At 42.0% G+C, this 66,755-nt stretch overlaps 1 protein-coding gene across 2 annotated transcripts; it reads left to right on the top strand.

Annotated features, from left to right (window-relative positions):
* The first annotated feature begins 9,632 nt into the window (after positions 1–9,632).
* On the top strand, positions 9,633–52,205 carry LOC120536916 (thyrotroph embryonic factor-like). Of its 2 annotated transcripts, none has more exons than XM_039765487.1 (5): positions 9,633–9,870; positions 45,665–46,042; positions 46,465–46,685; positions 47,151–47,362; positions 50,761–52,205. In XM_039765487.1, exons 1-5 carry the CDS (start codon positions 9,765–9,767, stop codon positions 50,789–50,791), a joined length of 948 nt encoding a protein of 315 aa, XP_039621421.1. In that variant the 5' UTR covers positions 9,633–9,764; the 3' UTR covers positions 50,792–52,205. The 2 variants fall into 2 exon arrangements, with proteins under 2 accessions (XP_039621421.1, XP_039621419.1); XM_039765485.1 differs by lacking the exon at positions 9,633–9,870 and adding an exon at positions 43,629–43,876.
* Positions 52,206–66,755: the final 14,550 nt, after the last annotated feature.

The following is a 66,755-nucleotide window of genomic DNA, read 5'->3' as shown; positions in this document are numbered from 1 at the left end:
GTATCTGATTGTGCGTTGGACTGGTTACGTTAAATTGAATCAGATACTTCAGTTTTTGTTTTTTTAAAATGTATAAATTCATAGAGACTTTGGTTTTAATGTGAGATTATGTTGCTTATTAGATAACATCACTGTGTTCTTATTATCTCTCTTTCTTTTGTGCTCTGTAAGGTGCAGATGATTATTTTTTTTAAATCCCTTTGATTCTGTGGTGTGGCCTTGGCGTTAGAAAATGGCACCATTTTACACTGGATTGGTGTTCTCAGACAGAAATCGGCTAATTTATGATTTCTGGCTGTTTACGTTTTGCAACCCATTGTAGATCTTACCTGATTGGGACAAGAAACATGGATCTGTAAATACTGCTGCTTGCAGCTTTTATTAAAGCAATGGGAAAATTGGCACCGAGCAGGCCTTTCAGCCAACAGTACGGCGAAATCTACTTTGTAAAGCGTGCATGCATAGAACGTTCATCTGACTGTAGGACATTGTAACTGGTGAACGTTGTGATTGTAGCCTTTTCTGGACATTTCATTTGTTGATCCTGCCTCCCGAGCCTGTGCACACTCGACGCTTCACGTAAGTAAGATGATAATGGCTACTAAGCCTTATTTTAGTAAATCCGACTGACCTGCTTTGGTAATATTAGTGTTTCCTAGCTAATTCTTTACAGAGTTTGCAGTCCTGACCTAAACCATATAATTACAACAGTTTTGGAAAACGTTTCTAAGACTTGTTTTCAGCCTTCAGGGCAATTCTGAAAGCACATTACTTACTTCAGTTTTGAAGTAATGGAAGAGGATGCTCGCTCTCCATGCCTCATTTGGATGATAATAATAATAAAAATAATAATCAAATACTTGATGTGAAGGTTGGTAGCCTAAGAGAACACCAGTAACCTGTAAAAAAGGGGATTTAAAAAATAAATGGTCTGCTGGAGTCCGTTTTGGAAACAGAAGTGTGTCCGACTCCTGGCTCTAGTGCAGGAAAAGAGAGTGCATTGAACACGGTATATACTAATACATAAATATATCTAACTACAATTATGCTTATTAAAATAGTTTGATTTTTGAAAATGGTCATGTAACTTCTTGATACTATAGGACTTTTAGACTTCTATAAACAATTTCAAGATATGAATATGAACTGTTAGGTCTTTCCCTCCACCTTCAGTGGAGTTATTTACATTTTATGTACTATTTAATAATGTATAAATATCTATGTACATACGATATGTACAGCCACTGTCCCTGTATAAACTAAGAATGCCAAAGTGAATCAGTCTGTGCCAGTGCATTTCCCAGCCTTTGACCCACTTAACAAAACTCTGGACCCCGATGTGCCCAGTACTGCCTCTGCCTGCTGCTGTGTTGTCGTGGTGTATTTCATTATGTTAGACCGGTGGTACGGGCTCCACAAGATCGGTTTTAATTGGTGATGCATGGAGCTGTGTAAACGAGCGGTCCACAGTTCACATCGTTTTCCTTTCTTTTTTTTTTTACCCCCCTAACTTGCTGTTTTTGTGCTGCAGTTCAAAGGCGTGTGTAGTACCTTACATGAGGACCCGCAAGGTGGTCCTGTCATAAAAAAAAATGTTCTATTCGGGCAAATTTTGGCTTAGATTATTTATTTTCTGTCCCACTTCCTGAATTTTAAATATTCTCGTTTTTGATAAACAAGTAGAAAGAGAGCACAAGAGATGATCGTTATTGCTCTGCCTTAGAAGTGCTGATGTTATGTAGCTTTGTTTTATTGGGATGATACTTAAATGTAACCCAGTTCTACTCTAAGCATTGTAACCCACAGAGGTGGTGGGTGCAAAACCGCGTAAGTAAGCATGCATGTTAATGGATGAAACAAGAAAGCAATGCTGACTTGAAAAAGACACCTTTGTCACTTTCAGAACAGCCTGAGTCACTCGACAGTAGGAGGAGGAGGAGGAGGATGAGGAGGATCAGTAAGTGCTGCACAGGTTCTGAGACCCGCTTACTGTGAGAGACCCTTTGGGTGCCTTGTAGGGCACTTTTAAATGGCGTCTTGAGTTGTGGCAATGTGCTGATGAGAGGTTTTAACATACAAGTTCTTTCTACTTGGTACTCATTATTTGGCCACATATCTACGTAAATAAATACAGTTATCTGTGGATGCTGCATTATGAAGAAAATTTAAATGGAATAAAATCCTCTCCAATTTATTAACACAGTTGATTGTTTATTCTGCTGGCTATATGCTCTTAGTAATAACAGACAACATGGATCTTGACCCTTTTTATACGTGCCTCACTTGATCAAATGCGCTGTCATCCTTTAGTGCAGATTCGGTAGCTTAGTGAATTTGTGGTCAACTTCAAGGCCTTTAAAGGTCCAGACCTGTGCTCAGTTGCCACTTTCTCCTTGTGTGTTTCTCCACATCCTGTAGTCTTTGGTGACTGTAAATAGGCTGAGATATAAATGTGGCCCTTTGCATGGTGGGCTGCTGTCCCCTCCAGGACTGATTCCCATCAGGCACTCAAGTGTTGATGAGATGAATCCCAGTGAGCCTGGAATGGAAAGCAGTTCAGTTTAATGGTGCTGGACAGGACACCACTCTGTCACAGGGTCGGTCCACTCATCCTAATCCACACTCGCCTCAAGGCCAGTTTACCTAACCTGCCTGTCTTTGGGATGAGGGAGGAAATCACCGCAGAAAAACTTGGCAGGACGTGCAAGTTCCATACAGACAATGATAACGCATGACGTTCATGCCCACAAAGCTGGATCAGTGCCACCCGCCGTGTCACTGTGCTAAAATACTGGGATACTGTGTTTCATCAAATGGATGAGTGGCAGAGTTTCAGTGGAGACATGGAGCAAGCGTGTAGTTTGATATCTTTACACATCCTCGACTGGGTATAAGAAAAGAGGTCGTCTCAAAGTAGTTGAACCGCACCACTACAGTCGGAGCGTAGCAAAGCATATTTAACATTGGACTTCCATCTTGACGGCGCCTCCCAGTCTATGCATGCACTTGGCACAAAGTGAAAATGATGTAGACGTAGTTTCTTAGTGTTAGCGTCACTGCCACCCCATCTGATAGCTTGCAGGATTTTGGTGCAGGTCCTCATCATTGACGCGTTTTATTTTGGTAATGAAGGCTGATTTACTATTTTCTTTGGCAACTGCAGTCCTAACAGGCTCACAGTGGCTTTGGCTTTAATACTTTGGGCAAACACTATGATACTGTTTTTCTTTTGTGTCCTGGTATTACGTCTGAGTGCATAGATACTTATATAAAATGCTTAACTATATAACTGATTCTATATTATATAAACACATCATATCTCTATACATAAAACATATATAGGAACTAGCAGTCTGCTGCTGTGTGGGCACAGATTTCAGTTTAGAGTAACTGCTGCAAAGTGAATCGAGTTTAAGCAGAGGGCTCACTGGCAGGCGGGCACTGTCGCCAATACAATGCCTTGTTCTAGTGAGCAGCTGTGTTTCCCAGCAGTTGTTTGTAATGGGGGTTTGTTTGGGGGTCTGGCGGAGATGCAGTCCAGCATTTTCATTGGCCTGTTCTGCATTTCTCACAGACACGGGGGGGTTGTTTTCAGCCCAGACTTTGTCCCTTAGCAGTTATTTTGTGCTGTGTGTGGGTCTCTGGGTGAGAAGAAAAAAAAAAAAAAATAATAATGTGGCAATTTTTTTATTTAACTTATATAAAACACTTTTTTTGTAAGAATGTGAATTTGGACCAATGATGTAATTAATAAAGAGATATTGTTGGAAAATAAGCATTGTTATCTGTGAGTCTGTATTTCATTCAGGGTGGAAAAGGTGCCGATTTTCAGAAGAAGAATTGCACTTCCAGATGAATATTAAATATTATGGTCTGGCGGGACACTAATTGCTGCATGCTTTGGTAATTTAAGAACTTTATTTTGTTTGTTTGTTTGTTTTTGGTTTTTTTTTTAACGTATTGATTCAAATTGACATCAAAAAGTGCAAATGCTAATTTTTTTATTTCCATGTTTCTACTCTTGCAGCACCGGCAACGTAATCAGTTTACTCCGCTTCATCCTGTAGAATGCCAGACCAGCCATCCATTTCCAAATCCGCTTCTCCATGGCAGGATCATGGGGAAGCTGGAGTTTATCCCAGCAAGCATTGGGTGCAAGGCAGGAAGAAGCTCCGGACAAGGTGCCAGGCCATTGTAGGGTGAATGCGCACACACACTAAAGATAATCTACCATGCCTGGTTTGTCCAATTCAAGGGGCAGGAAACAACTCGGGTTAGTCCATCACGGGGCTCACTTCTTCACACACCACACACATATATGTGCGCAATGGCCAGGTTAGAATTACCAGTTAACCAGTCAAACGTAATTGTTGGTGTAGGGCAAACTCCTATTCGTGAGAAGGAGATTGGGTAAATGTGACAACTCTGAGGCTGAGGATCTGCGCTGGTATCCAAAGGGTTGCTGGTTCGAATCCCCAACGCTGCCAAAAGAGATCCTACTCTGCTGGGCCCTTGAGCAAGACCCTTAACCTGCAATTGCTCCAGGGGGCGCTGTACAATGGCTGACCCTGCGCTCTGACCCCAAGGGGTATGCGAAAACTAACAATAATTTATAATACAAGAAATTGGATAAGGTGAAATAAAGAACGGGCGGCACGGTGGCGCAGTGGTAGCGCTGCTGCCTCGCAGTTAGGAGACCCGGGTTTGCTTCCCGGGTCCTCCCTGTGTGGAGTTTGCATGTTCTCCCCGTGTCTGTGTGGGTTTCCTCCCACAGTCCAAAGACATGCAGGTTAGGTGGATTGGCGATTCTAAATTAGCCCGTGGGTGTGTTTGTGTGTGTGTCCTGTGGTGGGTTGGCACCCTCCCCAGGATTGATTCCTGCCTTGTGCCCTGTGTTGGTTGGGATTGGCCCTGTGTTCGGATTCAGCGGGTTGGATAATGGATGGAAATAAAGAACAAAACAAAAAAACTGTCCAATGTATGGACGGCCTCAAGGCGTAGGAACCCAGGATGCTGGAACTTGTGAAGCAGCAGGGCTAAACACTGCGCCTCCATGCCTACTGATATTGGACTACATTACAGAGTGGCACAACGTTGGACATCAACTGCACGGGAACACCAAACCTTTCTAGAGGTGTCTGACGCGGCTCTATTCAATAAGGGCGCGCACAAAAAGGCGACGCTCGTAGATAATTTACTTCAAATGGCTCTTGAATCATTTTGTTGCGTTTGCCTTTATTTGCTGCGCCCAATTGAGATCGCCCTTTTGAAGCTCGCCTTTATTGAAGGATGCCGTCTGACGCAAGTGGAATCATCGCCACTTCTCCAGTTAAATGTTTAGTTTCAGGGTGACGGGTCTGCACAGGTAACAAATGTGGACTTGAGCTTAGCTGCACAAGCACAAGGACTGGTCTGTGAATGGGCAGAGGACTGAACTCCACCCAGCCTGCCACACCCCGCTAAACAAGGAGCATTGACACTTTTGAAGAGATTGGCTGCGAGGATTCTCCACCTCACTGGAAGCTAGGCAGACGTTCTAAAGAGGCGGCCTAACACACCAAAGGGAAAGAAGAATTCGGACCGGTCAAATGTTCATACACATTGGTACGTGGCAATTCCGTCTTTTTTTTTTTTTTTTCCTCCAGATAAGTCCATAAATGGCAAATCCAGTTTTTCCTTTTTATTGTTGAAGGTGCGGTAACTGTTGCCATACTGTCAGATAGCAGAATGGATAATCAACATGGTGGATGTTTGGAAATTGCATTTAAAAAGATAGCGGTAAGTGGTGGAAAACGCTGAGTTTGGCTTCTGTGCTCGGACACGACCGTCACTGCCTGTTAGATTCAAACACCATTCAACTGCAAAGGCAAAACCACATCGGTCTGTGGGAGGAAGCTTCATCTTGCGATATCCTCCGTCACCCATTAAAAGGATTCTGTCTTTAGTGTTCAGGTATCGTGGAGGGCCGACGTGTCAAACTCAAGTCCGTGATCGTTTTCACTCTAAGCAGCTTCTCAACTTGAAGCCATTTCTTCTTGCTACTGGACTCTTATTTCATTCTGGAGGCCAGTGCTCTCGTTCTACCACACCAGATATTTACAGAACTGTTCAGTTTCTTTTTTTTTTTTTTGCTGATCTTTCAAACATTTTATTTTATCATTTGTTCAAAGTTCTGAATATTAGAAGCAAGTTAAGAAAAAGACACAAATTCTATGAGCAGCCTTAAATGTTTGCAAAGTAAAAAAGTTGAAAGAGAAACCTGTGGCCTGATGGAGTCTGATTTTCAACGCCCTAATGTCAGGTGATCGGGTACGGTTGGCAGCACCATTGCCAGGCTCCTCCGCACTCTGACGCCATTTCTATAGTCTTTCAGACATCAGCAGGTGTGCCTTGTGACTTTGTCTCCATCGAACGGGAGCTAAACGATATTAAAGGAAATGATTGCGGTGCTTACTGATGGATGATCTCTCAGAGTCGACATTTTGAGTACCTTATTGGTTGTGGCAGAAAGCTGGAAGCTAACATCAACTCCCAAAATATAGGTTGGTTTTGCCAGTCCTTAGTACAGGATTGTCAATGATTTTATCATGGCACCACAGAGTGGTGACGCGGTGCATGTTGGGCAGACGTAAAGTAAAAATGTAATTGTACTCTGTATGTGTGAAGCTACGATTACTAAGGGGCCCAAATACTTGGGGCGTATTGTTGACAGGTTCTTAGTGCTGTGGCCACCTTCTCGTAGAGCGATCATGCCCTCTGTTTAAATCCTGGCAAAACCACGGTGTTTAACCCCCTCTTCATCCCACCTACTAAAGATATTCATGTTGGGTGAACTGACGGCTCTAGAATGGCAGGCAGATGCCACCAGCGCCAACAAGAGGATCCTTTGGAGTAATCTCATTCAGCTTTGGCCACCTCGTATAATCTAAGTTTATTGCATCTGATGTTCTCTACAGCATCACCATTTTTGAACTTTTGGAATTGATACATAACAGTATACTTATTTTAGCTCAGACGTTAACTGTTACTCAGTGCCATTCAATTGTTGGCCTCACGTCATCTGAGACACCATTTTCAATTCTGATATTCGTTACTAGAAACGTAGGACACATTACATCGTTGTCTGTTGACGGCTATTCTGGCTTCATCATCAAGTCCTTCCAAGAGAACCCTAAATCCAAAGAGGACCGTTTCATTTATGGGAGGTAGAATGCCCAGAGGGGGCTGGGTGGTCTCATGGTCTGGTACCCCTGCAGATTTGATTTTTTCTCTCCATTTTTTCTCTCTGTTTGTTTGTTTTTTCTGTCCTCCCAGGCCATCGGACCACCTTACTCTTGTTCTATGTTAATTAGTGTTGTCTTATTCTAATTCTTACTTAGTCTTTTCATCATGTAAAGCACATTGAGCTACATTATTTGTAAGAAAATGTGCTCTGGAAATAAATGTTGTTGTTGTATTCTCAGCTCAATGTCAGGACATTGCTTGTTTTTCAAGTATAAATGGACATTCTGCAGAAATGAAATACGTTTCTCTGCAAAATGTTACTTTAGCAGTGAGGGTTAGTTGTTAAAGAATGCTGGAAGAACTTCGCTATACTACTTCACTGAGGGATTATTTGTGTCATTCCACCTCCTTTAAATAATTCTTCTTGTGTTTGAAAACTCTCCCTTAAAAGTAACCCTATCTTTGCACTTCATTCAACCGTCTGAGTGCCATGCTGAACTTTTATGGATTAGACTGGCACACATCAGATGTACCACAGGCCTTTTGTCACAAAAGTTCCTGGAGACGTTCAAAAGCGTAGGAGCAAGTGAACTAAAATGAAACCCAAAGGGTGACGTGAGCTTGAAGAAGTGTAAGCCTGAGACAAAACTGTTTGCGTTGAAAGTTGGGTTTGGCGTCTGAGAATCGAATTTGAAATCCAGTCATGGTGTGATATTAGTGCCAGGCAGGCCTGAGCTGAACGATTTTCGACAGTTACATGGAATCCATATTGAACGCTTCTCGGACTTTGTGCACAAGTTACAATGCGCTTTGTGGATGTGCAGGTTCTGTGAGTTCTAAATGTTTTACACTTGGGAGAAAATAAAGTGGCGAAAAGTACCCCCACATGTCTTATCATTCCTGAAAATGAATGATATTAAGTATATTAGATCCATATACAGTATATACTCGGCAAAAAAAAGAAACGTCCTCTGACTTTCAACTGTTTTTACTTTCAGTAAACTTAATGTGTAAATATTTGTATGAACACTAAAAGAGTCAACACCATAAGACATAAACTAAAAATGTTTCACAATGTGTCCCTGAATGAAGGGAGGCTCAAAATCAAAAGTACCAGTCAGTATCTGGTGTGGCCACCAGCTGCTTGAAGTACTGCAGTGCATCTCCTCCTCATGGACTGGACCAGATTTGTCAGTTCTTGCTGTGAGATGTTACCCCACTCTTCCACCAAGGCACCTGCAAGTTTCTGGACATTTCTGGGGGGAATGGCCCTAGCCATCGATCCAAATCGATCCCGCTCCAGGGTACAGGCCTCGGTGTAACGCTCATTACTTCGACGATAAACACGAATCTGTCCATCACCCCTGGTGAGACAAAACCGTGACTCATCAGTGAAGAGCACTTTTTGCCACTCCTGTCTGGTCCAGCGAAGGTGGGTTTGTGCCCATAGGTGGCGTTGTTGCTGGTGATGTTTGGTAAGGACCTGCCTTACAACAGGCCTACAAGCCCTCAGTCCAGCCTCTCTCAGCCTATTGCGGACAGTCTGAGCACTGATGGAGGGATTGTGTGTTCCTGGTGTGACTCGGGCAGTTGTTGTGGCCATCCTGTACCTGTCACGCAGGTGTGATATTCGGATGTACCGATCCTGTGCAGGTGTTGTTACACGTGGTCTTCCACTGCGAGGATGATCAGCTGTCCTTCCTGTCTCCCTGTAGCGCTGTCTTAGGCGTCTCACAGTGCGGACATGTCAATTTATTGCCCTAGCCACATCAGCAGTCCTCATGCCTCCCTGCAGCATACCTAATGCACGTTCACGCAGATGAGCAGGGACCCTGGGCATCTTTCTTTGGGTGTTTTTCACAGTCGGTAGACAAGTCTCTTTAGTGTCCTGCGATTTTAGAACTGTGACCTTAAATGCCTACTTTCTGTAAGCTGTTAAGGTCTTAACGACCATTCCACAGGTGCATGTTAATTAATTGATTATGGTTAATTGAACATGCATGGAAAACATTGTTTAAACCCTTTACAATGAAGATCTGTAAAGTTATTTGGATTTTTAAAACATTATTGTTGAAATACACAGTCCTGAAAAAGGGACGTTTCTTTTTTTGCTGAGTATATATATATATAAATAAATAAATAGCGCTTCGCTTAAACTGTGCCCCGACATCCAAGGGGAGAAAAAACGGAATGAGGCGGGGGCGTGAACGTTCGACAGTTACCTAACAGTGCCTGCCTCTTTCGTGAAATGATTGGTTTAGCTTAACGCCACTTAAACATCTGGCTGCGGACAGAGACGTGGAGCTCTATGCTGTGGGCGGGGCCCTAAAATGTTCGACTCCAGAGTATTGGCTACTGACGAACAAACTTTGACAGGCGGGTCGGGTTAGGTTAGGTAACCACTGCCCACTCTAATTGACAAGCCTTGTGACATGTTTTAGTTCTCTGAAGTTGAATGCGTTTTAGCGACTGAACTTTGCAGGGCTCATTTTAATTCGTCAGTTTTTGTTGTTTTAGTGCGGCTGTCAGCATAAGTAACGATGTCGGTCCAAGGGGATGTTGTATTAGGCGTATCGTCCGATATTAATGAAGTTCTGAAAGCTCTCCTGGATTACCCTTTACCGCAGGAAGATGCCGACAATCCAGGTAAGTGAGCCCCGCCTGAAGGAGATGGGAGGACGAGAGAATACAGTGAAGCGCTTGCAGCCGGGCGAGCGACAGCGTCTTGTAAGTCGAACGGGTCTCTCAAAATTGGGCACAACTCAAGGCTGTTGCTTTTATTGAGCACGTGAGCGCTTCTGTGGACCTCTTTTGTAAGTCGCTTTGGATAAAAGCGCATTCCAAGTAAATGCGTGTCGAGGTTATATCTGTAATGTATTTAAAAAAATAAAAAAGAGAAAGTCCGGAGAAGTTCTGGAACATTTCGCTACAGATTCAGCAGACGAGACGATTATGAAGCGTTGTGACAGAAGGCTCGACATGAGCGGGGAAAAGCGATTTGTGACAACGGTACAACAGAGGCGATGTAGCCAGTGAAAAGAAAGCACCCTGGGACCCTTCAAATTTCGATTTTTGGGTCGAAACAGCAGGCGAGTGGAACTCGGAGTTTTACAGGTGCGGGGAGTTTAATGTTTGTGGCGAGAGGCGCTGTGTCTGATGTACTTTATTCAGTGGTTAAACTGACTTAGCGTTTTATGGGCTTGTGATTGAGTTCTCCAGGCCGTAAAAGCGTTGTTTGTAAGTTTTGTTTTCAATATGTTATGTTGAACATGCGCTGTTAATCAAATGGATTCTCCTCATACCTACTAGCGCTGCTCGGATACGCCCTGTCTCACCGGGGGCCTCGTGTATAAACGGTGCGTACGCACAGAAATGTTGCGTAAGAACTTTTCCACGTTCAAATCGCGATGTATAAAACGAACTTGGCGTAAAGCCACACACTTTTCCACGGTACCTCATACCTTGTCATACGCAAGTTCTCCGCTCGGTTTTGCAGACTGGCGGCACCCAGCGTCAAAGCAGTGCTACTGTTCATGTGTGGTTACTCTTTATTTTCATGACGCGGCTTTATAAATACACAGAAACTAACCGCATATTGTTAATTAGTGTAATGCATCTGATTGTAATTAACTTGTAACAATATAATGGTCCAGAGAACAGCCATAGTATACGAAATACCATAACTGCTTTAGCGTTGTTACTGTCACTGCACCTTCTTCTTTCAGCTCCTCCCGTTAGGAGTTGCCACAGCGAATCATCTTTTTCCATATTACTCTCACTGCACGACTCAGAGTATTTATATCACTGTATCTGAGTGTGAATCACAGCAGCAGATGATCGGAAAGAGAATTATCGGGATACAGACTCAAGCACACGCTGTCTCAGCCACAGCAAAACGTTTTAAAGCCTTTCCCGTACGGACCTCGCGGTTCAGAAACAGTTTCATCCCAAGAACTTTAAACGCATTCAATCAATTGCTCCTTGTAGAACTGTTTGTACTTATAAGTACAATCCCCTGACTGTAAACTTGCACTACAGTTATAATATCGCACAACCTGAGCCACTTTATAAAGCGCGTATTTACATATGATGATGATATTTTTAAGATGAAATGCAGCAAAATGTTTGTTATATTACACAGATAAAACTCTAACTTCATTTAAATAATCTGTATTGTTAATAATTAAACATGTGAGGACACGGTGCCGCAGCGCTCATGTATTGTTCCTGCCTTGCGCTGTGTATTTACTGAGGCTGGCGCGACACTGGAAGGACAGACGGATAGAATAATTAAACACGTACTATGAAGATATTTCAATGTTTCTTAAAAGTTTTGAAGAATCGTCGTCGTAATCTTACAGATGGCTTAACGTCTATTACAGAGCTGATTGTGTGGCGATTGGGTATTTGGGGGAAGAAAAGTAAGGACAGGAATTGCAGGTTAGTACGTTTCAAAGAGACAGGACTGCTACAATAAATCATTTCATTGAAGGTCGCGCATGGAGCAGCAACATCTTGTGTGACACATGACCAATCACTGCGCCATCGTGTTCCCATGTTTAAAAATGTGCTTTAACTCCTATCATCATGAAAATGACATCACGTATACATCTCAGTATTTTAATTATTCAGAGAGCTGTAATATCACGAATGTAATGGATTCTGTGTCCTGAAAAGAGAAAGCCCGTTTAAGAAGCACGTAGTGATTCACACACAGAGCACATAGAAGGTCACATACAAAACATTTAACGTGCTACTTTAGTTACGATGGGATTTGAGAAACTAGTAAATTAAATGAATTTAAGATGAAGTTTATGATCTACTTTAATGACAAAATAAACTACGTGATTAAAGTTGATATTTCGAGATTGAAGTTAATATTTCGTGCTTTTTTCCTACTCTGTGCCTTTTTTTCTCACTGTACCCTAATAAGCTCCCATATGACACTCAGATGATGGGCCACGTCTCGCCTTTTCATGGCAACTTTGATATCTGACAACTTCTTTTTTTATGTCCGGCACTGTGCGACTTTGTGAACTTGAGCTTTCGAGTTTCTCCGACACGCTATGTCAGTCGATCAACTTCCTTTTCTTGTTTATACTACGGTTTATTTGAACAAATAGTACGTTTTTCTTTGCCTCCACTTGCTATTCGCTGAAATTCTTATATTTTCCCCTCTTCCATCCATCCATCCTCTTCCGCTTATCCGAGGTTGAGTCGCGGGGGCAGCAGCTTAAGCAGAGAGGCCCAGACTTCCATCTCCCTGGCCACTTCTTCCAGCTCTTCCGGGAGAATCCCAAAGGCGTTCCCAGGCCAGCCGGAGACATAGTCCCTCCAGCGTGTCCTGGGTCTTCCCGGGGCCTCCTCCCGGTTGGGCGGTCCGAACACCTCACCAGGGAGGCGCCCAGGAGGCATCCTGATCAGATGCCGAGCCACCTCATCTGACTCCTCTCGATGCGGAGGAGCAGCGGCTCTACTCTGAGCCCCTCCCGGATGACTGAGCTTCTCACCCTATCTTTAAGGGAAAGCCCAGACACCCTGCGGAGGAAACTCATTTCAGCCGCTTGTATTCGCGATCTCGTTCTTTCGGTCACTACCCATAGCTCATGACCATAGGTGAGGGTAGGAGCGTAGATCGACTGGTAAATTGAGAGCTTTGCCTTACGGCTCAGCTCCTTTTTCACCACGACAGACCGATGCAGAGCCGCATCACTGCGGATGCCGCACCGATCCGCCTGTCGATCTCACGCTCCATTCTTCCCTCACTCGTGAACAAGACCCCGAGATACTTGAACTCCTCCACTTGGGGCAGGATCTCTCCTCCAACCCTGAGAGGGCACTCCACCCTTTTCCGGCTGAGGACCATGCTCGGATTTGGAGGTGCTGATTCTCATCCCAGCCGCTTCACACTCAGCTGCGAACCGATCCAGAGAGAGCTGAAGATCACGGCCTGATGAAGCAAACAGGACAACATCATCTGCAAAAGCAGTGACCCAATCCTGAGTCCACCAAACCGACCCCTTCAACACCCTGGCTGCGCCTAGAAATTCTGTCCATAAAAGTTATGAACAGAATCGGTGACAAAGGGCAGCCCTGGCGGAGTCCAACTCTCACTGGAAGCGGGCTCGACTTACTGCCGGCAATGCGGACCAAGCTCTGACACCGGTTGTACAGAGACCGAACAGCTCTTATCAGGGGGTCCGGTACCCCATACTCCCTGAGCACCCCCACAGGATTCCCGAGGGACACGGTCGAATGCCTTTTCCAAGTCCACAAAACACATGTAGACCGGTCGGGCAAACTCCCATGCACCCTCCAGGACTCTGCTAAGGGTGAAGAGCTGGTCCACTGTTCCGACCAGGGCGAAAACCACACTGTTCCTCCTGAATCCGAGGTTCACTATCCGGGACCCTCCTCTCCAGAACCCCGAATAGACTTTTCCAGGGAGGCTGAGGAGTGTGATCCCTCTATAGTTGGAACACACCCTCCGGTCCCCTTTTAAAGAGGGGACCACCACCCCGGTCTGCCAATCCAGAGGCACTGTCCCGATGTCCATGCGATGTTGCAGAGGCGTGTCAACCAAGACAGTCCTACAACATCCAGAGCCTTAAGGAACTCGGTATCTCATCCACCCGGGGCCTTGCCACCAAGGAGCTTTTTGACCACCTCGGTGACTTCAGTCCCAGAGATGGGAGAGCCCACCTCAGAGTCCCCAGGCTCTGCTTCCTCATTGGAAGGCATGTTAGTGGGATTGAGGAGGTCTTGAAGTACTCCTCCCACCGACCCATAGCGTCCGAGTGAGGTCAGCAGCGCACCATCCCCACCATATACGGTGTTGACACTGCACTGCTTCCCCTCCTGAGACGCCGGACGGTGGACCAGAATCTCCTCGAAGCCGTCCAAAGTCGCTCTCCATGGCCTCTCCAAACTCCTCCCATGCCCGAGTTTTGCCTCAGCAACAACCGGCCGCGTTCGCTTGGCCTGCCGGTACCTATCAGCTGCCTCCAGAGACCCACAGGACAAAAAGTCCTATAGGACTCCTTCTTCAGCTTGACGGCATCCCTCACGCGGTGTCCACCAACGGGTTCGGGATTGCCGCCACGACAGGCACCGACCACCTTGCGGCCACAGCTCCGGTCAGCCGCCTCAACAATAGAGGCACGGAACATGGCCCATTCGGACTCAATGTCCCCACCTCCCTCGGGGCGGGTTGAAGTTCTGCGGAGGTGGGAGTTGAAGCTACTTCTGACAGGGGACTCTGCCAGCCGTTCCCAGCAGACCCTCACAACACGTTTGGGCCTACCAGGTCTGACCGCATCTTCCCCACCATCGAAGCCAACTCACCACCAGGTGGTGATCAGTTGACAGCTCCGCCCCTCTCTTCACCCGAGTGTCCAAGACATATGGCGCAAGTCCGGCGACACGACCACAAAGTCGATCATCGACCTGAGGCCTAGGGTGTCCTGGTGCCAAGTGCACATATGAACACCCTTATGCTTGAACAATGGTGTTCGTTATGGACAATCCATGACGAGCACAGAAGTCCAATAACAAAACACCGCCGGGTTCAGATCGGGGCCATTCCTCCCAATCACGCCCTTCCAGGTCTCACTGTCATTGCCCACGTGAGCATTGAAGTCTCCCAGCAAAACGAGGGAATCCCCAGAAGGTATGCCCTCTAGCAACCCTCCAGAGACTCCAAAAGGGTGGATACTCCAAACTGCTGTTCGCGATACGCACAAACAACAGTCAGGACCCTTCCCCACCCGGCGGAGGGAGGCCACCCTCTCGCCCACGGGGTAAACCCCAATGCACAGGCTCCAGTGGGGGCAATAAGTATGCCCACACCTGCTCGGCGCCTCTCACCGGGGGCAACTCCAGAGTGGTAGAGAGTCCAGCCCCTCTCAAGAAGATTGGTTCCAGAGTCCAAGCTGTGCCGAGGTGAGTCCGACTATATCTAGCGGAACCTCTCGACCTCGCGCACTAGCTCAGGCTCCTTCCCCTTCAGAGAGGTGACATTCCACGTCCCAAGAGCCAGTTTCTGTAGCCGAGGATCAGACCGCCAAGGTCCCGCCGCCACCACCCAACTCACACTGCACCCAACCTCCTTGGCCCCTACCATAGGTGGTGAGCCCATGGGGAGGAGGACCCACGTTACCTCTTCGGGCTGTGCCCGCCGAGCCCCATGGGTGCAGGCCCGGCCACCAGGCGCTCGCCATCGAGCCCCACCTCCAGGCCTGGCTCCAGAGGGGGGCCCCGGTGACCCGTCCGGGCAAGGGAAAACGTCCAAGATTTTCATCATTGGAGGTTTGTTGAACCGCTCTTTGTCTCATCCCTCACCTAGGACCAGTTTGCCTTGGGTGGCCCTACCAGGGGCATAAAGCCCCGGACAACATAGCTCCTAGGATCATTGGGACACGCAAACCCCTCCACCACGATAAGGTGACGGTTCAAGGAGGAGTTCCCCTCTTCCTTTTCCCATAAAACGGAGCTTAAGGGCGATTTTATATTGATTTGCATATTCAAAGAGGCGTAATTCTGGGAGGAGACGGGGCGGGACAGACGGCGCATGCGCAAGCTTTACTTTTCACGCTGATCGGGACTTATGTAGCAGAAGAAGGTGGAAGTTGGAGTACGCGCAGATTCCTGCATCTGGATTTTTCTGTGCGTAAGCAGATTTCGTCCTTTGTGCTTACGTCATTTTACAGTTCGAGTTCTACACACGGCATTATACTTGAGGCCCCGGGTTACGATGGGCCCGATTTGTTTCAAGTACAGCTGAGAAGTTATAACCCGACTTCATACCAGTTTGCAACCTCTGTTGATCTCTAGAACTTTGAAGAGGCCAAGTTGTGTCCATCTCCTGAAAGACGTAATGATCAGGTAGCCGGGACAGTTCTGTCGAAGGGTGTTTTGTGCATTATTTGTTGTTTTTCAGAAGCTACTTTTTAGTTTCAGTCATGAACTTTTTTTTTTTTTTTAAAAGCCCATGGCTACTGGGACTGGCTTAGCACCCAAAAGGGACAATGGTCAGTAGACACGGGTTTTTCCAAGCTTTTGAAGGTTGTGTGTGTATCAGAAATGAGTGGACTGGATGAGGTGCAGGATCAGTGAGAAGAAATCAAGTCTTAAATTTAAACTTGTACCACATTTAGCACACACACCATTTTCTTTTCCCCGTCCTTCTCAGTTGATCTTCTGGTTTATCTAATCGGCCGGTTATTTTTTCATCTATGTTGATGCATCAGACTTTGCCCAATTTTAAATACAATTCTATCTATACATCATGGGAGATGTTTACCTAATATTTTTTTTTGCTCTTGTTGCAAAAGGTGCATACTTACTTACTAAAGCAGTGGTTTAAAGAACCTGCTACACAGTAGCACCTGTTTTAGAAATCTCATTATTTTGCAGCCCTGGGTCCAGTGGGCACCCCATTTCTGTAGGTTTTCCTTTCAATCCCGAGATCAGTGTGTCTTGTCTGCTATGGGTGAGTGTGTGCTGGACAATGGCTGAGCATCTTTACAGCATTTGCTCCTTGCCTTGTGCCTGATCATCTCAGTTCCTGCAGAGCTCAGATGACACACTCATTGGCCACTTTATTAGGTACACCTTGCTTGTACCTGGTTGGACCCCCTTTACCGTCAGAATTGCCATAATTCTTCATGGCATAGATTCAGTAAGGTGCTGGAAACATTCCTCGGGGATTTGGGTCCATATTGACATGATAGCATCACACAGTTGCTGCAGATTTGTTGGCTGCATTTCCAGGGTGCAAATCTCCCGTTCCGCCACGTCCCAAAGGTGTTCTGTTGGATTGAGATCTGGGGACTGTGGAGACCATGTGAGTCCAGTGAACTCCTTGTCATCTTCAAGAAACCAGTTGGAGATGATTTGAGCTTTGTGATATGGCATGTTATCCTGCTGGAAGGAGCCTTCAGAAGATGGGGATACTGCGGTCATAATGAGATGGACATGGTCAGCAACAATACAGAGGTAGGTTGTGGCATTTAAACAATGCTCATTTGGTAATAAGTGGCCCAAAGTGTGCCAAGAAAGTATCTCTCTCACCATGACACCACCACCAGCACCCTGGAATGTTCATGCAAGGCAGGATGGACCCCAGCTTTCATGTTGTTGACACCAAATTCTGACCCTACCACCCGACTGTCACAGCAGAAATCGAGACTCATCAGACCAGCCAACGTTTTTCCAATCATCTATTGTCTAATTTTGGTGAGCCCGTGTGAACTGTAGCCTCAGTTGCCTGTTCTTAGCTGACAGGAGTGGCACTTGGTGTTCTCTCATGCTGCTGTAGCCCATCCGTTTCAAAGTTCAATGTGTTTTGTGTTCAGATGTGCACACCACGGTTGTAAGGAGTCCTTATTTGAGTTCCTGTTGCCTTTCTATCAGCTTAAACCAGTCTGGCTATTCTCCTCTGACCTCAACAAGGCCTTTTCTCACCACGCTGCTCACTGGATATTTTCCCTTTTTCGGACCATTCTCTGTAAACCCAACAGATGGTTGTGTGTGAAACTCCCAGTAGATCGGCAATTTGTGAAATTCTCAGACCAGCCTGTCTGGTACCAACAACCACGCCATGTTCAGAAGTCCCTTCAGTCACCTTTCGTCTGCATTCTGATGCTCGGTTTGAACTTCAGCAGACTGTCTTGACAAGATCTACATGCTGCAATGCATTGAGCTGCTGCGCGGTTGGCTGAGTAGATATTTGCGTTAACAGGCAGACGAACAGGTGTACCTAATAAAGTGGCTGGTGAGTGTATATGTTACTATGAGCTTCGTTGGGACAAGCGACACGCAAGGCGGATATGTTTTCAAGGAAGTCTGCTTCAGAGCTGCTCTTGCTTGTTCAATAATTTAGTGTTTAATAATATGCATTACATGCATTTTTATTACCCTTTAATATTGTTTTTTGTATCATTATACTGCTGCTGGATTATGTGAATTTCCAATTGGGATTAATAAAGTATCTATCTATCTTATCCTGCCGACTATACTAATATCTATCTATCTTATCCTGCTGACTATACGAATATCTATCTATCTATCTTATCCTGCTGACTATACGAATATCTATCTATCTTATCCTGCTGACTATACGAATATCTATCTTATCCTGCCGACTATACGAATATCTATCTTATCCTGCCGACTATACGAATATCTATCTTATCCTGCCGACTATACGAATATCTATCTATCTTATCCTGCTGACTATACTAATATCTATCTATCTTATCCTGCTGACTATACTAATATCTATCTATCTGTCTATATTGAGGAGCTGCAGACCTCTCAAGTCTCAAGTTTAAGCGGACTTGTGACAAAGACGACATGACAGCTGGCAAAACAAACTTAGTTTTGAGCAGGGCCCTTTGCACCATAACTACCAATAGAGTGATTTACCGTTTGAGATAAATGTATTGGATAACCAAGAAGGCAAAGAGAACCTCAACGGAATAGAGGAAATGAAGGCGGTAACACTCACTGAAAGGAAAAGGGAAAATTCTGAATTACTTTTGTGCCAACCTTTTATTTAAACTAGTAGAGGGACACCTGGAAATGATTTTTTTTCTACCTTTTGAAGAATCTGTCTCTGTTTCTGCCATAAAATGAACATTTAATTGTATTATTCCACAGAATGAATCTATTAGGGTGTAGGCTTTTTTTTTTGTTTTTATAGTTTTGTAAGGTTTTGAAATTTTGATCATGGCATTTAGTACAGTTGACCATTCCCTGAAATAATCCACTCCATGAATTACTATTGAATAGTTCTTAATAGGATGATCTGACAAAACCAGCATCCTAGTTTTAAGCCCTGCATCCAGTTGTTGCCGGTGTTGGAGTCCATGTTCTCCTCGTCTCCCTGACTTCTCTAGTTTTCCTGTGTGTGTGTTTTTATTTTAAATCGTTCCTCTAAATCAAGGGTGGTCAATGTCAGTCCTGGAAGGCCCTGCAGGATTATGTTGCTTAATTAGAAAACAATACTTGCCAATAAAAGGGTCTGATTTAATGACATGACTTGTTAGTATTTTAATAATGCAATGCCAGGTCATTCTTAAATCCTAGCTCTTCTAATGATACCATCCAAATGATCTGAAACCTAAAACCAAGAAGTCATTTTCAATTCAGAGTACTTTATTATTAAACCAAATAATGCACGATGAATACACACCTGTGTAAATCGACATAAGCTAGATGGAGAATTGCTCGTTCCTTTGTCACTTATTGCCAATAAGGTGCAGTTACAAACCTTGAATGTAGCTGTTTAAGATTAAAATAAGCAGTAAGGGTTTAGAATCTTAAGACATGAGACGACTAAAGTGAAGCAGAAAAATGTAATTTGAGCAGTAAGTACTTCATCAGCCATAAATGACTTCTCATGAAGCATTTGTGTTGGAACAAAAACCTGAAGCCGCTGCGACCCTCCAGGACCGACACTGAGCAGCCCTGATTTAAAGGGTCTGAGTTTCAATTGGCAAATAAGTTAATTAGTAGCAAAAAACGAGTCACTAATTAAGAAAGTAGGATGAAAACCTGTAGAAACTGGCCGTCCAGGATTGGACTTGGGCACCCCTGTGTTGAATTGGCACCCACTCCAGGGCTATTTCCTGCTTTGCATCCAGTATAGAAACGACAAAACAATTCTGAAAATCCATCCATTTTCTAACCAGCTGAAAATGTAAATTTTAAATAAGTGTTTATTACAAGAGTGGACGCACGTGCATTTGACAAAATAACGCCTCGGAGTAGCAGCAAACTGCTCTCTAAACAAGTCTGTATTACTGAGCACCATCTTGAGAGGTACAAATGAATATGCACAGGCCATTAGGAAGCCCCTCCTGCAGGTGGCACAGGTGCGCCCCGCTTCGCTCCAAGGTGGGGCTCGTCAAAGCTTGCAGTACTTTGTTGGTGCCAGTTAAATATGCAATAGGGGAGAAAAATAAAAAAAGATAAAAAGCTTATGGGCAAGGTGTAACAATTCATTATTTCAAATTTTACTTTGGGATAGTCTTCCATTTAAAAAAATGCAATATTGAAAAATGACTACTGTTTAGAGAATTGGCCGAGGTGTCAGGCGGCCTTTTTGAATGTAAAGATATTTAGTAAATTGCATTTGGAAGGGCCTTAAAACTTATGAAGGTACTGAAGACTAGACAAAGGAGTTTTTTTTTTAAAAAATCCAGTAGAGTGTAACAGTATAATGAACACAGGAAAGTCCGTAACAAAATAAATACTAGCAAAGTCAGTCGAAGTGTCCGAGGGAAAACGGGTGGGCTTTTTAGTCCGTGTGAATATCAAGAGGCTCACAAAGAGCACTTCAAGGACTAAGATATTTGCTGACAACAGCAGGACACATAACAAGGATTGATCAAATCTGTAAGCATGTCATGGCAAAGAGGTGAAGTCATTCTGATAAAGGCCCTTGATTTAAGTGGTTTTCTGTTGCTGATTAATTTCTTATTAGACCAGTGGGCTCTGCTTGCTTCGCTCGCCAACCCCGTACGGGCCCTACGCGCTCGTCATTTCCCAGATCTGCCGCTTGCGACGCTTGGATAAACACGAATATCAACTCTCTTTTGAAACTATTATCGCTGACAATTCGGCACATGTTGGTTTATATCCATTATTGGCTGTAGAATTTCTAATACGTCCAATCGTTAACTCTTTCGATTCTATGTTGCATTGCTTCTCCGTGATGATAAATATAAACCTGACCAAATTGCGTTTTTTTTAAATTAAACTTGTCGTAGCTTTGGGACCACAGATTCTCATAGCGCCTAAACCGTGTGAATCTACGTTTTGAGCATTGAATGATACAAATGCAAACAGATTATTGTAGATTTGGATATTTTGCCTGTAGTGTTTTTGGATTTCACTTTCACCAAATAAATCTTTTAATTCTCGCAGATACGTCTCTTCATTGGGTTGTATCACTACTTTTCCGTGATGGCAACATGAATTGGACAATCTACAAGTCTCCGACTTAAAGTTTCAAGCCGAATAATATCTACATACTTCTGTTATAAAACATATGTCCATATATTCGATCTCTTTTCACTGTCCCGTTATTTCACCTAGTAATAATTTCCGTTTGTTAGCGCTAATGCGGTCTTTGCTATCAGTTTTTTGAGACTTTCGAATTTTAGTACTTTCATAATCTCTAACCTGCTCTGCATGTGTATCGCACCAACGTTTTTGAACCTCTTTACGACGTTCTACTTTGTCTGCTACTCTTTGTCTTTTATTTCCACCCCGGCTCGGACCAGGAAAACGTAAAAATTTATAAGAGCTGACAGCACAGGAACCATGTCTGAGAAAATCATAGACATATATAGATAGACGCCGCATTCACTGTGTTGCCCAGTTGACACGATATGCCAGCGCGTCCGCCATATTGCGAGTGGCAAAAGTGCCATTTAAACTAACGCAGGTAGACGTGGAAACCGGGTTTTCTGATGAAAAAACCATAAAAAATAACAGATTTTGGCGAATCGTTTACATGCAATTATTTCTATCCATTTATACAGTAATAATGACAATTATTAAAAAATTATTATTAAATAATTCCTCCCATATAAGTAACATTTCTCGGACTGCCTTCTTCCATCTCCGAATTTCTAGACTTCGTCCTGTTCTTACGTAACACAGTACTGAAGTATTGGTTAATGCCCGAGTCACCTCACGTATAGATTACTGTAATGCTATTCTATCTGGCATCCCACAAAAACGTATCCATCGCTTACAACTTCTTCAAAATTCTGCTGCCAGGATAATAACCTGCATTTCTAAATCCACTGAACTTATTACACCTATTCTCTCTCAACTTCCCTGGCTCCCTGTTCACTACTGAATACAATACTAAATCCCGCTCTTAACATTTAAAGCTCTCCACACACCCTCACTGATCTCCTACAGACTTGAACTCCTCTCGCTCACTCAGATCCTCCTCTGTAGCTCGACTTTCTGTACCACACATCAAATTCTGTGCTATGGGAGCTCGAGCGTCTCTCCTAGTGCTCCTCAACTCGGGAATTCTCTTCCCTCTCATATATATCATCTCGATTCAATAACACATTTTAAAACTGCCCTAAAAACTTCTCTTTTTCAAACTGGCATACCAATTGTGAATTTTGCACTGTTACTGCCAGTTATCTTTGTTTACTAATTATTGCTTTTTGATTTATCATACTCTTTTGTTTTAATTTTATTAATGTTGTTTAATTTTATTCTGAGGTTACCTTTAGTGCTAAGATTATAAAACGGGATTTTCTAATGGCCAAATATCTATCTATCCATCCATTATCCAACCCGCTATATCCTAACTACAGGGTCACCAAAATAATTGTTCAGCCTTACCTATGAAATGTAATCTCCCGGGATCTGGTTTGGAGTGTACAGCGGTTTGTACAATCCCAAGCAGCACGTTATTCATTACTTCACTCCACAGCAGTGCCACTCGCAATATGGCGGCGACGTTGACGTACGATGCTGCTGGTCATGCGGCGTCTCGTAATTCTATGTCTATGGACAAAAGCATTCACACGAATGAGAGGTGAAGGGACCGTGGCCGTTGCTAAATCTCTTGGCACCAAGTCTCGTCTCGCGGAACTTGAAATTATCTCTCTGAAAAAGTCTTGTCTCCTCCCAGGATTTTTTTTATATAATAGAGAGATATTATTTAGCTGTTTATAAATACACGTAGCATTGGCAGCTTTTAATGAGGTGATGAATCAGTAGACATCGCAGCAGATGAAGTGATATACTGTAAAACACTGATGACAATCAAGAGCCTTTTAAATGAAAATATTTATATAATGTCTACAAATAGCATTATAAAATTGGCATAGCCCAATTCATGGTCATACCCCGGAACTGGCAGGAAGATGGGGTACCAAGATTGGACAGAGTGCCATTTCATCACATAATAAAAGATACTCTGAGATGGACTAGCACCCCTTCCAAGGGTTGTGCTGCCTTGTCCCCTTTTCTACTTTGGTGTTTCATGCAACCCTGAACAGGAGTAAGTGGGTTCAAAAACGAAAGGTTGGCTTCTAGATAAGACTGAACATTTTCTTTTCTCCAACGTGTTCGATTAAGTGCAGACTCCAAACTGAGCGGAGTACAGTAGTGGGCCATTTGATAGACTGGCATTCTGTTTATGGTTGGTTCCTGCCTTGCACCTAATGCTGCCGAGATGGCCTCTAGCCCCCAGCCACCCTGATCGACTTTGGGGATATTTAGACCGTTTTGTGTTGCCTGACTCGCATGAACTGTCAGAAGTAATAAACTGTGATGTGTTTCAAACAAAGTTTGGATATTAAAAGTGACTTGCGTTTAGTACAACAAAACAGTAAAGCAATCCAACACAAGTCACAGCATACAAGGCAAGATCTATGCAAATTGTACAGAAAGGTGGCAGTTTCTTTTCTAACAAGCTGTTCACGAGACGCCACTTGTTGAAGAAACTGATTCCACTTAACAGATGCTCAAGAAAATTAAAGAATATTCAGGATTGTACCATCTTATTATTGTTCAACTCTTTGTGTGTCAAAAGCTAACCGGCTCCGTTGACGTGAGTGTGGGATTTCTTTCTGTCCCTGGTGAAGCGTTTCAGGGGTGGTTGCTGTTCAGAAATTGGCAGCCCCTGCCGTACCCGAGTATTTGTAAAGCTTGAGGGTCCATCCGAAGCAAATCCCTCAAAATGAAATACAAAATTATTTACAGTGGTTTTCTTACCACTGTAGGTGTCGCTGTCCTGAAGAAGGGGCCTGAGTTGCCTCGAAAGCTTGCATATTGCAATCTTTTTAGTTGGCCAATAAAAGGGGTCATTTCGCTTGGCTTTTCTCCACCACTTTAGTTTATTGATGAATCAAATGGGAGCAACATTCAGAAGGTCCTTGTGCCCTCATGGAACCGAAGAGCCCACCTTTACGTTTGCCCGCCCTCGCTGTCTGTGGACAGGCCTGATTGTCAGTATTTTGACTTTGCCAAGGTGTCTTGGGATTAACAGAATCATCCACACTACCTGTGGGCATTTCCTGCTCTTTCCCTCTCACACTGATACACAGAGAGTATCCTATGATTATTACAACTTTGGACCAGGTCGTCTTGTCTTGCTGTTGCAAACGTTACTTTTAAAACCTGGTAAAGGGATTAGAAAAAAACGGCAGAAAATGTTCACTTCACACTGAGACGGCAACACGGTGGCTGCTCCTTGAAATGGTAAGCGGCTGGCAGACCGTAGAATTTCTCAAATGAAATCTCAGGAATCGCAGTTTATCAAGTCCTAGAAAAGAGAAGAGCCAGCAGGAGAGCAAACCAGTAATGGTGCCACACTGTAGCATCTTTTGAAGTCTTCATATGTTGCTTGCTGATGTTACAGGTTGTGCTCACGTGATACAGCATGGATTCGTTTTATTTCTGCAAAAGCTGCACTTGTCTGAACAATACACACAGTTCGACAGGAAGGACCCTTAGGCTGCACTACCTGTTGACTTTGGGTGAACCAGGTAAAGATTCTTCCCTCCTGGTTACAGCACGCAAGTTATTGAAAGTGACATACAGTCGGGTCCATCAATATTTGGACACTTGACACAATTTTCAAAATTCTGGTTCTGTACGCCACCACAATGGATTTGAAACAAAGCAACCAAGATGTGAGCTTTATTTCAAGGGGCATAACAAAAATATCGTGTGAGCTTGGTAGGAATGAGAGACATTTTTATACATGGGGGCTTGAAAATATTTGGACAAACTAACACCATCATAACTATCATTTTCAACATTTGTTTGAAAGTCCTTTGCAGTCAATGACTGCCTGAAGTCAGAAGCCATGGCCTTTCCCCAAGTGCCGGGTTTCCCCTCCTAGTGTTGTTTTGCTGCAGCCCTCTTCAAGTGCTGCTTGTTCGTTAGATTTTCTGCCATCCGTTTTGTCTTCGGTAAGTCCAGTTGGGTTGAGGTCAGTTGATTGACTTGGACATTCTAGAATATTCCAGTACTTTGTGTTGTAAAGCCCTTGGCTTGCTGTCACAGTATGCTTTGACTTATTGTCCATCTGTACAGTTTTGCAGCACTTGTCTGAATCTGAGCAGACAGTATAGCACCCTGTACACTTCAGAATGCATCCTGCTACTTCTGTCGGCAGTCATGTCATCTAAAAACACCAGTGGCTCACTTCCATTGGCAGTCATGCATGTTCAGGCCATAACACTGTCTCCTTCATGTTTCACAGATGATGTGGTATTCATCGGATCACGAGTTCTTTCTTCACTTCTCCATACTTTTATCTTTCTAGCATTCCGGTACATATTGATTTTAGTTTTCTTTGTCCAAAAAAAAAAAAAAATTGTTCCAGAACTGGAAAGGCTTTTAAAAAATGTTTTCTGGCAAAATCTAATCTGTCTTTCCTTTGCTTGAGGCTTACTGGTGCTTTACACCTTGTGGTAAACCCTCTGGTCTTTACTTTTATAAGTGTTCTCTTGATTGTAGACTTTGGTAATGATAGCTCTACCTCACGGGGAGTGAGTGGTCTTGGTTTGGATGAATGTCGTGAATTGGTTCTTCTGTGACCATCCAGCACAGTTGTCTTCTGTGGTTTTCAAAGGCCTTCTGGAGTTGCTGAGCTCACCCGTATGTTCCTTCTTTTTAAGAATCTACCAAATGGTTGATTTGACCACTCCTGGTGTTTCTGCTGTCTCTCTATAGGGTTGGTTTTGTTTTCTCAGCCTAATGACGACCTGTTTTTACTTGCATGGACAGCTCTTTGGACCTCATGTTTAGAGTTCACAGTGACCGCTTCCAAATGCAGGTCAACTCCAGACCTTCTACCTTCTTAATAGTTAATGAAATAATGAGGGACCTGCTCACACCATGTCCAAATAGTTTGGAGCCCCTTGAAATGGGCTTGGCGGGAGTTCGCTATGCAGAAAAATGCCTGTCATTTCTAAACGGCTCATATGATATTTTTGTTAAACCCTTTATGACTCGGGCGCCGCTGCGAGTGGCAGCCTTTCCAGCAGCTCCGTGTACGATGTGAATTTCCCCTTGGGATTAATAAAGTATCTATCTATCTATCTAAATTAAAGCTGAAAGTCTACACTTCAATCACATAATGATTGCTTTATTTCAAATCCGCTGTGGTGGCATACAGAGCCAAAATTATGAAAGTTGTATCTCTGTCTAAATACTTACGGACCTGTCTATATACACTCACCTAAAGGATTATTAGGACCACCATACTAATACGGTGTTTGACCCCCTTTCGCCTTCAGAACTGCCTTAATTCTACGTGGCATTGATTCAACAAGGTGCTGAAAGCATTCTTTAGAAATGTTGGCCCATATTGATAGGATAGCATCTTGCAGTTGATGGAGATTTGTGGGATGCACATCCAGGGCACGAAGCTCCCGTTCCACCACATCCCAAAGATGCTCTATTGGGTTGAGATCTGGTGACTGTGGGGGCCATTTTAGTACAGTGAACTCATTGTCATGTTCAAGAAACCAATTTGAAATGATTCGAGCTTTGTGACATGGTGCATTATCCTGCTGAGAGTAGCCATCAGAGGATGGGTACATGGTGGTCATGAAGGGATGGACATGGTCAGAAACAATGCTCAGGTAGCCCGTGGCATTTAAACGATGCCCAATTGGCACTAAGGGGCCTAAAGTGTGCCAAGAAAACATCCCCCACACCATTACACCACCACCACCAGCCTTAACAGTGGTAACAAGGCATGATGGATCCATGTTCTCATTCTGTTTACGCCAAATTCTGACTCTCCCATTTGAATGTCTCAACAGAAATCGAGACTCATCAGACCAGGCAACATTTTCCCAGTCTTCAACTGTCCAATTTTGGTGAGCTCGTGCAAATTGTAGCCTCTTTTTCCTATTTGTAGTGGAGATGAGTGGTACCCGGTGGGGTCTTCTGCTGTTGTAGCCCATCCACCTCAAGGTTGTGCGTGTTGTGGCTTCACAAATGCTTTGCTGCATACCTCGGTTGTAACGAGTGGTTATTTCAGTCAAAGTTGCTCTTCTATCAGCTTGAATCAGTCGGCCCATTCTCCTCTGACCTCTAGCATCAACAAGGCATTTTCGCCCACAGGACTGCCGCATACTGGATGTTTTTCCCTTTTCACAACATTCTTTGTAAACCCTACAAATGGTTGTGCGTGAAAATCCCAGTAACTGAGCAGATTGTGAAATACTCAGACCGGCCCGTCTGGCACCAACAACCATGCCACGCTCAGAATTGCTTAAATCACCTTTCTTTCCCATTCTGACATTCAGTTTGGAGTTCAGGAGATTGTCTTGACCAGGACCACACCCCTAAATGCATTGAAGCAACTGCCATGTGATTGGTTGATTAGATAATTGCATTAATGAGAAATTGAACAGGTGTTCCCAATAATCCTTTAGGTGAGTGTGTGTCACATTACATATGAGTTGCTTTTGGCTTACTTAATGTTATAATAACTGTTTGGGGGAAGAGGATGAACTTAATCATAAAAAGATATATGAGTGATAATATTAAGAAAATGTTATTTTTAAAATGGCATTTTTATAGTGAACTTAATAGACAGAATGGTGATCACAGAAATAACATTTATTTTACAGAGTATTTGTCAATAAGTTTCAGGGAAGTGACAGGAGTAGAGAAGAACAAATCAAGAGAAGTAGCCATTACAGTGATATTAAGAGCTCGTCGGTAATGAAAAAGTAGTCTGTTTTCTCATCTTGTCTGACAGTCTGGATATACAGGTACAGTAATCCCTCGCTACTTCGTGGTTCACTTTTCGCGGATTCATGACTTTGCGAGTTTTTAAATATAGTAGTAGTATTTCCTAGTCTAAGAACAACAAAACAAGTTCGGTGACTAAGTGCGTTGCAACACGGGTTGTGATTGGTACATGGGAGAGAGACGACAAATCACAGCTTCCCGCTTTCTAATTGGGCCCGTGATTGGTGCTTTGAATGATGCCCAGATCCCACAGCATCTCCCCTTGTCTCTCTGTCGCGGCCATTTCGCTTCAAGCTTTCTCGCCGAGCGGTTTACTTTACACTGTACTGTGTGTGATTTTTTTGTGGTTTCTTTGTGTTAAACTTTGCTTCAGTTTTCACCCCCTGCAATGGCTCCCAAATGTGCTCCTTCTTCCAAGGCTGGTGCTGAGCCTAAATGCCGTTCGATCGGTCCAATTTTGCAAGGTCGGCGACGTCATGACCGCCTACAAGCTGCTCTTCGACCGGAAAAAGAAGCAACTGCCGATCACAATGTTTTTGCAGCCTTGCAAAAAAGAGCCAGTTCCTACTACGGATACACCTTCGGAAACCGTGGAAGAGGTGCCCCAGGAAATGTTAGGTAGGTCCCTGTTCTTAATAGAGTAAAGGGTAGGTTGTAAACAGTACAGGGAGGGTTTAAAAACGTCCAAATACACATTAAATAATTAAATATGGTGTCCCTACTTCGCAGAAATTCAGTTATTGCGGCCGGCCTTGGAACCTATCTCCTGCGATAAACGAGGGATTACCGTATTTAGAATAAGTGCCTAAAATGTTAAGTATGATTACACAACCTTATTGGATGGTTTGTTGGCAAGAAAAGACGCAATGTGTTGACATAAAGCAGTCGGCCATCGAGGCCCACTGCTGACATAAATACCGAAGCCAATCGAGCCTTACTGCGAAAGAGTGAATACAACACATTAAAAAAAATGCTCGGCCACATAGATCTGAAGGAGGTAACAATGCTTTTGTGTTGCTGTACATTTTATCCTCGTTAGCAATATCCTGATGCACTAGTTGTTAAAGATAATGCAACGTCCTCAAGCTCACTAAATCCATTCGGAGTAAAGCAAAATTGGGTGCAAGTTTGGACCAACGCTGGGTGGCATGCCAATCCTTTGCTGGGCTTTCTCATTCAAAAGAGATTATTATCAGTCAGCAGTTAATACAAACATACACCTTTAGGATGCAGGAAGGAGAACAGGAGTTTCTGGAGGAGAATGTGTAAAAAAAAAAAACGCAGCAAAGCACAGACAATAGTTGGACAGAGAACTTGAACCCAGCACACTGGATCCATGGGGCTGCATCACTAGCCACTACACCATTCGTCTTATCATATTTAACTTGATGTGAAACCGTAGAAAGCTTGCATCACTTAAAACCTGTTGGATCAGAAGTGCTTCATATATACTTAATATGTTTAGGATTGCCAGTGTTTCTTTTGTTTATTATATCGGTTAGAATAGCAGTGTGTCTGTTAGCGGAGAGAGTGTTGGCCACATCGAGATGTTTCCTTACATCAGCAGTGACATTCATGTCTCTGGTAACTGTTCCTATAAAGTCAGTAGAAGGATTGAGGGACCATGGGGGGGGTCATGAGGTTGCTGGAAAGTGGTGTGTGGTGCACCTGAGGACAAAAGTCCAAGTCTTTAGAGTCCTGGTTCTTCATGTTTTGCTATACAGTTGCAAGGACGCTATCTAGTGACCTGAGACAAAGACTTCTCTGCAGAGAATCCTTGGATACCGCTGGTTTGACTTTGTGCGGAATGAGCAGTTGCTCATATAAAGTATCGATCTATCTATTTATTATATAGTGCCTTTCACATCTATCTATCTATCTATCTATCTATCTATCTATCTATCTATCTATCTTGCCTACTATACCAAATATCTATCTATCTATCTTGCCTATCCATCCATCCATCCATCCATTTTCTAACCCGCTGAATCCGAATACAGGGTCACGGGGGTCTGCTGGAGCCAATCCCAGCCAACACAGGGCACAAGGCAGGAACCAATCCTGGGCAGGGTGCCAACCCACCGCAGGACACACACTAACACACCCACACACCAAGCACACACTAGGGCCAATTTAGAATCGCCAATCCACCTAACCTGCATGTCTTTGGATTGTGGGAGGAAACCGAGCGCCCGGAGGAAACCCACGCAGACACGGGAGAACATGCAACTCCACGCAGGGAGGACCCGGGAAGCGAACCCGGGTCTCCTAACTGCGAGGCAGCAGCGCTACCACTGCGCCACTGTGCCGCCCTTATCTATCTTGCCTACTATACCAAATATCTATCTATCTATCTTGCCTACTATACCAAATATCTATCTATCTATCTTGCCTACTATACCAAATATCTATCTATCTATCTATCGTTCCGAATGAAATGCATTGTGAGGGAGTGTCAGTTACGACACTATGGCCATGTGGCGCAGTTCCCCGAGGGTGATCCGGCTCACATGATCCTCATAGTTAAGGACCTGGCCAAGGGGACACCCACGTAACACCTGGCTGCGGCAGATAGAGGGTCATGTCCGGAGGGTGGGTCTGGACCATGTGTGTGCCTGGGGGGTGTTGCCTACTGGGATTCTGAGCTGTTTCATTGTGTGGTGGGTGCAGGCTTCCCGTCCTGACCTGACTTGACTTAACCTGTAGTAGTGTCAAGTTTGAAGTTGTCAAATTGTAAATGTAGAGAAATGTAAATTACACATCATGAAAGCCCCATATTCTAGTAGGAGATTCTAAAACATACAGGAGTTGCCAAAGAGTAAATTCATCAAATATATTTCGGTTTTTGATTTTCAGGAAGACATTTGTCCCCAGGTTGGATTAGGGAGCGTAACGGTCTTAACTAATGGCTTGTGTGTGGATTTGTTTCCTTGCTGAGAGCAGAACAACATAGTGCCACCTGCAGGAGGTCTGTTACTGTACTGATAAGGTGCAAACCATTCAAGAACTCGATGTGGTGCCGCTATGATGTGACATTTGAATCCTGAGGCACACTTCAGATGACCCCAAAGAATTTTGAAAATGGAGCGGTGGCATTACTGTACTTATATCGACTCTGTGTTAACATGAGTGAGTGAATGCCTTGGATATTAAAGATTTGTGTCTGCTGCCAGCCTCTTTATCATGCTACCCACAAAAGCGGTATTTTATGTTGACAACATGCATTGTGCAGCTTGTTTGTGTGGCATGACATCACAAGGCACGACCGTCTGCTACTGCACAATATTTATTGCACGTATTGCCTAACGATGGTTCTTTGTGTGAAAGAAGATAATGCATTTCAATCCGGCTTTGACTGCATGTACAGTTTGAGAGCTGGCTGTCAGGGCCGTGTCGGAATGGCAGACTGCAAGATTCTTTTGTGGTGAAGTGAGTCATTTTAGAAGCATCCAATTCACTTTTGTAACCTGCATAATAAACATGTCATTGTTGCAGCTTGTGATGGCGAGTAGATTTTCTATTAAGTTATTTCATGTTGACTCTTCTGGCCAGCACTCTTTTAAGACTGTGGAACCGGTGCTGGCACGCATTCAGTGTGGACATACAATCTGAGGGTGTAAAACGGGGGGCCTCCAACACGTCGCTCGCGAGCTACCGGTAGCTCTCCAAAGGGTTAATGAATCCTACATAAATTTGAAAACTCGATTAGTTAAATTAGGGGTGGGCGATCTTTCCAAAAAATCCGATCACGATCCACAATCTGAATTGCAATCTATCTTTTCAATGTGGCATACACTTAAGAGAATCTCCAGGCTCAAAATCATCAAGACCGAAGTAACACTCTAAATATCTAACAAAGTTAAATTCAATTGTTCTCTCGTTCGCTAGCTAAGCGGAGTTAAGGAACACGGCCCGAAGCTGGCGAGTGAGTGAGGAAGGCCCGTCCCCTCGGCCCTCTGCGTACATCTCGGATTCGTGCAAAGAAATTGCGAAATATGATGCATATCGAAATGTGAGAAGTCACAAAATCAACCAGAATGTTCAAGGAAATCATAGAAAAAAACCCGATCTAAATCCGTTAAGTATTTCTCTCGTGAAAAGCAGACAGACGGACATTGGATTTTATATTTTATATATTAGTAAACCTTCAAAATAATGTGCAGTTAAAGTCTCAGCATTTCTGAAGATTCGCAGAGCCAGATAAGTATAAGAATCTTCACCAAGCAGCTCTCAAAATGTTTGCTTTGTTTGGGTCTCCGACATGAATGTCATTAAATCAAAGTTCAGAACAAGACTGACAGACGAACATTCAAATGACTCCATAAGAGCGAACCTCAGTGGCTCCACTCCACCAGACACCTCAATGCCAGTCATCTGACTAACTAAAAAACACAAATCACATGCAACTGGACATGTGAATAAAGTGACACAGTGACATGTGACAGAATGACAAATGAATAAGTCACATCTGTGTATTTGGAATTGTTTTGTTTTGACAGCATTCATGTTTTAATTCAATAGTGTGAGATAGACTAGAAATGCATGCAGACATACTAAATGCACTTACAGGTGAACTAAATATTTTTTATGATGTTTTAATGCAAAATGTGAGTTGTGGACGCCAACATTTTGTAAATGTTCAGGCAAAACAAGCTTATTCAGTTTCTTTGGGTTGAAATAAGCTATGAGAAGAAACATTAGAAAACATGAGTAGCTCTCGGCCATTTTTATTTTGTAAAACTCTCTCTCGTTTGGGGAAGGTTGGAGACCCCTGGTGTAAACCATCGAGTGGCTCATTTCTAAAAGGTCCCAGGCCATCTTCTAGTATGGCACAGGTAGATGTGGGAGCTGCAATTGACATGCATTTCCTCTGGGATGCATTTGGAAGGAGAAGGGGGCTACAGGTTGTGAACTTGACCCGGACACAGACAGGCGGACATGTTGTCTTAAAACCACCACACGTTTATTTTCCACAATTATTTACAATAAAGGTCACAAAGACCCAGTCCAGTGGTCACACAGACCTTAATCACGTGCACAAAACCCCAAATCACACACAAAGTCCTGGCCACAAATGCCTTTCTTCGGGCCGCCTCCACTCTCTCCTGCCTCGTCCTTCTTCCACCCGACTCTAGCCTCAAATGAATGGAGACGGCCCTTTTTATAGAGGACCCGGATGAGCCCCAGGTGTTCCCGGCAATCTTCTTCTGGCCACGCCCCAGTGTGGCGGAAGTGCCGGCTGTCCTCCCGGCTGCTCTCCGGGCACCGTCATAAATCTTCCAGGTCCCCAAGGCACTGGGGTGCCTCCTGGTGGTGACCTCAGGCCCCTACAGGGAAAGGCTTCCATGCCCTTGACCCGTGGCCCCCAAAGCAACCCGGAAGGCAAACCCCACGTGATCCAGGCAGGGCTCTGACCCTCTTCCGGTCCCTCCTGGCGTCCCGGCCGGGTCATGGCCCCTGGCATCCCTGACAAGGTTAAGCACTTGAGATGTTCTGTTTGTGGTGTGTCATCAAGCAGCACAAGTGGATTTGTAGATCACATGACCTTTGGTTACAGGCACAAGGCTTAGCCATTTAATGAAACCTTTGGATTTGAAAATGGCAGCTGTCTATCAACATCTAGAATTGGTGGCAGGAAATATATCAAGTGTGTGTGCGCATCCCAGCTTGATTGTTGTCTTAGGAAAAGCAGTCACCTCTCTAAAAATCGCCAGTTTGTACATTTAGGACTTGGAGTGCACTTTATCCATTTTGTTTTTTTTTTTTTCACTGTGCTATCCATGAAGGCCATGCAAGCAGAAACTAACAGGGAACTGCCGAAGTGCTGCCAGTCAGACTGGCTTGATGGGCAGCCTGCAAAAAACTGCATGGCTAGAAAAAAAATGACCTCATCGGAGTGCTCATCTATTCACAATCCCCGTGCAAGCAGCTTTGAACAAGTCATTTGCAACATTACAGCTTGGAGTGACATGTTACTAGTCAAGATGCTCCGTCTCTCCTAGAGGCCTGGCTATATTTCCTTCCCCATTCAGTGTATGTTTTTAAGTTGTCAAGATGGTGGCTCTAGCTACGAGAGTCTCAACATAATATAAAGGATTTCATATGAACGATTAATGAATTAGAAGAATCATTTGCTCAGTCTTAGGTATTGCTTTCTTCTTTTTATTTGTGTATGTACTTGGTGGCAATGTTACATGCCGCCAATTTATACAAAAGACTGACTAGGTAGCAATTTAAACTTTAAACCTGTTGAGGCCATCATTCACAAATGCTGACAGTAGCTACAGAGGGAAACCTCATTGCCACATAAGTGAAGCAAATGTCTTGCACAAGTCACCCTGCTGCTTTAAAACGCTGGGTTGACCTGGATGAGACTTTCAAAGCCCAGTCAAATGTGAAAAAACTGATGATGACAATGATAATAACAACAGGATTAACTCTTTTACAAAGCAAAGCGAGATATGAGATGAACCTCGACACAGATTCCATCCTTAGAGCTGCCAATCGGCAGTGGTCGCCTCTTCTAATCAGGCACTGTGGTGTAGTGGCCAAGGCACTGAACTGTAAACCACAAGGCTTTGGGTTCAGTTCCCACTCCTGCTGAGTCACCAGGTGACCCTGAGCCAGTCACTTTGGTTCCCTGGGTTTTAATAGTTAAAAAACAGAAAACTGTTTTACTTTATACTCCTGGAGTGTCTTAGGGTGCTGTTTACTACGTATATAAGAGGACATGTATCTGTATGTCCAGGCGGTTGCTATGTCTCTGCTATCCAACAGATGGTGCTTCACAGACATTAACACTCCTGTACCAAATGGGATGTAACGGAGACACAGCAACCTGACAGACACGCTGCACTGCAAACGTTACCACTGAAGTCTACATTGATTAGAGATTTCAACCTCTTAGAACATGTAGCACATCTAGTGTGCCGTATAAAATAACTTGTTTGATCTTTGATCCATTATGGGAATATGAACAGGCTGCTATTGAATGACTGCCATCCCCGGATGCCGTCAAGCACTTAAATGTGACTAAACTATGCTGCTGTGCTACAGCTGTCCTTTGAGTCATTTTTGGTCCCTTGTAACTCGCACAGGAAATGCTTGTTGTTTGTTCTACGATCGGCCACTAGTTGTCTACCTTTAGTAAACCGTCTACTCTTGGTTGTAAATTCTGTCACACCAGCTCCAAGTTCTGCTGCAGAAAGTCAATGCAAGACTAGTGGCCGAGACAAACCCCACCTTGTTCTGACCCTCATCGGTTAATTGTCTTTTGTGCTGTGCGGTCAGCATTTCCATCATCGCACTGGAGAGCGGTGACATTTAGCACATCCGTGTAAGAATTTCACTGTGGTCTGTACACATGACAGTAGTGACCCAATAAACTTATAAATAGTGTGAATGGAAAGTATTCATTAGCCAGCAGCAGCCAACATTTTTCAATTTTAAATGTGTCGTAATTTTACGGTGTAACATAGCACTCTGCCTGGGTGAATACTTTCCACACCCACGTTCTACTGACCTGCTTATTGTGCGTTTTCTCCAATGACCTGAAAAATGTGACAAACTGGTGAATGGTGTATTGATGAGAAATCATTCAGCGTGGATAGGAATGCATTTGATACAGGCCTGTCGACTTAGTGGCACTTTTATGCTGCCAAGAATTGGGGCAATCAAACCACTTAATATAAGCTGGCAGGGACTTCAGTGGCTATGGAATTAAACCTGAGCAGTTTCTTTACAGGAGAAGTGAAACATTTTTTGATACCCCTGACTCCCCCACAAACGTACAGAAAGCGATTTCAACTAAAATCACAGCAGTAGAGGTCAAGAGTTGGCTTTTTTTTTTATATATAAATGGGGTAAAGTGTAAAGGGGCAGAGCCAAGGAGACAAATGTCATAGCCGTACATTTACCTTCTGCATGCAACCAGGTGCCTGGGTTCAACGTGGGATTGTCTTCTGCTGTGTCATTTTGTTTTTAAAACTTGGTCAGCTATGCATTGGCCGTCTGCCAAAAGGGATTTTTTTTTTTTTCCTACAGGCAGGAACATTTTTTCTGAATAAAAATAGAAACAAGCAACTAAAATAGCTATGGATTTCATAAATGATTTCCCAAAGCCAAATGGTCCAGGCTGTCTGACAAACTGAAAATAGTGATTATAGGAAGGGAGCTGCCAGGCAAGAGAAAAAGAGGAAGGCCTAAGGGACGGTTTATGGATGTGGTGAGAGGGGACATGCAGGTGATGAGTGTGACAGAGCAAGATGACGAGGACAGGAAGATATGGAAGAAGATGATCCGCTGTGGCAACCCCTAACGGGAGCAGCCGAAAGAAGGAGAAGGAAGAAATATTTTTGTTGATTGTGTATAATAGTTGAAGTGATTACTTGATATAAATGATGTGCATGTGTCTACACACATATTTTATATATATATATATATATATATATATATATATATATATATATATATATATATATATATATAAACTGCTCAAAAAATTAAAGGAACACTTTGAAAACACATCAGGTCTCAATGGGAAAAAGAAATCCTCCTGGATATCTATACTGATATAGACTGGGTAATGTGTTAGGAACGAAAGGATGCCACATCGCTTGATGGAAATGAAAATGATCAACCTACAGAGCCCTGAATTCAAAGACGCCCCAAAAATCAGAGTGAAAAAATTATGTGGCAGGCTAGTCCATTTTGCCAAAATTAAATTGCAGCAACTCAAAATTGTACGCAGCACTTTGTATGGCCCCTGTGTTCTTGTATACATGCCTGACAACATCGGTGCATGCTTCTAATGAGATGACAGATGGTGTTGTGGGGGATCTCCTCCCAGATCTGGACCAGGGCATCACTGAGCTCCTGGACAGTCTGAGGTGCAACTTGTTGGCATTGGATGGACCAAAACATAATGTCCCAGAGGTGTTCTATTGGATTTAGGTCAGGAAAGTGTGGTGGCCAGTCAATGGTATCAATTCCTTCATCCTCCAGGAACTGCCTGCATACTCTCATCACATGAGGCCAGGAATTGTCGTGCACCAGGAGCCACTGTGCCAGCATAGGGTCTGACAATGGGTCCAAGGATTTCATCCTGATACCTAATGGCAGCCAAGGTGCCTTTGTCAAGCCTGTAGCGGTCTGTGTGACCCTCCATGGATATGCCTCCCCAGACAATCATTAACCCACCACCAAACTGCTCATGCTGAATGATGTTACAGGCAGCATAATGTTCTCCATGGCTTCTCCAGACCCTTTCACTTCTGTCACGTGCTCAGGGTGAACCTGCTCGCTCTCATCTGTAAAAAGCACAGGGCACCAGTGGTACATCTGCCAATTCTGGTATTCTATGGCGAATGCCAATCGAGCTGCATGCTGCTGGGCAGTGAGCTCAGGGCCCATTAGAGGACATGGGGCCCTTAGGTCACCCTCATGAAGTCTTTCTGGTTGTTTGGTCAGAGACATTCACACCAGTGGCCTGCTGGAGGTCATTTTGTAGGGCTCTGGCAGTGCTCATCCTGTTCCTCCTTGCCCAAAGGGGCAGATACTGGTCCTGCTGATGGGTTATGGACCTTCTATGGCCCTCTCCAGCTCTCCTAGAGTAACTGCTTGTCTCCTAGAATCTCCTCCTTGCCCTTGAGACTGTGCAGGGAGACACAGCAAACCTTCTGGCAATGACACGTATTGATGTGCCATCCGGGAGAAGTTGGACTACCTGTGCAACCTCTGTTGGGTCCAGGTATGGCCTCATTATACCAGTAGTGACACTGACTGTAGCCAAATGCAAAACTAGTGAAGAAACAGTCAGAAAAGATGAGGAGGGAAAAATGTCAGTGGCCTCCACCTGTTAAACCAGTCCTGTTTTGGGGGTCATCTCATTGTTGCCCCTCTAGTGCATCTGTTGTTAATTTCATGAACACCACAGCAGCTGAAACTGATTAACAACCCCTCTGCTACTTAACTGACCAGATTAATATCCCATAAGTTTCATTGACTTTATGCTATACTCTGATTAAAAAGTGTTCCTTTAATTCTTTTGAGCAGTGTGTATATATATATATATATATATAATAAAATGTTTATTTTGTTATGATGCATATTGCACATTTTCTGTTTATCCAATAAACTTAATGTCACTGCCGACATACTACTGTTTCCATGTCAGATATTAAAAGGAAGTTGCTACTTTGAAAGCTCAGCTAATGATAAACAAAAGTCCAAATAATTAAGCGGGGTTCTCAAACTTTTTCATATGACTGTATATATACAGTTAGGTCCATAAATATTTGGACAGAGACAACTTTTTTCTAATTTTGGTTCTGTTCATTACCACAATGAATTTTAAATGAAACAATTCAGACGCAGTTGAAGTGCAGACTTTCAGCTTTAATTCAGTGGGTTGAACAAAACGATTGCATAAAAATGTGAGGCAACTAAAGCATTTTTTGAACACAATCCCTTCATTTCAGGGGCTCAAAACTAATTGGACAAATTAAATAACTGGAAATAAAATGTTCATTTCTAATATTTGGTTGAAAACCCTTTGCTGGCCATGACAGCCTGAAGTCTTGAACTCCTGGACATCACCAGATGTTGGGTTTCCTCCTTTTTAATGCTCTGCCAGGCCTTTACTGCAGCGGCTTTACTTTCAGTTGCTGTTTGTTTGTGGGCCTTTCTGTCCAAAGTTTAGTCTTCAACAAGTGAAATGCCTGCTCAATTGAGTTAAGATCAGATGACTGACTTGGCCATTCAAGAACTTTCCACTTCTTTGCTTTAATAAACTCTTGGGTTGCTTTGGCTGTATGTTTTGGGTCATTGTCCATCTGTATCATGAAACGCCACCCAATCAGTTTGACTGCATTTAGTTGGATTTGAGCAGACAGTATGTCTCTTAACACCTCAGAATTCATTCGGCTGCTTCTGTCCTGTGTCACATCATCAATAAACACTAGTGTCCCAGTGCCACTGGCAGCCATGCACACCCAAGCCATCACACTGACTCCATCGTGTTTTACAGATGATGTGGTATGCTTTAGATAATGAGCTGTTCCACGCCTTCTCCATACTTTTTTCTTGCCATCATTCTGGTAGAGGTTGATCTTGGTTTCATCTGTCCAGAGAATGTTTTTTCCAGAACTGTGCTGGCTTTTTAGATGTTCTTTAGCAAAGTCCAATCTAGCCTTTCTATTCTTGAGGCTTATGAGTGGCTTGCACCTTGCAGTGCACCCTCTGTATTTACTTTCATGCAGTCTTCTCTTTATGGTAGACTTGGATATCGATACGCCTACCAAGCCCTGGAGAGTGTTGTTCACTTGGCTGGCTGTTGTCAAGGGGTTTCTCTTCACCATGGAAATGATTCTGCGATCAACCACCACTGTTGTCTTCCGTGGACGTTCAGGTCTTTTTGCATTGCTGAGTTCACCAGTGCTTGCTTTCTTTCTCAGGATGTACCAAACTGTAGATTTTGCCACTCGTAATATTGTAGCAATTTCTCGGATGGGTTTTTTCTGTTTTCGCAGCTTAAGGATGGCTTCTTTCACCTGCATGGAGAGCTCCTTTGACCGGATGTTGTCTGTTCACAGCAAAATCTTCCACATGCAAGCACCACACCTCAAATCAACTCCAGGCCTTTTATCTGCTTAATTGATAAGACATAACGACGGACTTGACCACACCTGCCCATGAAATAGCCTTTGAGTCAATTGTCCAATTACTTTGAGCCCCTGAAATGACGGGATTGTGTTCAAAAAATGCTTTAGTTGCCTCACATTTTTATGCAATCGTTTTGTTCAACCCACTGAATTAAAGCTGAAAGTCTGCACTTCAACTGCGTCTGAGTTGTTTCATTTAAAATTCATTGTGGTAATGTACAGAACTAAAATTAGAAAAAAGATGTCACTGTCCAAATATTTATGGACCTAACTCTTTGTGTGTGTGTGTATATATATATATATATATATATATATATATATATATATATATATATATATATAGTTGAGGCCAAAATTATTAGCCCCCCTGGAATCATGGAACATTTTCCTAAACTTCTTCCCAAAGTTTGCAACATTGATGAAACTTGATATAATCAAACATCCACCAGTGCTATTTACTAGCTTTTGATACATTTTGTAATATAAAATATATTTTTAGTCTTGCTTTATATCCAATATAGTAAAAAATGGGGTGGTCAAAAATATTAGCCCCATGTTAATGTTTGCTTTCCAAACCCACCTACACTAATTAACCAATCAGCTTTGAAACCACACCTGTGCAGTCAATTGGCTTCCTAACAACACTCAATCAGCATCAAAAGACTCCCAAGGAGCAGGGCTCTTGAACACATGAGAGGGACTACGGTTACTGACCATGCCAAAGACAAAGGAAATCAGTCTGGAGATCAGAAAGAAGATAGTAGAGGCTCATGATAAGGGGCAAGGCTACACTGCCATTTCCAAGTGATTCACAGTGTCTAGAACTGCTGTACGTTGCATCATTGCCAAGTACAAGGAGACAAATTCTGTTAGAAACAAACCTGGCCGTGGCCGTAAGCGCAAGATTTCAAGAACTCTGGAGAGAAAAATAGTCGGAGATGTCAGCAAGGAACCCCGGACATCTAACAAAATGATTGTAGCTGACCTGGCCTCTTCTGAAGTTGATGTTTCAAGGAACACAGTTGTGAGGGCTCTTCTCCGTGGTGGGCTTCACGGCCATCGTCCCAGAAGAACCCCTTTTACTCAAAGAGCGGCACATCACAGCCCGACTGAGGTTTGCCCGTGAACATTTGAAATGTAAAGATGATTTTTTGGAAGTCTGTGCTTTGGTCTGATGAGACTAAACTGGAACTGTTTGGGCACATGGATGTTGCTTATGTTTGGTGAAGAAAGGGACAGGCCTTCAACCCTAGGAACACAGTTGCCACAGTTAAACATGGTGGTGGGAGCATCATGCTGTGGGGCTGTTTTGCAGCCTCATGCACAGGGAGCCTTGTTCGGGTGCATGGCATCATGAAAAAAGAAAATTATGTTGACATTCTGAGGGAGAATATGCAGAAACCTGCTCGTAGTCTAGGCTTAGGTCGTCGCTGGGTCTTCCAACAAGACAATGACCCAAAACATACATCAAAATTAGTTCCACAGTTTTTCAAGGATACCAAAACCAAGATCTTGGAGTGGCCCGCACAGAGCCCAGACCTCAGACCTCAATCCCATTGAGAATCTGTGGCGAGTGCTCAAAGTGAATGCCCATGCTCGGAAACCACGCAATTTGGACCAGCTAGAACAATTTGCAATGGAGGAATGGACCAAAATCCCTCAGGAGACCTGTGCTAATCTAGTAAAGACCTACTCTAATAGATTGTTGACAGTTGTGGCTCAAAAAGGGTACAGTATTGATTATTAATGGGCACGGGGCTAATAATTTTGGATGTCTCATTTTTGCCCTTTCTTGTTTCCACTCAGTGAGTCAATAAAATATCCAAACTACAATTAGTGGACCTTTGTTATTTTGGACACAGGTACGCTTTAAAAAACAAACATTTGTTGTTAATGGTCATTTTCATATTGGAATCAGGAGTGTTGCCTAATTTCATAAGGGGGCCTAATAATTTTGGCCACAACTGTACATATATACATACACACTACCTATAAAAAGTATGGGGGTTGCCATCCAGGATCCCGAGCTGTTTCATTGTGGCAATTCGCTGTACCAGGGCATGCTCCCCAACCTGACCTGACTCTGAACATACACCCAAATAGTGCATAGCAGTCTATGAACGGCTGAATGAAAACTAGCACTAGCTATAAATAAGAGAATTGCAAGGTAGAGGGAGAAAGGGTGGGGGCGATGGGAAGAAACTTTTCTTGTATATGCTTATTCTGGCCCAGTTTGATCTATAACGCATGTTCAAAGAGATTGTGGCCTGGATGGTGAGGGGGTCCTGCACCTAGTTGCTGTCCATATGCCCTGTGTCTGCATAGTTTTTCTTCCCCATATCCTCAAGAACATGCTTGACAGGTGACTGCAGAATGTAAGCTGGCCCACAATGAACATACTGTGGCTGTGCCCATGAACTAGTCGTCCCACAACCTTAGACTGGATCAGGTGGAGTTCATTAAGAGACGGATTGAATGCTATCATCCTGCTCCCAGCTGCCTACTTACCTTTCTAAAAAAATGATATTAAGCACTCCATCACCTCCAGTCTGTACTACATTCTATAGCCTTCAGTCTTGTGTCCTCAGTGACTGAATCTAATGAATAATGAAAAATAATTTAATTGATGCGATCTTGAAGTAGGAATGTAACTTAGAGTGGTCCCTTTGCTTCAGGCTCTTCACATTACTATGCAACATTCTAAAGGTTTGTTTAAATTACGTCTCACAGGCTTACAAGTTTCGGCAACCACCTTGTCTGCTGCTTCATTTCTTTTGGATACATCATTTTAATTAGTGCACAAGGGTTTCAAATATCCTACGAGGTAATCAAGTGTAGCCTTAACGCATAATACGACTTCCATCCCGGGCTCCATTTCGCAGTCGAGTAGTGCCGTCGTCCCCGCCGCACGTGACTACCAAGTGCAGCCTCTCCGCGTCATTGGGCGCTGATGAACTTGTCGCTCTACCCCCATGCCGCTTCTGCACGCGCCGAGCCTCCTGACAACCTCGCACGCGAGCTCAATGCTATTGCGCAGGTGCGAAAAAAAACAGGCACGCTACCTAAGCCTGCTACCGGAAACTGGCGTGCACGAATGTTAAAATTGTACTTGGGATTAAATAGGAGAGGAGGATATTTTAAGAAAGACACTGGGAATCGAATTTATAACCCAGAGACGAATGCTTTATGGTCAAGGACGAGACGTCGAAGACGTGAAATTCGACACCGTTCTGTCGTATACAGACGCTTAAACCAGTCCGAGTTGGTTTTGCGGCATGCGCAGTCTGGTACACAAAAGCAACACGCATTTATATACGAGTAATTCCGAATTCGTGTATCCAGTATTCTATTCAAGTGCATATAAACCTTTATAAATTAAACAACTGTACTTGTATCACGAGCGCATTTCTGCATGAGTGGGAATTAAATAGAGCGTGAGCGCAAATCATGTGATCCAGCCGCAAAATCCTTTACTCTTATAAAAAAAACGTAACTGTTGCGTGGTAAGGGTAACTTGCCACTCAGGTGATGTACCCTGTTTTCAAGCAGAAATATGCTGGTTAATTGAAACGTGTGTGTGTGGAGGGAGCGGTGGGTGTATTTAAACGTGCATTTTGTCCTCCCTCCATTCTCACCACCGGAGATTGCTGCTGCTAGGCAGATTAGTATTGCAGCCACCGCCGTATAAGAAAGGGTTTAACTCAAGTTCAAAACAATCTTCATTCCCGCCCCTTATGTTCTTTATGCAAATTTGAACAGACGCTCACCTTCCCGAACACGTTTCTATTAGAATATTCTAATATACGGCCATTAGAACCAATCATTGCCAACGGTGCTGAATATATTATCATGACTACTTGAGGTATTATACATATTCATGAGTAGAGCTGAGTCTATCGACCAATAACAATTGAAAGAACATACTGTCTCGCTCACCGGCTCATGAATAGCGAATAAGAGGCGTGGACAAGGGGAAGCAGGTCATTTTGCTGCTGTTTTGGCAGTCGTCTACTGTAACCAGGCTTGTTAGCGCTTTCGGGAACAGAGTCACGACCGGACAGTCATTTTTCCGTACTGCGTTTAACTTTGAAAATAAATGAGAGAAATGTCAGCGGAGACGATCGAGATGGTCGAGCAGAGCGACGGGTTGCCAGGCTCAATTCCGACTGTCTTAAAAAAACTGATGGAAAATCCACCCCCGAAATTTCTGGACGCCATCGAGGAAGGTGAAGTGATATGCATGTTTTAAGGCTTGATCTGTTTTATTTTTAATGCGATGACCGTGTAACTCTCTTTCGACACGAGCGCAAATAAAATTAACCTCTTGGCTGTTTGTTACTTTAGCTTTGGACTGGTCTGCTAAAGAGGGGTTGGGGTGAGGATGTACTTTGATTGTAATCAACGAGGCCGCTTGCTGGGCCTTCTAATGTAAAAAGTCAAAATATTTTTTAAAAACATCCTCTTCACCTTCCAAAAATGGGTGGACTGTAAAAAGTGACTCGCGTGACTGGCGTCATTCTATTCGGAATAATGGGGCATGTGAATGAGATGCGATGGCCGACAACAGGGCAACTTGAGTTAAGGTTGCTGAAGTTAAAGGCTCGTCCTCGTCGTCCGTCTTTTTAAGAATCCATGATGCTTGTACTCGGGCAGACAGGCGGTGTTGTAAACATCTGGTCATTCACTACGCAAGCTGTGTGGTGAGCCCCTTTGTAGGTTAACATCCGAGTGGAATAGCAAGAGGATGAATTCAGTCCTCATTAGCCAATATGGCGTTAAACACTGGAAAGAGACTTCGGAGTGACACCTACAGGTTAAAAGAAGTCTTGATTGAGTGGAGAAGCGAATTCTGAACTCATTAGTTTTGCTTTAAACTTTTAGGTTTCCGTTATTTTGACGTCTCAAGGTGTTTTGCAGTGGTCTTTGTTTATATTCAGTAAAACAGTTTTTGTTCATAAAGAAGTTCAGCCACAGTGATGAAATCTGTCCATGAAATCTTACTTAACGTTTACTTATTACCCAGCTATTTGGAAATGCCCAAATATTGCCAAGTTCTATATTTCAGAGCAAGGAACTGATAGACCATTCATTCAACATTTTAAAAAGCTGAGCAGTAGGACTCCTCTATCTGGTCAAATAGGTAAATTTAAATTTCAAGAAGCTGTGATTTGGCAGACACTAGCCCCAAAACGGGCATGCCGTACGGGTTCACCATTTTGCCCATTTATAGTCTGCAGTGAGCTTGCAAGTTCCTTCAGTGTCTGTGCAAGTTTTCTTTGGGCACTGCATTTCCTCCTACATCCATATTATGTTAACTGGACCCATTGTTGCTCAGTGTACAAATGAGAAAAGCAATTTACTTTGTGTTTCATCCAGGGCTATTTCCTGCCTTTTGCCTAGTGCTGCCAGGATTATCCGACCCAGTCTGTAAACCCAACCCCTAACCTAAATTGGATTAAGCAGGTTTGAGAATATTATCTCAAAATGAGGTCAGGTTATCAGGTCATGTCAGATGGAGTTCACAGGTTCATTCTTTCAGGTTATGAGTGGACAAATCGTAATATGCAGTTAAATTTGAGAAAAAGGGAAGTCATATGGGTCTTAATTGGGTAACATGGTCCTCAAGACAAGCTGTTTGTGGTGTGAGGAATCTCAGAAATATCAGTGTGCATAAGTGTTTGCTCGTTTACTGTAATATCCAACTTGTTAAGTAAGGTGACCAGAATTTAAAGTGTTTTGATGTGGACATTTAACAACAAAAAAAACAGCCATACGTTAAAGCATAATGAAAAGAAGGCATTGCGCACAAATTAACAGTTCTCGATTATCATGTTTACATTTTGGCTTCTTTATCACAATTACAACCTCTTCTCAGAAATTTTCTTTTTTAGTCAATTGTGAACTGCAACAAGGGGGGGAAAATCAATTTAAGCTGTTTATTAAAAACAAGAAATGATTTAGTAAGTACTCATTTACAACAGCAAAGAAATTCAAATTTAACTTTTTCCCCCCAGGAAAGGACAAAGAGAAGCTGTCAGTGGACGAGGTCTCCAGCTCCTGCAGTGCTAGTGTTGGTGTGTCTGCCTCTCTGATGCCAACAATCTGGGACAAAACCATTCCCTATGATGGGGAAATGTTCCACCTGGAATACATGGACTTAGATGAGTTTTTGCTAGAGAATGGCATTCCAGCCACACTTGAACAGGAACTCCGGCGCTCCCTGGGAAAGGATGTGGAAGAACAAGGTGAAGACTCGCATCAACAAGAGGTTTCCACAGCCATGAGTAGTCCATTGCTGCCCACTTCCAAACTAGAGAGAGAGGAGACGTCAACTGTGACCTGTGCCGTGCAGCCTACTCCTGATCCAGTCTTCACCTCGGAGCCCACCACAGGTGTGTACTGACCTCGTGGAAAAGGAAATGACTTGAAGAAAATATCGACTTCCTTGCCACTCCTCATTATGTTTTGTGTTTTATTTATAATTCTTGTATAGCATGCTGGGGTGTTACGCAAAAGTGTCTTTAAAAATGTGTAAGTTTTAGGGCATCATTGCTACATTTACATGTAAAATGATTCAGTTATAAACTGAAGATATTAATTCATGTTACATTTTTTTTTGACTAAGGGTAGCACTTTTTAAACATTTTTCTAGGTTTTGTATAATCATACAGTATTCTTGTGGAATTGTGAAGTCAAACCAGCTTACGTGATTTTTAAAACGAATCATTGTAGGTAGAGTACAAGCATGAGTCACCTTGTAATATGAGGAAGCATTCATATTGTTACCAGCCTGTGGTTCTGCTTCTTGTTTTAGAAGTAGAATCGGAGCCAGAGAGAGGCACACCCAGCCCGGTTGACCCAGAACACATTGAAGTGCAGGTTAATTTTGAGCCTGACCCCACTGACCTGGTGCTGTCCAGTGTTCCTGGAGGAGAGCTGTTTAATCCTCGGAAGCATAAGTTCAGTGACGAGGAGCTAAAGCCACAACCCATGATCAAGAAAGCCAAGAAGGTGTTTGTTCCTGAGGAAAGCAAGGTAAGGTTCTTAATATGTATTACGTTTCAGTTGATTTAGAGTACTGTATGTAGGTAGGACTGTCTTAATGCTAATTCCATTTTAGCCAATTTCATTAGATTTATTCCATAATACCATTTTAAATTTTACCCAAAAGTCAGTTTATTTTATACAATTCAAATTCAGAATTGTGGGCAGCTGCAACCTATCATGGCTAGATTGAGCAGATATTGTAGAAAAAAAAAAATAGTATCAGAGGCATTAGCTCCTGAAGTAAATATGTACCTCTAAAATAATAATAAATCCTGACTTGGTATAAATGTTCAATTGACTGATGCCTTACTTACGTTGTATTACTCAGGAGTTCTATGTGATGCAAATTTTCTTTCTTTGCCTAAACAGATCAGTTAGGAGGTGTGCCGCTTTGGAGACCGGTGCAACTTTTTTTATAGTTGCTTTACTTTTTTCTTTCCTATTTACCTTCAGGATGAGAAATATTGGTCCAGGAGGAGGAAGAACAATGTGGCAGCAAAGCGCTCTAGAGATGCCCGTCGCCTCAAAGAGAATCAGATTACTGTACGAGCGGCGTTTTTGGAGAAGGAAAATGCAGCCCTGCGAGCGGAGGTGGCAGAGTTGCGCAGAGACTTTGGCCGTTACAAGAATATTGTTGCCAGATACCAAGCCAAATTTGGACCACTGTAAGGAGACATGTATAACTTCCATGTCCACTGTGCATATAATGTATTTTAAAAAATAATAATAATAATAAGGAATACGAGTACACTCACAGGTTATGAGGCTTATAGGAAGTGTGCTTTTGTGAGAATATAAAGGAGGCATTGTTTAATATCAATTAAGTGCATTATGGTCCCTTATCCATTCTATGGACTTTTTACTTCACATTTATGCCACTCTTAATTTTGTGGCTGTATCACTCCGGTACAGTACCTATGCACAGTTGAAGGACATTGTGGAAAATAAAAATTAAAAAACAAAAGCTAGCCATGTCCGGTAAGGCTGTGGCTAACTTGTTGGAGTGTTGTGAGCCTGCTTTATGTGCAGACCTCATATAAATGACAGTTCGGTCAAGACAGGTCGAGGTTTTGAGAGCAAAAGGACTCCTTCGACTTGGTAGTATTTTGTTGGTCTGATTAAAAGGAAACATTTTTACATGCAACACATCTGCAAAGAGATGTGGAAGACCGAGTTGTGTCTTATTGATCTGAACCTGCCTTAGGAACAAGATGGACAGAAACAGGAGGTGTAGATTTTCTTCAGGCAGTTTAGTCTGCTCCAGTACCATTCCAACTCATTTGTAAAGTTGTCTCTTCCAGAGTGTTTATTTTGATAAAACAAAAGCCTAGCAGTCATCATTAAAATATCAAAAAGGAACGGTTACCTACGTGCTCGCCCAAGTATTATCCAAGAACCCATGGCATAAAGGTTTAATTTCTTCTTTATGTTGTGTGATTCTCAGACTTAATCTTTTTTTTTTTCCCTTCCTAGAAAGACATACTTTCTATATTAGGCCTCTCATTGCGGTCCTCATTTAAAGATTTTCATCTAAATGCCTTCAAATAGGTTTGATATTATTGGAGCACTGGCTGCACAGTATACTTCTCTGTACTTTTTTGTATACTGGGCACCAGACCTCTACATCGGGATGGAGGAAAAGCATCAAAACTAGTAACTGGCCTGTGAGCAGAATATTCATTCGAGAGACACAAAGCTCTTGAGCTCTGCACTTCAGTTCCAAATGTATTGACCTCTTATGTCTGCCCAACAGAAAATGTGGCTTTGCAGCACTAGATTTATTTCTATATAAATATGATTTAGTATATGTAAATAATATGCTTATTTTTTTATACAAAGCGAGTTTACCAAATGTTACAAATTAAACCAGAGTAATTAAAAACATGTTTCCTATTTATGTAAATAATCCATTTGGTGATACGTTAACTTTATAAGGAAATATCGGTTTTGTTTGATATCATTTCATGTTTCTTGAACTTTCCAGCTTTTAGAAGTATATTTTTAATGCTTCCGTGTGTGATGAAGTGGAATAAAGTACAGTGTTTCACTGATTACGTTCTTTTTAAAGCACTAATTTGTAAGGCTGATAATACATTGTGTGTTTGCAAGGGTGTAATTGAACTTAAAAAAATGTAATTGGTTTACGTTTTGAGATGCGTGGATGTAATGTGCTGGTACAATACCCTCTTCATCCTTTACTTACAAGTGCAGTATGAAATGATCCCAAATCATTATTCGGGAGCAGTCTTGTGAAAAGAAAATTATTCTGTAGTGCAGAAAGGGAGAATAATAAAAAGTGGGGTGAACCAAATAAATCCTAACCAGTGCATAATACTGAATTTACCATTTAGGGAGTTTGTAATTAGCGTCAGTGGACAGGAAGGTGTGGAATTGCTTTACCTAGTGTTCTGGGATTTGATTTTCAGGAAGAGGTTTTAAATCAGTTTATCTTGTTCTACATATACTCATTGCAGAATGAAACTCTTGGCTCCTTCAGTCACCAGAACTCTGCTACGTCTTTTATGAACTGTGTGGTACCGAGGTTTCCTGGAGAAAGGTCAATGAATGAAACCTAACAAATAGTTTTAGGTATTTCATTAAATTATGCTCCGTAGGATAGCTGGGGAGTGTCATAATCTCATTTATAAGAGAGGTGCGCTCAGTCCCCAAAAGGCATTACTCTGGCCACATCACTTATTGCGTCTTCCATAAAGAGTACCTAATGCTCAAGGACACTGGTTTTCTGTTTATAAAAAAAATAAATACATAAAAGGCAGAGGCACTTGAGCACTGAAATCAGCCAATGCGGATGTATTCTTATAAAATGGGCAAATGTTGCTTTGTATTATTGGAAACTGAAAACTTATTTAAAATACTGCTAGGCTCAGAATATTGGGTCAGTCACCAGAAATACGTTTTTAGGATGGAATATTGAAATAGTCTACCGGTTCATACGTTTTTACTGCTATACACACACACTGTTTCCATCAAAAATCTTTCTATATGGGGAAAATACACTCAAGCTGGCACAGGAATATTTAAACAAAATATCTGTGTATATTTGTATGGATATGCAGTGATGTGAAAGAAAGTACATCCTCCTACAACTAGGAGTCCAGCTGTTACCTACAATAAAAAATTAATTAAATCTAACCTCAGATTTGAAGTAGCACATAACAGGTTTCACTTTCTTGATCATTCAATGCAAAAAAGTCCAACTGCAGAAGCTGTGTGTGGAAAAATTCCTGTACTTGAAGATCTGTCGTCAACACCGCACTGTAAAAACGTCCCACTCCTTTTTACAGCACTGCTTTGGTTCATCATTGTTTGACGTCGCCAATCTTTTAAGGTCGTGTCACAGCATCTCAGTGGGGCGGACGGCTGAGCTCTGACTTGGACATTTCAAAATCATGAATATGTTCAGCCATTCATATGTAGCTTTGCTGCTATTTCTAGGATAAATATGTCCTGCCAAGTTGTTTTAGCTGTTGGACTAATGGTCCCACGTTTTCCTCTAACGAGAGCATCTTGTGTGGTGAATTTGTTGGGACGCCCTCTCCAGGGAGGGCTGGCTGGCAGCTTTCTAGACTGTATCCCTCTCCATACTGATAAACGGCAACAGACGGTTTTCTGAAATCATCTCAGATTCCTTGTTTTGTCTTTGACTTGATGTGACCTCAAAGATGAATGCTCCACAGCAGCTGGCGTTAGATATTTTTAAATTGAGGGGTTTGCACCTCTTATTACTGAATCAAGTGCATTTAAGTTAAAAACACCTTTGTTAATTGCTTACTTTTTCCAGATGTGGCTTCTGCATGGTGGTTTGTTTTCTTTTGAACAATAAATGGAAAAAGTCTAACTAGTTGTGTTTATGTTTCCTGAGGTTGGTTTTAACTACTTTTAAGATGCTGGTGATTAGATTGATTTTACTGATGTCATGATATGTAAATACTACAGAACTGAACGATGAAGTGCTTTCTTTTTTATACATCCCTGTATATAAAAACTTGTAATGGTTTGTAGCGAATATACTGACACACTTTCCACTTCCATTTATTTAAAGAGAACTGGATATTGAACGGAAGAACTTGTAAGAACTGAGGATTTTTTTCTAAATTTATTTATTTCCAAATAAATAAATTTAAAAAGATGGGGGAAAAAAAAAAATCTTAAATGACCCGAGCATCTCTGGAGGCGAAAGAACGGGAACGTTGACAAAGTGACATCTGACCAACAACAAGCAGCAAGGGTTGCAGTATCCTTTACTAGCACTGTAAAAAGTTCTTAACTTTTTTTATTTAATGAAGTTTAGCTGTGTGCTTATTTTTGTGTATGTAAATAAAGTGAATATTTTACATTTATGGAAAGGTTTTTCAAAGATTTTTTTTCTGTAGTGTGTAAGCTATAGATCAAGCCTCCTATTGCCTTCTCATTGCTAACAGTCGGTGGTAGAGGGTTCTGCTATGGAGAATTCATGAACAATGGGAAACATTATGCTACATTTATTTCTAATTATGCATCAGTACCATCTTCTTGTGAGGTTAAACTGCACTTACTGAAGAAACGGACATGACCATACTCAACAGCAGAGGTTGTAAATTGAGATTCTGTAACGTATGGAGCTCTACACTTCTCCCACCCTTCACAATTCTGATAATGCGATCCACTCGGTACCTTTAATATAAATCATACTGACCTCTGTGCTCACAGATGCAAATTGGCACATCACAAATTCAATTATTCAAATAAAAAATTTGTGTAGATGAAAAACACCCCGTTTAAACTTGAATGTTTTAAATATATAAAAGTTTAAAATATAACAACAAAAACTCTGGCTTAAGAAGGAAATACATTTTTGATAAAACAGTACAGCATATCGAGTCATGGGAAATTAAGAGGGAGCTACATAACACCCTCACTAGTCACTACCGGACTGGGTAGGATTAGGGTGTTGTGGTGTGCTACACGAATATTAAATCACGGTGGCCAGTTGTCTAACATACTAATACATTTTTACATTAAAGAAAGCCCAGTCCCCCTCTTAAGCCAAGGAAGAAGGGTCCCTTGTCATTGTCAGTTAGGAAATGAGATAACAGGCTTGGACCAACATTAGTTATTACATCACAGCAGACTCTTCATTTTGAATCGTTGTGATCTGGATTTTTTGCTTTTACTCTGCATGTGTAATAAAGGCTCATTGCGGACTTGCGTGTTGTAATGCCCAGGGGTTTTTTACAATGTGTTTGTAACAATGGAGTTTAAAGCAGTCAATCGACATCTCTTTTCTATCGTCTCTTTCATAGCGTGCTACATTCCCGCTTATTTCACAAAGATACAAAACATTTGCCCTCCAGGGACTCTGCAGTGCTACATTCATGCAGCCTTGAAAATTAGTTTTTGCCTTCCCAATTCATGTTATCTGCTGTTAGTCATTAAAAATAACATCCTGCATCTAACCCTCACATAAAAACTGATGGCTCACCGATGTACAGTTTTTACAAAAAAAAAGTTTTTTTATTAAGTCATTGAATTTTTAGAAAAGAAACAGAAGCAACAGCACCTCATTGTTTATGCATGCGTGTACAAAAATTAAACTAAAGCCATTCTTTATATATATATATATATATATATATATATATATATATATATATATATATATATATATATATAATATAAATAAAATATGGAAGACAAGGTCTGTGATACGGTTAGCATATTTGCAGCTGGAGATCCACAAAGGGAGAAAATGAATTTCTGGATCTCCAGCTACAAATATATGTATATATGTATGGTGTTTTGTATTCCTGATTATGACCACGGCCACTAATACTATATTGTTTATTTAGTCCCGATTTAAAAGTGGACACAAGGTCTTTTGTAATGTATTTGAGCAAACAATGCAAATATGATTCGGTGGCATTACAAGAGTGGTTGAAGGTTGCTGTTAGTTGACTCCTTCATTTTTTCTTCTTGAATTTACTGAACGTAGTGTAGGACCTGTAGCGACTTCTGGTAGCTGTGTATATATTGCACACACTTTCGCTAGGCAGAGGCAAGGGCTTTTAAAAATAACAGAAACTGCTCAAAGAGGAATTACTTTTTGTAACACGAAACCAACCATGCTAATTTAGTTTGATTTGTGCCAGTAAGAGCCCAGCTTTTAAAAGTAAGCCATTTGTCAGCAGATAGGTGTTGAACTGTTTGTGTTGCATATGACAGCTGTACATTGTAAAGGCTTTGGAATATTTCTGAAGGCTTGAAGTAGAAGTCACTCCAAATGTTCCTAATCTAACAGCAATCATGTTGTTACTGTATTTGTATGAACCAGAAATTAATCCAATCTTATGAACATTGAGCTGAATACATGACCGTTGAGCAATACAGACTAAGGCAATACAAAGCATTTAGGTGTCAAGAAGGTCCCGCTACGTCTACCAAGCCACACTGATCTGTGCAAAGCTGCATCATTTGCTTTTGATATTTTGCTGAGATCCAAGGAGTGAAAAATGTACCACACGTTAATGTTTACCAACTCTTTTAGCAAGCCATTTCAGTTTCTTGAGTGCACGGAAATAAAAATGTAACAATATACAATTCTCAGAACCTGTCCTGCCTGCATTGGGTACTAGTTGGGGAAAATGGACAGTTTACAGAAAACGTTGTGCAGTACAAATGTACCCATTGGAGAGATCATTTTAAACGGTTCATGAGTAAATTATCACGCATGTATTTTTACAGTATAAATGTGGCCAGCCACTGTCCAGTCTTTATGTTTTAAGTCTGAATTGATAAAGAACAATTTGATACATAGTCTTTACATTATGTTCAGCAGCTGGCCACACAAAGCATTTTTTCCTTCATCTGGATTTTTGTTCCAGGGGCCTTGTTTCAAACAATATGAAAAAAAACAATGCTGTGTCTGCAGACTACAATCATGAATAGATAAAAACTACAACAAAAAAAGTTATGGCAGTTAATCATCCAAGTTAAAAAAATGTAATGAATAAGTAATATCAATGGAGGTTTGAAAGAAAAAAAAAAAACTGAGCGACATAAAGTAAACCATGTTAGGTGCATCCATGCCTACTGGAAAACCAACTTCTGCCCACAGCATTTCTGAAAGTCCTTTACCAACAAGCTGTACTATAAATGTTTTTTGTTTATTCAACACAAACATTTCAACAACATGTATTTATATACCACATTTTCATATAAATCATGTAGCTCAAAGTGCTTTACAAAATGAAGAAAAAAAATATAAAAATTAGGCAATACTAATTAACAAAGAATAAAGTAAGGTCCAATGGCCAGGGAAGACAGAAAAAAACAAAACAAAAAAATCAGCTGGGGTCCCGAGGCCACGAGACCACCTAGCCCCCTCTAGGCATTCGACCGAACATAAATGACCTCAATCAGTCCTCATTGTATTCAGGATTCACATGGAAGAACTTGATGATGTCGGTTATTTCAGTCTGTGTTTCTTAGAAACATTGTGCCAGTTCAAGTCTTCAGTTGAGATTAGTTTAAACTGCCAGATCTGCAGCATTTGGGCAAAAGCTACACCCATTCACATCACTTGATTCACTTGTTTAACTTGATTCAGACGACTCAGAGAAAAAAGAAATTAAACCAAACGTCTCACATTCTGCATTCTTTCTACTGTCCATATCTCTGTTCACAGTGTATTATAATACACCTTACAAATACAGCTTTAGTCAAGTGTGAGGTAAGCACTTGCCATACGTGGGGAAGGAAGTATTTCCTGCTAAAACAGACGATTTTTGCTTTAAATGGAACAAAATAAATCTTTTTTAGAATTTAAATCTCAAATATACAAAGTTGATGGGTGCACCTTTTAATTTAAAAGTATGTGTGAGTTTATACCTTTAATTGGATAAACTGACTTCAAAAAATTAACGAATGGGTGAGAATGATTTAAGTAGGGACTGTACTGGGCAGGTTTATGTGTAAGAAATATTAATCAAGTATTTACTGTAAATTCATAAATACATACAATTGACACGTTCTATTTAGAATCTAAACAAATAGTTCATGAAATAAAGTAAAATGAAAATTCCAATTTTTTTTTCTGTTTTTAGAAATATTTGTTGGGTTTTAATAGCAATATTTCCAAAATTAGGCCAACACGGCAGAATTGCAGATAATGTTGGCCCCCAAACTTTGTGGAAACGGGACGTGTTGGCTTTGCGTGCTCTCTCTGTGTGTTCATGGAGGTTTTCTTGGCGAGTGTGCCTGTGATATCCTGGCTTTCTCGTCCAGGTGGTTTCTACCTTGTGCCTGTTGCAAACTGGCAAAGCTACGGTTACCTTTGAACCTTGCAATGGAGCAAAACAATTCAGAAAAATGGTTTAGCTGTAAATGGAATTAAACATTTTTATATAGATGTCAAAAGTAAAATCCATTTATGAAAACAATTTTGCATAAAGAAAACTTGTTTTTTCTGAACAATAAAAATAAATCAATCCACCCGTCATCCAACTTACTCTCAAGATTGCCCAGGCCTGGCGCCTATCCTGGTAGTATTGGATGCACTTTGGCAACCAGCCCTGGATGGCCCTGCTAGTCAACAGCAAGGGATATTTGCAAATGTACGGACAATCACCGACATTGGTCCAATGTATAGTATTCAGTTAACTTAAAACACCCATCTTTGTGATGTAGCAGGAAAACAGGATACAAATCTGGGAATGCCAGAGCCAAGAAGCATCAGTGCTCACCTAAAAACATATAATTGTTTCTCAAATTTTGCATTTTACAGGCTGGAAGAAATTTTTCTTCCAAGAAATTGGCAAAGATTTAAAAATATCAAATTTTTGTAGTCTAAATAAATCATCTGTAGCTCTAAACTGTAGTCGTTTAAGGAGTATAAAACTCCCCTCTCTGTTCCACTAGGTCACACTGACAGAATGGTCTTTGGCTTTTGTCTTCTTGTTGTAAGAGGTCTTGCTCAACAGATCTTGGAAATGTAAGAGAAAGTAAAAATAAATTCAGTTACTGGATTGCAGCATTTTAAGAACCATCTCATGGCAACATGGAGCAAGTGCCTACTCAAAAGAATAGGGCATGAATGCTCGTGTACACACACTTTTATTCACAGTTATCCTGACTGGCACCTCTTTAGAGAAAACCCACACAAGAACAGGAGAGTGTGCAAAACACCACACGTGTGGTGGAACTTTGTGGTAGCAATGCAAACCTCAGTGCCACCTGACCTAGTACAGGTTTTGCTAATTTTCTATAATTTTAATGGGAACTCATAAAGCAGACATCTTTGATTTTTTTTTAATTTTTTTTTTTTACTGCAATATAAATGTTGGTCTTGTTTAAGAATGTCATATATGTTCACACACTTGCCCTCAAGGTAAGGAGTTTATCTCCTCTACAGAAATCATATAGCCAAGGTTTCCAGAGTAGAAGTGGTCACCCTGTGCATGTGTATAGTTTGGAACAGTAAAGGCGAAGACAGTCACTCAAAACTGCTCCTCTGCCCCTGTGTGGTGGCGTTTCTTAGAGGCTGAAACATCTGCTTAGACTTCAAGTCGTAGGAATATGTTGGACAAATGTAAAAAATGTATACTTGTTAACAAGATGTTTTAAGTTTACAAAAAAGGTCTCTTTTGCTATCATGTACTTTATTATATTTTAGTTGTTTGCCTTTCCTTGTATTATATTTTGGGAACATTTATGAAAGTCATATTATTGATTAACATTTTCCACTCTTTATAACTATTAAAGTTTTATGTATTCAACCATCATGTTGTTGCTGGGAGTTTTTATTTTAGCCTTCTTATAAACCCCTATTGTTCCTGTATATGTGACAACAAAGCATACCCTTCCTCTTTAAAATCATAAATACCTTGTCTGACATTTTTAAACCGTCTTATGTTCAGGTTCAATTTCAATCATACCTCACTATTAAAAACAAATGAGAAGAATTTAAGTAATGATGAATTCACATCTTTCCATTTAAAATAAATAAATCCTTCAGTGATTTCTTATCCAGTTCGTTTAATACGTTAGGTGTCACTTTAACAACATTTTATTGGGAAGAGAAACTAAATCTAAAAGTTTATGTAGAAGTTATGTAGGATTTATTACCTATGCTATACTGCGATCTTTCAGCCCGGGCAGCATGGTGGCGCAGTGGGTAGCGCTGCTGGCTCGTAGTTAGGAGACCCGGGTTCACTTCCCAGGTCCTCCCTGTGTGGAGTTTGCATGTTCTCTCCGTGTCTGCCTGGGTTTCCTCCCACAGTCCAAAGGCATGCAGGTTAGGTGCATTGGCGATCCGAAATTGTCCCGAGTGTGTGTGTGTGTGCCCTGTGGTGGGCTGGCACCCTGCCCGGGGTTTGTTTCCTGCCTTGCGCCCTGTGTTGGCTGGGTTTGGCTCCAGCAGACCCCCGTGACCCTGTAGTTGGATAATGGATGGATGGATGGATCTTTCAACCCAGTTACAAAACTTGAGTAAATGACCAAACCTGAAGTAAAACAATGCCATATGGAGAAACCCGATTAGATTTATCATTTCAAAAAAATAAAAGTATTGTAATTGTTATAAAGGAATTATAATTTTTAACTCATTAACCTTACTTCCTTGGAAATAAAATGAAAAAAATGGTATAGTTAAACAATGATACAATGCTGACAGCTATTAACACAGAACACCACAATTAGATCATCTCTTTACCCACAACTATGGCAAGCATGTTCCAAAATAGATGGACAAAATATAAAACATTCTCAAATATATTCAGTACAATTTAGGGATGCAGAGGCCCAGAGCCTAACCCAGCAGGACTGGGCACAAAGCAGGAAACATTGCAGGGCCCACTAAATCAAGCTCAGGGCACACATGGCGCCAATTTGGAGTTAGCAAATGCCCACATCCAAATATCTTTAAGATGTAGGAGAAAAACTGGGGAAAATGTGCAAGCTCCATATGGACTACAATTCAAGCCCAGGATACAAGATCAGTGAGGCTGTAGTGCTAACCCTTACATCACTGGAGCAGCACTTTTGATTTTGTACTTTTGCAGCACTGGTTCAGGCCGTACAATAGAGGAAAATGATCTGAACTACGCACAAGTTAAAACATTTGGGTTGTCAATTTGAAATTCCCAATTAATCTAAGATACTATACATGTTGGTGGAAATCCTAAATAGACGCATGAAGAACAGGAATGTAATGTCCAAATAGTGGTCAACTAGGCGAAGGATTCAAACACAGCCAATTCCAACTTTCACTGCCCGAACATGAGCCTGAGCTGCAAGATACAAAACTAACCCAACTTACATTTAGGTTTGTGCAGTCTGTATTACTGTCTTGCCCCCGCATACTCACTCTCATATTTACCTCCTATTATCCTTCTGTTATGAATAAACTTTATTTTTGTTTATTCCAGAAACTGTGTTTGGATGCCACATGCGAACAACAAACAGGGAAAGTAGATTTTTATTCCAATATAGCATTTAAAAAAAAACAAATCATAGTTCTTGTGGTAAATATGTGCAGGGAAGAACATAAAAAAAAAATTTCAGTCCGGAGTTAAAACAACTCTTATTGTGAGAATGGAAAAAAACACAGAAATAAAGATGGAGCAAGAAAAACAAAACAAATGTTCTTACCCTGATATTTATTCAGTTCCCTAAAAGGTATTAGCAGCCATAAAGACAACAAAAACAGGACACTGCTTCAGGCCATTCTATAAATACAACTAAAAAAAAACACAATCTCTGGAACTGCCTTTGGTTCACAAAAACCTCAAGCAGCTCCTCAAAAACGACCAACTGCTCAGCCACCAGCCCCCTCTACGACTGGTGCGCCTCGTAAACAAGAACCGTCTCTCAAGATACACACCGGGAGACACCATCCGGTCCTACAGGGGGAATTGCACACCTCGAACTAAAATCAAAGGGTTAACAAACAAAATAAACATAATCGACCATTAACACAAAAGATATGTATAACTAACCTTGCGGTTACTAAGGAGAAAAAAAAAACTACGATGTACGTCCACCACTAAACAAAATGGACTCCCCTTTGTCAGTCTTTCTAAATCCCCAGACATCTGAGTCTGCGCTTAGCCTCGCCGTCAACTTTAAAACACCGTTCGTTAAACACTGAATATACTGTAGTATTATACGCGAGGCCCGTAGATGAAACGAAGGAGCGGAACGTTCGAAGAAAAAAATACAAACACAACCGGCCCATAAGTCCAAAAACTTGTAAATATGCTGTATGTATACAATATATATGTATCCCACTGTAAACCTGCTCGCGTTAATGCTTACGAATTGTCTTGCTGTCCTCTGACCGTTTACACTGCGCATACATCTTCTTTTTCCGGTTGGTCCCGTTAGGGGTCGCCACAGCGGATCATCTCTTTCCATGTACGGTATATTTTACACAGTGGACATAAAAAGTATTCACCCCATCTGTAAGTTTTTGCATTTATTTTAAGCCAACATTAAATCACATTGGGATTTAATTTGGCTTTCTTGACACTGAAAAACAGAAAAAGACTGTTTCCGTTTCAAAGAGAAAAACATATCTGCAAAGTGGCCTAAATTAATTACAAAGATTAAACACAAAATTATACATGAACTCATCGCCTTTGATGACTCACCTAAATCGTCACTGGTGCAGCCCATCGGTTTCAGAAGTCCCAGAATAGGTTCGTTTAAAAAAAAAAAATCACCTGTGTGGCGTTTACAGGTTCGCAAACTGCATTTACAGACTGAGTGGTACCAATGTGTTTAGGAGGATTACCTGCATTAACATTGAATACTGGAAATATGTCAGTAATATTTGTCCAAAAAAAAAATAATATAGTTGATGAATGTAATTTACTTCACAGTACATGAATTACTCTCTCTCTCTCTACTGTAAATGTGATATATATATATATATATATACACACACATACATACACACACACATACAGTATAGAGAGAGGAGTAATTCATGTACTGCACACACTTACAGTATAGAGAGAGGAGTAATTCATGTACTGTGAAGTAAATTACATTCATCAACCTTTTCCATCTCCAAACTGAGCCCATGAAGATATGTGGTATAAACACTGGCAACTGCACCACCAAATGACGCAGTTTCAATTTATATATAGCAAACAACAGAGTTAAAACTTTTAATACATACTTTGAAAATAGGTTTCTTCTACTGGGTTGCATGCAATACTCTCTTTTTTGATTGCTGTGCAGTTGTGCCCTGCCAAGGACCAGCCTACTGTTCAACACATTGCTTGTTGCCTTACTCCCAGTGCTGCTGTGATAATCATTGGCTCCTTTTGTGGCTAAACTGGGCAGATTAAATTAACCCCTCAGCACATGCACAATTAAATGTATCGTTATTACAGTTGTTCAATTCTTGTTACTTGGCTGCCCTCCGTATTAGCTTTAATTACACAACTAGAAAATGCACATGCACAATGTTGTACTGAGAGCAGCAAATATCTTTGTGAAGTCATTTTTTTTGTCTAAATATCATAAAGATGCTATTACATATCACTGTACTTGCACTACATGCTTATCAAAACGTGTGTAATCCTAGAATTTTTAGGACGCTGTCAGAGATCTTCATAGCGAGTCCAGAATTCTCCTGTACACTACCCTTACTGTGGAATACGATGAACCCAATATCTACATGCCCAACAGAAACGCAGTCCTGTAAGAATGGAAAGAACCACTTCATGGATCTTTAGTGGGGCATATTCACCTACACCACTCATTCTTACATGGGCAATAGGCCCAAACAGAATGATGCCAAGGAACCTTGTATACCAACATGTAGCTGTTCAACAAAACTGTTTTAAGGCAAGGTAGTTGCTGTCAATCATGAATAATCCACTGAACTGTGTCATCTCCAGGCAGAGGAGTAGCTTCAGTGACAGACTGAGGAGATCGTTCCTCCCCCACACTATGTGACTCTTCAATTCCACCCGGGGGAGTAAATGCGAACATTAATTTTATTTTATTTTTTTTCATTTTTATTACTATTTAATTTAATATTGTTTCTTTGTATCAGTATACTGCTGCTGGAATATGTGAATTTCTATCTATCTATCTAGGTTATCTCAGTCACAGTGACTCTCACCCATCTCCTACTGTAGGTACTGCACGGGATGAAGACGTCATCCATCTCACCAACCTTCCACTGGTGTCCATTGAGACATGTCAAGAGCTACTCCATCTTCCCTCCATCGGCATGAGTCCGTGGTCACTCCTACGCTCCGCTGTCCAACAGGACCAATCAAGTCAGCCCCTGAAGCTCCTCTTATTTTGCCGGTCACCCCCTCATTTTTTTGTTCTCCTCCACACGATCCTCCTTGGCTCTTTATAATATGTGGATGCAGATGCTTTGCCCAACAACCCGTGAAGTGTCAACGAGGATCAGCTGAGCTGATTGCACATTCCCGTTAATAAGTATTTGCCCATTAAACACTGTGCGGCTGCATAATTTTGCATTACTCGCTTCACCATCAGAGAAGATCATTTTAAAAACTGGCAAAACGGAGAGTAAGGCTAAAAAATAAAAAATGATTGTCTTATCATATTCTCTTGTCTAATGTTATGGGCCAGCAACAGCAGCATGGTAGCAACTTTCTTGCACCCACTCTCTCCACGTCAAGAAGGTTTATAGCTGTAATGCTAATGACTGATTACTTTTTTTGTTCTTTATTTCACCTTATACAATTTCTTGTATTAGAAATGTGTTAGTTTTCGCATACCCCTTGGGGTCAGAGCACAGAGTCAGCCATTGTACAGCGCCCCTGGAGCAATTACAGGTTAAGGGTCTTGCTCAAGTGCCCAGCAGAGTAGGATCTTTTTTGGCCGTGATGGGGATTCGAACCGGCAACCTTCTGGATACCAGCAGAGATCCTTAGCCTCAGAGCCACCACTGCGCCCCTAAAGCAATGGAAAATAATGATAATGATAGTCAGTTCGACATGTGACATAGATAGAAAGTGGCAAGAACAGACGGCTCTATCCAAAGAGGGAAAAGTCTGCCGTGTGGGAAAGGAATGGGGTGCAGGCCAAATGGACAACCAATGTATCCAATAAAAATCAAAAGGTCTACGTTTATTACTCAGATTTCAAACCATCTTAAACTAGTTGCACAGCTAATAGAAATAACACCTTAGTCAAAACGAAAAGATTACAAAAAGGGCAGTTAAATGATTCAGAAAACTGAACCCGTTTTAAAGGCTGCTTAAATTATAGAAGAGCACCAGGTGTCAGTAATGAAGAAAAAACGGAAATCAAGTTTGAAAAGGCTCATTCACTGTAGTCGTACACAGCGCAAAGTTGTAGAAATAGAAAACCTTAAACAAAGTGCACCGATTAGAAGTAGGGAGGGCAGTTAAATGGTTGGGTTCTTTAAACACAAATGCATATTTATGGTAGAGGAGCTGCTTTATCAGATTGAAAGACTTTTAAGGCTGCAACAGGGCTTATGGAGTCACAAATACAAAGACAAAATGGGTTGACGTTTCTTCCTGCGTTCATCTCAGTTTTCTTTAATAACCCAAACATTATTTTAGATAAACTGTAAAATCTTAATTTGCTCAGATAATTTGGTTACGTCATATCTTTTAATGAACCTGGTTAAGCTCTCGCCCCTTCGACCCAGGTTCAGGAAATGGACAGATAAATGAGTAAATGCCCTAGGTGGGCTATAGTTAGGCTCAAGAGAAAAAATATGAAGGGGGTCAATGAAAGAAGCAGTACAACGATGAATAAAACAGGAGTGAGGGAAGGCAGCTAAGAGTCCAGTAGGGTCAGAAAAACAGATGGAGATGAAGAGGGATAGTTAATGCCTTTTTTTTTCCTTAAAGAAGTAGTGCAGTGGCAATTAAGTAGTACTGATGTGCCATTTTGCAAGGTAGCAATATATGTTATTAGCAAAAGATAAATTCCAGTGTAAGAAAACAGAATTGGGACGGCCTAATTTAAGGTCAAATAGTGTTCAATTTACAAGTTCAAATATTGGTTTTCATATTACAAATCAAGCAGTTCACCGAGTCTATAGTGACAATGATGCACACTTCAAATTGTATACTGTACTTTGTAGCAACATTAAATAGCACCAAGATGGCAACACAGAGAAGTCATTAGACTGTAAACCATCGGGCTGCTGCTTCGCCTCCCGCCACTGGCTCCCTGTGATGATTCCCAAAGGTCAATAGGAGGAGGCAGCTTGATGACCAAGGTCTCCAGGACTCTGAACAAATCCAAATCGTATTATACGATACCAGTAACAGCGCACTGCAGGATAATGTGCAGTGAATACACTTGACTTGATCATGCCTAGTTTTCATCCTCTTTTCTCTGTACTTTTATCATTCGTCTGCTCAGAGTTTGATGTGCTTGCTACTTCCTGAGCAGCTCTTCTTTTCTCCAGTCTAGCAAGCCGCTTCTTCTCTTCTTTCGTTAGGCATGTTTTCGCTTTAAAACTGATTAAGTCAGTGTTTGTGTTGCAATTACTTAGCACATTTTCTTTAATTTTTCACTTAAGTCTTCAATCTGTCTCAAGAATGATTTAAGATATGAAGAGGTATCAGAAGTGACGGTGATGGTGGTAGGATGAGAACGGCGCATGTGGCCGCTGCCGAGAGCTGATCTACACTAATAAAAGGCAAAGCCCTGACTGACTGACTGATCACTAATTCTCCAACTTCCCATGTAGGTAGAAGGCTGAAATTTGGCAGGCTTATTCCTTACAGCTTACTTACAAAAGTTAAGCAGGTTTCATTTTGAAATTCTACATGTAACGGTCATAAGGGTCGACAACGTCCGCCACGTTAAACTTTCTTATTTATGGCCCCATTTTCACAAAATTTGGTAGGCGGGTTCCCTGCACTAACCGAAACAGATTTCCGTACTTATTTCAATGATATGATGCCACTGTCGGCCACCATATTGAAATTTCTAACGGTCTTTGTTACTTATGGGCCCACCTTCAAGAAATTTGGTATGCGAGTTCCCAACGCTAACTGAATCCTACTTACGTTCATATATACGTCCATAGCCTGCAGCTCGGTCGATGTGTGAGGCGACGTTGGGTCCCCCATCCTAACGCCTCCCACGATGTTGGCTGCCTGCCTATATAAGGCCGTCCGTCGCTCCAGTCTCTTCATTGCCTTCCTTGCTTTGCCACAGGATTCACGTCTCCCTGCTGATAACTACAGCCTTTTTATTTAATCCACGGCTTCTCCGCTGTTTTATTGTTCATTTATTACGATTATAGTTATTGTGTAGGTATTTTAGACTTACTTTACATTGTTCAGGTACACATTTCCTTTATCATTCCAACCGTATCCCCATTAACATGTCTACCGAGGTGATCACCATCGATCACAGAACTGTCACTTACCGAGTGGTTTCCATGCCCAGAGATACCACCTACCTTTTCCATTCTCTTTGTTACATATTGCACAGCCATATCAGGCTCACTCTTGATATCCGGAGGAATATTGTGTCTTATGTATTGAATGACTGGGAGAGGTTCAAGGTGTGGACTGATGACGGTACAGGAGATAATTATACTACACAGGGGCACTAGAAGAGTGAAATGCTTAAGCCCTTCACCTATGGTTCTGCATGTGAGTTGATGGCCGCCGCTGAATTGTTCAGTTGTCGCTTTCAAGTGTACCGAAACAGCCAAATATTTTACACCTTTCGACAACTGCCAATGCCTCTTAAACATCTTAGATTGACAGGTGACGATTTCAGTAGTGGACACTTTGATGTTTATGAATGTTTAAACTCTCAAAAGCTGGATGTAAAGTTATCGATGAAACCGGTTGTATACTTACAACGCTTGACAGATGCCGAATGTCACTTCAACACAAGTCCTACAAATACTGTCGTAATTGAAACAAACCATGAAACTCAAACCGATTATGACAGCAGCAATCCAAGATGTGAGATTTGAAACAAGATTACTGTTCACATGGCCAACTGTACGTTACATGCTTAAGAGGAAGCTCAGCGCACAGCTTGGTCATATTACAACCGGAGGGCTGAACTCACAATGTGGTATACAAAGAGATCAACAAATAATTATTGGTATATTTTCTCTCAGTTTAAAAAGGTTTACTTTTCTTCTTAATAAAAAGTTTAAGGCAGTACTTTGCCGCTGCGAAGCGCGGGTATTTTGCTAGTTCTACAATAAAATAAAAATATAAATAAAAAGAGTAACCACATTGGAGGTTAATCATCACCCCAAAAGCGGACAGTAGAGGTCACGTAGTATATGTGTACCAAATTTCAGGTCAAACGGTTTACGAGCCACAGCTGATTTAAAATCCTGGACAGACATGCAGACAGCCACCGTAGCGTATTATATAGATAGATAAACTACTGTTGAATTCTGCGCGGTCCTTGTAATATTTCTATTGCACTATTATATTATATTGTGGATTACTTGTGTTCTGTTCTGTGTATTGTATTGACCCGCTATTTTTGACACAAACTGCATGCCCAACCTGCCTGGAAAGGGGTCTCTTTTTGAACTGCCTTTCCCAAGGTTTCTTCCATTTTATTTAATCCTACAATGTTTTTTTTTTGGGGGATTATTCCATATCTTCATAGAGACTCAAGGCTGGGGAGGGGGGGGTGTGTCAAAAAGCAGGGCCTGTTGAAGCCCATTGCGTCACTCCTTGTATGATTTTGGGCTTTACACAAAATAAATTGTATTATATTGTATTTGCACGATGACTCTACTGACACCGCGTCTCTTGGAATGCTAGACTTGTACTGAGGCACAACTCTGCAGGAGAGTAACCTTGAGACCGGTCACAACACCCCCAGACTTGCTTCAACTGGCGTGCTACTTTCCTTCATACTCGGTTAGATAAATTATTGAACACCCCTCGTAAAATATTTACACGTGGATTTGGAACTTATTAATTGACTCCACATTAACGTAGCTAAGCGTAGTGAAATGCAAGTCCGAATGAAATAACAACATTAGCAAATTTCACGTATGGCACACATTAAAAACATTAGTAGTGGCTTTTAAACAATCGCCGGCGTGGCTTTGTCTTCGCATCTACAGGTCTTCATGTAACCGAATTTACCTTAAATATACAATGCAACACCAATACTACTCCCAACACATGATAAACTGAAGTTAAATAATAAAAATAAAAACTTACTTTATATTTATACACACACACTGCAAGGACATAAACCCTAAACACATGAGACTACAGCGCACTGCATTACGAAGCGGCATCCCGGCTTGTAACCTTGTAAGCGGGAGAAAAAAATTCGGAATGACTTCCGGTATGGGGCGTGGGATGCAGCGCGCCTTTTTTTTAACGAATCAGAACGCCCGCTCGGACCGACAGAATGAAACCTGCTGAAACTCACCGAAGGATGATAGCGCAGTGCCGAAGTGAAAAGTGTAGGAAATCAGAGCGGCAAGTAGAAATTCTGTTTGGAAAAAGCCAAAGTGAAATAACAACGTACCGCTAAACAATCTTTACAGAGAAAACTTCGTTAGCCTTGGGTAAGTAGCTTCCAAACTTTGAGATACCAGCAGCGGTTTAAAAATGTGAACATCATGATCCAGATTTATCAGTTTACTCACCTGTAACTGAAGCCCTTTACATGTGCATCTCAATAAATTAGAATATCATCGAAAAGTTAATTTATTTCAGTAATTCGATTCAAAAAGCGATAATCCTATATTATATAGATTCACTAGCCATTCTCCGCGGCTTCACCTGCGTATTAGTGAAACTGGACACTGACATCACTCTTCCCCGTCCCCTCGGCCCGCAGCCTCTGTCTCGGATTAGCACGAATATATCGCTCCTGCAGGCGAACTACGATTATTAGCGCAATGAGAGAAGTCGTCATATTGAAGAAAACAAAAAGATCTCAATCCGTTAAATTGTTCTCTCGTTCGCTAACTAAGCGGAGTTAAGGTTACGCCCCGAGCAGACTCGTGAATGAGGAGCCCCCCGCCGAACGGTACCGCAAGCGAACTAGCGTGATGAGAGAAGTCGCAAA

Source organism: Polypterus senegalus, chromosome 10 (genome assembly GCF_016835505.1).
Source record: "Polypterus senegalus isolate Bchr_013 chromosome 10, ASM1683550v1, whole genome shotgun sequence".
Lineage (NCBI taxonomy): Eukaryota > Metazoa > Chordata > Cladistia > Polypteriformes > Polypteridae > Polypterus > Polypterus senegalus.
Note: the sequence above shows the minus strand (reverse complement) of the source record. Positions and strands in the feature narration are given on the sequence as shown.

Bases quoted from the DNA above. Each gene is read 5' to 3' on its own strand.
- LOC120536916 (XM_039765485.1), top strand. From the start codon at position 43,747: ATGAGAGAAATGTCAGCGGAGACGATCGAGATGGTCGAGCAGAGCGAC. The intron at 46,043-46,464 runs GTGTGTACTGAC...TTCTTGTTTTAG, and splicing joins CACCTCGGAGCCCACCACAG to AAGTAGAATCGGAGCCAGAG. The intron at 46,686-47,150 runs GTAAGGTTCTTA...ATTTACCTTCAG, and splicing joins TTGTTCCTGAGGAAAGCAAG to GATGAGAAATATTGGTCCAG.